The sequence below is a fragment of the Pholcus phalangioides genome, unplaced genomic scaffold (assembly GCF_987345545.1).
Source record: "Pholcus phalangioides strain wild (caught in Gottingen) unplaced genomic scaffold, Ppha-v1.0 ptg000015l_1, whole genome shotgun sequence".
In the NCBI taxonomy this organism is placed as follows: Eukaryota; Metazoa; Arthropoda; class Arachnida; order Araneae; family Pholcidae; genus Pholcus; species Pholcus phalangioides.
Genome location: NW_028301608.1, coordinates 94,289,676 through 94,361,764, shown reverse-complemented (window position 1 = coordinate 94,361,764; position 72,089 = coordinate 94,289,676). Strand labels below are relative to the sequence as shown.

The 72,089-nt window shown below is 36.8% G+C and overlaps 1 protein-coding gene across 1 annotated transcript; it reads right to left on the bottom strand.

The window, feature by feature from the left end:
* Positions 1 to 16,272: 16,272 nt before the first annotated feature.
* On the bottom strand, positions 16,273 to 70,384 carry LOC149077091 (uncharacterized). Its single transcript, XM_089242342.1, has 3 exons — positions 69,650 to 70,384; positions 28,220 to 30,497; positions 16,273 to 16,514 (listed from the first exon to the last, which is right to left on the bottom strand). The coding sequence occupies exons 1-3, from the start codon at positions 70,382 to 70,384 to the stop codon at positions 16,273 to 16,275; spliced, it is 3,255 nt and encodes a 1,084-aa protein (XP_089098468.1).
* Between the last annotated feature and the right edge of the window lie 1,705 nt (positions 70,385 to 72,089).

Sequence of the window (72,089 nt, the reverse complement as noted above, 5' to 3'; positions counted from 1 at the left end):
TGATAGTTGAAAGGATGGAATGTAGATGGCGCTAGCTCGTATGCAACTGTATTTGTGTGAGAGTGAAAAACCGAACATGAGTTACTTTTTTCGATACTCAATCATGAAACAAAAATAAAGCAATTAAAAAGTTTATGATACGTTAAATTAGTTTTGGATCTACATGCGTGCGTGCAGAAAATGCTGGAAATGGTTGTCGCCACTTTGCCGATGCTCAATTCACACCAGGACAATGCACACCAGATTGTTTGTCTAGTGCAGTGATTCCCAACGTGGGTGTTAACGCCCTCTTGGGGGCGATAGAAAGTTCCAAGGGGGGGGGCGGTAGAAGCTACGGGTACAACACAGGATCCTATGGGTTAGATTGCGTTGTGGGGCGATGGGAGAAAAAATTTTCTGAAGAAGGGGGTGATGGGACGAAAAAGGTTGGGAAACTATGGTCTAGTGGTAGGCTAGTGTCTAGCGGAATTGTAGTCTAGTGGTCTAAGTCGTGGATTCGATTAACCCGCAAAAAAGGCAGTTCAGTTTTCTCTCTTTCCAAAATATATCTTCGCATCACAGCCAACTGTTAAAATCTTCACATGCTGTATGCCCTTTGGGATGGGTCAGGGGTGCATCAATGAGATTATCTCACATTACGCCGCTTCGCGGCACATTTACAGATCATTTAAGCGATACTTGACACGTTTCCAAACCAATGAAGTGGCCCACACTCTCCAAAAGGTTGAGCGCGCTTGTTATTTACTGCAGTCGTGAGACAAACAAATCCACATTAGTTCATTAGAATTCTTGTTGAAACATGTAAGCTTTCAAGTACCAGTCCGTAATCAAATTTAAAATTGCATTGGCCCACACGCACCTCATGTGCATTATATCAAATGATCCTTATTTTGTCAACCTTAAATGAACAAAAAATGTAATTATATAGTAATAAAGTTTCATTCTAATTTGTTCAAATTAGTGAGTCTACCTCAACTCGTATTTCCAGGACAGGATTCAGGCAGATGTGAAGGGTGCAGCCACACAAAACGAAATAAAAATATTTTCATTACATTGACTCAAATTTTGACTCATTAACAAAGCAATTCTTAAAATTATGTTTAAAACAGGGAATCCACGGGTCTAGGGTATTCACAGACCCTTCCCCCCATAAGCCAGGGCCTGCATCTGATTTGTTCGGACCGTGGGCAAATATTAATTTTGGGGACGCTTTAACATACAGTATAATAAATGTTCTCTGAGACAGATTCGGCAAGGGGAAGGAATATTATTATACCTCTAATGCAAAAGGCAGCTCATTTTCGGGTTCCGAAAATTTGTGGCGCTGGGTACGTGCCCCGTACGCCATTGCGAGAAACAGGTCGTGTCCCAAGCCAAGAGTGCACGCGGGTTTGGTACCCGGGGTGCTGGACTAGAAAGAGTGCCAAATTCTCCCTTTAATGACATATTTAAAACTACAAAGGGGGGGGGGGCAAAGTGCGTGTTTATCCCAGCTGCAACGGTATTAAGTTGCAGCTCTGGGTAGAAAATCCGTCTACTAGCCCCGACAGCCCTTCTATTGCAGTGCGCTGTAGACATGCCCCCCATCCCAACATCTTGCAATAGGGTTCCTGGTATGCGATTTTTGGCGGCCACCAGGTCAGATATTTTTCACTTATAGTGAATTTATAAGATGAAGCAAAATTAATAAGAACTATTCCATTACCCCGGGCTGGAGACCTGTCAGCTCTACCCTTTTGTGGGCGGCCCATAATTGTAGAATAGTGGTTCTCAACCTTCAAGTTCCCGTGCACACTTACAAATTTGGACTGTTTCTTTGTGTTTTCATACGTACATGTATGAAATCTATGAATCAAATCGTAGTCAAAGTTGTGCTATTTGCGTTTTTTTTATGTGAATAAAAAGTAACACTCACGATCTTTATTAATGAAATTATTAATGAGATAAGAAGACATGACATCTGAATAAAAAGCAATAAAATAAATTCGGCAACACTAATATGTATTTCCTTTATCAATACTCAAGGGACTGAAATGTCTTTCCAGTATATATATATATATATATATATAGCAATAGAATTCGATTTTTATGTCTGGCAGTGCCAATATAACGATACTCACGGTCTATAACAAATAAAATTAAATGAAACTGATGATATCAGTGTAAAAACTGGGCCCCAGCCCTACACAACTATCACATGAACGACTTTCCAATAAGCCGCTCGGGCCTTACGGCTCTCTATGTTGATGACAGCGCGGTTGCTCAAAATAATATTAACCCTTTGCGGGTGCTCGACGGCCTTCAACAATGAACCCAGGGAAATTGAAAGATGGTGTTTGAATAGCAGAGTCAAACTAAACACCGAGAAAACCATTTTTATGTGGATTTCAAACAGACATGAAATGCTTACGTTCGCCTCGTTAGAAGATAATGACATTAGAATTGCTCCTTCAGTGTGTGCAAAGTATCTCGGTGTTATTCTTGAAAGGAAACTCACTTAAACCTCAATATGATGAGGCAGTGAGAAGGTTTACAATAGCAGCACAAAAAATGAAGCATATAATGCAGAACAGAATATCGATATCTAACAAAATTATTCTTTTATACAGGCTTGTTTTAAGATCAACATTGCTATATGCTGCAGCGGTATGGTTCTTCATGTCGGATGCTATAATCATACCAATTGAGCGTGAACAAAACCAATTTTTGCGCAAAACGCTAAAAGCAAACTGGTTCATACCTAACCGTCACATAAGACGACAATTTTTGAGTTTGTTCAGAGGCTTGCAAGGAACCTATTTGAGCAAATATAGACAACTGAGAGAGAGAGAATGGGAACATCTTAATAAAATCTCCCCCATACAGAAGTGATGAATACCTTAGGCTAATAAAGCCTAAGAATTTACTCACGATGCCAGGCCTAATTTTCCCGGCCTTTAAATATCCAGAAAATAACTCTTGTAAATAGAAAATTTCTCTCTTAAGGGAGATGCTGTATATGTTTTGGGTCAACTAGAGCATAGATATCCACAAGTTGTGGAAAACTCAAGGTTTCTGTACATAGAATTATTTCTCTCAGGGAAATTGTTTACTGAAAAAATTGATTCGAATATAACTGCAAACACATATAAGTGTAAATACATTATGACAATGAAAAATTAAAATATATAACCTATATTATTCTCAGAAATGTATAAATATGTAATCGCGTCAAGCTATTAATGACAGCCCTGATAAGATTCTCTTTTGATATAACACCAATAATAAGCTTTCTTTTCTATTTTCAGATTAGTAGGAATGATCCTCATTTTTACAAGTTCTCCTCACGGGATAGTTATATGGAAGATCGAAGTTATGTTGAAAAAATTGGGATGGATAAAAAATGCAGGAAAAGTAAATATGTGACGAGATAAAACAATTTTTGTGAATTAGTAGGTTCGGGAAATTCTTTTTAATTCTTTAAGCCCATTAGGGCGTGAGCTTTAATAATGGAAGCAATGTAATAATGTTAAATTTGGATTAAATATACATACAAGTCTTGGCTTAAATAGCACAATTGTGCCTGTAGATGGTGATAGCTGGATAGGGAGGGTATGTAATGCGAAAACACCGCATTGTGGTACCTGAACTAACCAAGGAAGGCTCGAAATTCGCGTCTAAAAAATTGTTTCGTTTTGATCGCAAATGCATTTCCGATTTGAGAAAATCATACTAAAACTGTCATTTCTACGGTGTTATAGAATGTAATTATAATTTCTGTTACCTGCGTTCAGGGAAAACTTATTTTAAATATTAAGAAACATGAACAATTAGTATTCAATCTTATCGGAAGAATAAATATTTCCAGGTATGGACAGAAATCTTTCATTGTATGTATATTTTTCTAGCGTAATATTTAACTTTAACTGTTCATTTTTTTAAAATTTGTATTCAAAATGCACACTACTTACATACTGAATTTACATAAAAAGTCATGTATATAGGATATGTATAACTTAGTGTCATGTAATAGGTAAATTTTGAGGGGGTTATATTAAACAAACAGATACTCGAATGCCATTACATGTAAAAAAAACAGGAAAAAAATAGTCAATATATTAAAAAAAATATGGAATGTACACTTCAGGGTGTGGGCTCACTGCTGGGAGGGGTGATTTGATACAAATTGCTAAAAATCAGTCTCTTTGAATATTGTGAAAATATGTGATGCATTTTGTCCCGTATTTGCCAGGAAAGTCCCGTTTTTTCTGCGTCCGATTTTTTTGAAGAAATGTATCGTTCTTTCCCGTATTTCAGTTAATGGATTGATTGAATGCAATATTATCAAATAGAAGTTCAGGAAATTTCATTAATTATTGCATTTCGTTTGAGGGGGAGGGATCACCTAGATCACCACCCCGAATAGATCCGCACCGGCTTTAGGGATACGTTACACTGTATTTATTTAATATTTATATAGATTTGAATAGTTAAAAAAATATGCCATTTATTGTTTTCCAACTTACATTTCATTGTTGGTGACCCTTGCAGACGTCGCGACGTCGACAAGGGTCACCATTTTGAACAAATATATAGTTACTATGATAACTGATTAGATGATTAGATGGAAGTGAATCGCACTCTACACAGGGGCACGAAAGCACCAATGAATTTAATATCATTGGTGAAGAATGCACAGCAATATGTCTCCTTCACACTTGGCATTTCCCTCCAAAATGCAAGAGTAAAAAGTTGTTCTTGCTTTTCTTGTCAAGAACTAGGAGACGTGCAAATTGGAGCCATTCTGCTGGTAATTATTACTTCACGAAGCATTCAGAAGTAAAAATCGAATGCTTGGGAGTTGCTTATGAGCATAAATGCCGAAACAAGCTCAAAATATACAATGCATTTTACTTGAAGAAATATAAGAAACTCCTCTTGTGTTGGTGAGCGACATTGCCAAATAAAGGGTTAGCGTGACGTAGACTTATAATACGGGACATCAGGTAACTTCTAATCTAATATTAATCATTATTCAATTATTTAGCTAACTCAAATCATGCATATCCGCATCATTGGCGCTATCAATCCAATCGACGCCAATCAAGACGTTTCTATTTCATCCCAACGTTCAGGGATATTACTCTTACTTAAAATCTAAATAATTAAGTATGGTTATAGCGTTCAAGCAAGTACTCCGTATTTGTGTGCGTTTTCAATGTAAATGATAAGAAAATTTGTTCACATGGAATGCCATCGATACTCACAGGCTGTGAAAAAGTGTTAAAATTGATATATTGTTATTATTTTACAAACGACAAAGTAGGAGTTAGCAAAATGATATTCTTTGCAATAAGTTCAAATGTTGAATGTGTGCATTTTTTGGACCCCATCTTGATCACGGGTCTTTTACGCACGGCCCATGGTCACGCGTGGCGCTCGAAGGTTTTTGCAGTAGCCCGCCCCTTGAAAGTCTCACATAGTTCCAGAATTTACAGAAATGCTGAGAAAAAAACCTCACTGAAAGAATGTATTCCAGAATTGGTGAAAGAAATAATTTTAAATTTAATTTTAGAAAAAAATTCACAGCTAATGAGAGTAATAATTTCAGAATTAATGAGAAATGGCTTTCCCATTATTGATGTTCACATAACTCACGATCATTTCCTAACAATTTTTATGTTTAAGGCAATAAAATTTACTCATATTCTCTGACTTAATTAACCACGAATATAATACCGATACACGTAATGAATATGCTGCCTGCCTCTTTAAGAGAAATATAGCCTACGTATGTTGAAGATCCACCTTAAAATCTATTTATCACATCAGAGAGCCATGAGTGAGTGGTTAAATTTTCCTCAACAATTTTCTCTCATGATTCAGGTTTCCATTTCTTTTGTTATTCTAATTGTAATAGCCTAATGTTGTATATGCAGGTTTCTTCGTATTAAGTTAATTTTTTTCTCTCTCATTACAATACCAACATACATTTGTTGTTTTTTTCCTGACTTTTTATTTTTCTAGATTGTTTTTTGTTGACCCTTTCACGAGCTCGTTCACGGAGCACGTCAGGCCATATCTATGTGCCCTTTTCTCCGTGGTTCGACTGCATATGTATACATTTATATTTTACTGTTTAATGCTCTTACTATCTTTAATGTTGCTTGATCTTCAGTTTAAATTTAATTCACTGTCATAATCAATTATTAGCGCATGTGAGCTATGATTATGTAGTTATCAAATACTTACGTTCTGGGATCGAAACAAAAATTTTATTTAATTTCCAAAAAATACGTAATTTTCGATTATTAATTACCGAATAAAATCGTTTAGTTGAAATAATGCTCAAAAACTACCTCTCGACAGAGTCAAATAACTGATTTCTGAATTCCCGTGTGTGTTAGTGGCGCTTACATTAGTTTTTCATTGTGATGTTGACATTGGTGAATAAAACATTATTGATGGAGTGGTTGTGCCTCAGCCACGTGAATCGTCGGCTAAAGCTCTATGAACGTTATCGGTTACAGGTTTTTCGGGCCATCTTCCGACAAAAATGTGAATTGTTTTTTTTTTCTCTACAAAACGGGTAACTACCAAAAAAGAGAAGGGGGGAAATTTTCCCCTTCGTGAGAATAGCTTTTTGACAAACCACGTTGAAACGTACCTATTCCTTCAATTTTTATGAATACACTGAAGAGCCAAAAAAACTGATAACCTGCCTAATATCGTGTAGGGCCCCCGCGAGCCCACAGAAGTGCCGCAACACGACGTGGCGTGTACTCGACTAATGTCTGAAGTAGTGCTGGAGGTAATTGACACCATGAATCCTGCAGGGCTGTCCATAAATCCGTAGGAGTAAGAGGGGGTGGAGATCTCTTCTGAACAGCACGTTGCAAGGCATCCCAGATATGTTCAATAATGTTCATGTCTGGGGATTTTGGTGGCCAGCGGAAGTGTCTAAAGTCAGAAGAGTGTTCCTGGAGCCACTTTGTAGCAATTCTGGACGTGTGTGCTGTCGCATTGTCCTGCTGAAACTGTCCAAATCCATCGGAATGCACAATGGGCATGAATGGGTGCAGGTGATCAGACAGGATGCTTACGTACCTGTCACCTGTCAGAGTCGTATCTAGACGTATCAGGGGTCCCATATCACGCCAACTGCACACGTCCCATACCATCACAGAGCCTCCACCAGCTTGAACAGTCCCCTGCTGACATGTAGGGTCCATGGTTTCATGACCCGTACACATCCATCAGCTCGAAGCAATTGGAACCGAGACTCGTCAGACTAGGCAACGTGTTTCCAGTCCTCAACAGTCTAATGTCGGTGTTGTCGGGCCCAGGCGAGGCGTAAAGCTTTGTGTCGTGCAGTCATCAAGGGTACACGAGTGGGCCTTCGGCTTTCAAAGCCCATATCGATGATGTTTCGTTGAATGGTTCGCACGCTGACACTTGTTGATGGCCCAGCATTGAAATCTGCAGCAATTTGCGGAAGGGTTGCACGTCTGTCACGTTTAATGATTCTCATCAGTCCCGTTCTTGCATGATCTTTTTCCGACCGCAGCGATGTCGTAGATTTAATTTTTTTACCGGATTCCCGATATTCACGGTACACTCGTGAAATGGTCGTACGTGAAAATCCGAATTTCATCGTTACCTCGGAGATACTATGACTTATCTCTCGTGCGTTGACTATAACACCACGTTCAAACTCACTTAAATCTCGATAACCTGCCATTGTAGCAGCAGTAACCGATCTAACAACTAATGCCAGAAACTTGTTGTGTTATATAGGCGTTGCCGACCGCAGCGCCGTACTCTGATTGGTTCCATATCTCTTTATTTGCATACGCATGCCTGTACCAGTTTTTCTGGCTCTTGAGTTTATTTAAACTAGTATTTACGTATATGGGGCACCCTGTGTAACAGCTATTGATGAAAAAACTGAAAAAAAAAAAAGTTTTTTTACGTCCTAATATGCTTTTAGTTTTTAATGGGGATTCCTGTGGTTAGTAATGTATATACAAAGTTTTGATAAATATTTCGATTGTCCTTTAAAACTCTTTCAAGTTAACCTTTTTAGCGGCAATGACGAGATATTTTGCGTCCATAAAAGCATTGACAAACCCAGATTGTTAATGAAACAAAAACTTTCAAGTTTGGACCTACTGAAAATCAAAAGAAAGCCAGCCTACTTCTTTAAAAAAATATGTATCTTTTTGAAGGGGGGTTTTTAGTGATTCTTAATCACTTCTTAAAGCGTTAATGATAACAATCAGTGAAGCTAATCATGAAATAATTTTTATTTTGTTATATTTTGCATACTTACGCTCTGCCAGACACAATTAGAATGAATTAATTTAACATCGATTGTCAGAATTTTCATTCATTCCCAGTTAAGATAAACTCTCAAATATTGAGAACCAATTCAGTCTTATTAATTGAATTTTATGAAGTTTACGTTTTAAATTATTATTTTTCTCTGTGTGAATTAAGTAGAGTTAACGATTTTGATGAAATTTTTTAAAGTCTCGAACTTTGAAATAAAAAAAGTAATTGCCTGTAATTTTATAACATTCTCGGATTTCAACTTCATAAACGTTATCTCATCTCATGAAGGGTATAAGTAATAAGTTAAGCAATTTTCTAAACTTGTTAAAACAACTCACTGCTTTCGAGACTTCTTTTTAATAGCGCGGTTTTTACAACACATAAGTGGTTTTAATGATATTTCAATATAAAACAAAATAAGAAATCCAGTAATATACAGGGTGTTTCAAAAAGAATCACTCGATTTGAAATGAGTATATTACGAAAAATATTGAACTTAGACACTTAAGATTAATTTTATATTACATCGTCAATCATAATGTTTTTTTTACAAACAAAATTAAAGGTGCTCAATATGTCCACCTTGAGGTGCACGGCATATGTCTTTACGGTAGTCAAATTCGCGTCCCAAACTTTTGCGAGCATGTTTGCATCCACTGTTTCTGTGGACTACGTGCGAAACTCTGTCGGATGTGCTCCACATTTTCGTCTGACATGCGGGGATGGCAAGAGGATTTCCCTTTACACAGGCAACCCGTGTCTCGGAATTGTTTATATCATCGCCTAATGCTCTAAGTGGTAAGAAGTTCAACACCAGGGTATTGTCGACGAAAAGCACGATGACCAGTTGTTACGGACTCGCACTTCACGAAGCTTAGAACACAGAACGATTTCTGTTGTCCATCTTGACAAACCCATGAAGTGGCGACCGAAGAAGGAGCGTTAGCGCTACCTGTCGGCAACTGCGTGAAACTTGAGATTCCCTCTTTCTACCTATACATTATTCGATCAAAACGTATTAAAAGCTGAATAGTTATGATTTTTTTAAATCGGATGATTCTTTTTGAAACACTCTGTACATCGTAATAGTACACTATGATGTTCAGAAAATTGAACTTGGTGTTTTTGTTTTTTATGCTGGAATAAAACGGAAGTGATTTTCAATGGAATTTAAAAAACGAAACATTACTTACATCCTTTATAGAAAAAGTTTTATATGAATCAATACCATATATATATTATTGAAATTTCGGGAAAAAAAACTTCCATGTTAAAGCCCTGCACATGAATTTTACATGCGCGTGTTCTGGTGTTTTTTTAATGTTTCTCACTTAGCGGTCACATAAACAAATAAGTTATCTGGAATAGAGTCGATCGGCTGATATTTATTGTATTTTTACGCTCACGCGTACGGTCGTGTATTTTACGCACTTTTCATCAGATTGATTTTGACTGTGCTCAGGGGCACAGCCTAAAAAACGTTTTTTAAAAACATACAGTCAGACTCGGTTATAACGGCCTTCGTTGTAACGACACCTCAGCTATAACGTCAATCATTGGCGTCTATCACCGCAATCATTGCCGGTGCTGGCTCATTCCCAAAATGAATAATGTTTACAAACTTTGCTTATGTCGTCGAAGAAAATGCAACGGCTGAGGATGTTACGTATATTTTATTACGTTTACTTTCATTTTCTCTCTCTCATGGGGTTTTCCAAAGAACTTCCTAGAATTAGAGCTATCGCAAAGGCAATATTTGTTCGCTGCTCTGTTGAATTCTAATATTGAGAAATGATGTTTGTGACGCTCCGACTCGCTCCTCGCTGACATGAACCGTATATACGGGCCATTCCCGTACTACCGCGTAATTTTGCCTTTCCCCACTCATTATTTTAAAAATAAAAAATGTCTCACTTTTCTTGCAAAGCTTTTTGCTTTAACTCATAATCTTTATTGGAGTAACTGATGAAACTAATTTGCATGCATAATTTACATATTGTGTGAAAATGATATAATAAATATGTGAATACAAATATTTATTTCACCAGTGATATTGAATCCCTGCATTTCTCGCCAAGGGTAATTTACACGCAATATTTGGCAATATCACCGACAGCTGGCGATTCTCCGTATTTATGATTCCAATTTTTCGTATTTTTATCGATCAAATTTAGTCACCCATAATCACAATGAAATAGCAACTCTATTCGCGGTATATGCATAGCAAATAATTATATTTTTTGGCAAAAAGATCTCGGAAACGAAAACCTCGGTTGTTACATGGGTTATAACCACAAAATTTCAAGGAATTTTCGATGTCGTTATAACCGAGTCTGAGTGTATACACCAAAAACGTTCATCATTCCTCGAATTCCGACTTCCTGCTTAACTGCAAATATGCGAACGCTTATATGAGGTAACAGATATGAATAATGAAACACTATGCAAAGACTGGAAGCCAGACGTACAAAACAGAAGGCTGATGAGCTAAACCATGCGACTGCTATTCACAGTCGATGTTTTACTTAATGAATTATGAAATAAAGTGTTCGATGCTAAAAAGGATAACATCAACTCTGTGCTTCGATGGCAAAATGTTACAAGTTTTTTCCCTCCCCAAAAACTGAGTTATTCTCATTCTCCAGTCCGTTTGTTAAAATTTTGGAAGATAGCAATATTTCGTCTTTCTCTTTCAGTTTAAAAAAATTAGAAATAATTAATAAATAAATAACTATAATAAATAATTAATAAATTAGAAATAACGGAGGCAAATTTTATTAAGTCAAAAAGCCACAGATCGCATGTTGACAAAATATTATTTACAAAAATTAGCTATCACGAAATTTTTAAATAGTGATTTATAACATTTTGCCATATCTGATCACAGAACTTATTGCAAGTGCCTAAATTAAGTTAACCCATTATGCTTTGGCGAAAACCGATACGCTTAAAACAAATTGTTCCGTTATTTGGTTTCATAGCACAGGTGATGCTACATAACAATATACTCACCGCCTTTTAAATAGGAATAGACAATAAATACATACAGGGAATATTGAGAGCGTATAGAAACGACTACGAGCAATTTAACTTTGCTTAAATCTGGAAAATCTGTTCTCTTTGGTGTTATTTAATTTTTATTATCTAATTTAAAAGCATATATTTAAATCTACTACTTTCCAGAAATTCGCTGAAGTAATCTATAGTTCACTTGTGGAAAGAACTTGAGTTAACATTTTATAAATATTCTCCCTGGCTTTTTGTTTGCAATTTATCGCTGATATCGGCCCTCGTCGGAGTCGATATTTTAGTTGAGTTTGGCGATAATTCACGCAATTTTACACTTCACCTATCTCTGAACGCTTGAAGCTCACCATTAAAACCAGATATCCTGATGGAAGCAATGCCACATGTAGGATTTTTCTGTTCTTTCCAAATATGTGATTAATTTGTGTGTATGTCTCTCAGAAACTTCACAAATTTGAGTTTTTCACACTTAACGCATTTAACGGCTTTCCACCATAACTCGAAAACGGTTGGAGATGACAGAGTTGCGATGGGACTTTGTACTCCACATGAGTTCATCCATGTCCCCCATTTGAATTCATCCTGTTTAGGGAGTGGAGATAGGAGGAATGCTCTAGTTATGAAGTTACAAGGAAATTTGTTGGCGACCACTGTTTAATCTTTGGGTGTGTACACGATGATGGTCTGTATTAGTCGTACCTGACGAGGTGGAAAAAAGAGTAAGCATTTGATATTTTTTGTCGAAAATGTAAATTCCCCGTTCCGAAAATATAAATTCCCTTGTTTATAAAGTTACCACTTTAACTTTTTGTTTCTGATTTAATAAACAGATTTTTCGTGAAATTTTTAGGTCCCTATCTCTTTAAGTTCCATTTTCATTATAGAAAATTCAACTCTTATCCACCTTCCCCCATATCCACAATATTAAAATTTCATCGGTTGCATAAATTGAATTGATATTTTCCCAGTTTCTCATAAGCAAAATATAATCTGAGCATTATAATATAAAACGAAGTATTGACGAGAGATGCTCACCAACTGGTATCAAAGAAACGTAATATTTTTAATGCATAAAAGATGACATTCATAAAAATGTACAATCTGTTACAAAATTCTCACAAGAAAATCACCCTTTAATCATGATTCTGAATGTACACGTTTGCCCTTCTTCGCCTCTCCTCCACAAAAAATTAGAAAACCTCAATAAAAATTACTTCTGAATTAACAAGTATTTTTATGCGAATCAGCATGAACCTGTTCGATTAAGTATTGGCTATCTTTCGTGGCTAGTTTTTGTTAATTTATAACGTGATACATAAAATCAGTTCAATTTAAAAATAGTATAAAACTAGGAGAAATGGTGGTTTTTCTTTTTCCGTTTCGAAAGTAGGAATGACGCAGAGTTTATCAAAAAGAATTGATATACATGTAGTTATAATTCCGATAAAATTCTGAAATGAAATGGTTCTGAATTCCCTCGAATTGACGATTATGCATAATGTCCGGTCAATCTGAGTCATTCGATTATGAGAAATTTAAAAGGCTTATGAAAAGGTATATCCAGAAGATTTCATAAATTCGTATCGGAATCACCGTTATAGCCTGTATGCTGTACATACGAAACAAGGGGTATTAAGTTTAAATGATAGAGATTTTTCTAGCTCAAAAAAAATCTAACTTCTCTCGAATCGAAAAATGATTTTAAAGCTGTTTTTTGTAACTTTTTTCTCCACTGAATTATAAAATAAATTTTTTTCAATTAAAAAACTGCTTATTTTTGCACACGAACTAATTGAACAAACTCGATCAACATCCCTCATACATAAGATAATATCTATAGCGGGTGTTGACTCGATCACATAGCATACTTTATCCCATCCTAATTTTTTTCGAATCAGTTTTTATTTACAATGTTCGTAATTTTTAAAGATTTCATCCTAATGGTGAGGGTATTAGTGTTTTTTTAATACGATAGAAGTTCAATTAGAAATAGACGAGGAATCCCGACCGTCTCACAAAATATTTCAATTATTATGGTACCTGTTATAGACCAGTGGTTCTCAACCTTTGAAAGTCCGCTATCCTGTAAATGTCTATTGTACAAGTGAATAATCGGTCATACACACAACTAACGAGAAATTAATGGGGGGAAAAAATGAAACTGTCAATAACTCACTACCCGGCACTGGGCCGTGGCCCCGCCGGTTGAGAAACACTGGTATAGAGTTATTCGAGGATCTGTATAATAAAAAGTTCTTTTTATGTCAATCACTCGTTTTCTTTCAGTGTCTAACCACGGGGTGTTTTATTTAGATTGACACCGGCATACACTATCGACATAAGGGAGGAAAAGAAGAGATAGGACGAAACGGGACTATTATGCTTAAGGATGAATCGCTAAAGGATGAAACAGTACACAGCCTTGAAATATGTGAATCCCCCAGTTTATTGAACCAAGGTATAACAGTCTAATAACACTAGGTAAAAAAATTTTGAAAGTTCTTTTGTGTCTGAAACAAAAACAGCCATTTCTCATGTAATTTTGTGAACTGAACTCGAATTTGATCATGAAACAGCTGAATTGGCTTGGGTTTTTTCTCTGAAAATGCGCATTTTACTCTTTTATGTTAACACGATACCGATTTTCTATAGAAGAGAAATGCGCTCAAATCTGTGGTGTTTGGTCAGAACATATCTCCAAAAAAAAATCAAAAAATGGCTTTTTGATCGAAAAGACAGTCTTGTTAATTATAACTAATTAGAAGTGAGATAAATGCACAAATACGTGCGTACGGCTAAACATGCTAATGTATGATATTTTTCATTTGTATTTGTGCTTATGCTTTATTTTTGATTTTTAAATGATAATGAAAATGCTTATATCTCAAAAATGTGATTTTGGAGTTATCATGTTCTGACCAAACACCACAGAAATATTGCTTGAAATAGAGAAGATTTACGTTAGGAGAGACGCCCCTGCTGCTGCCTAGCAAATAAGAACAAAATTATTTTTTATAAATTCTTCAAATAGAATTGACCGTTGGTTTAAAACGGGTGTGCTGCATTAAAATGAACAATGTGTGATATAGTAACATGTAATCTTTAAGCCTTAGTACCGGATGTTATATATTTATATTCGCTTCAAAACTAATTCATGATAAGCATAAAAACATAGTATCCGCTATTATGGCGCATAAAATAAAATTTAAAATTTACACCAATGTGTAATGTGTGTGTGTGCATGGGAATAAAATTTTGGTTTCTCATGCTTACTTGAGGAATTACAAATAATTTTGTTTTTATTTAATAGGTGGCAGCATGAATTCCAACTATGATTCTCGTATGATAAAATATAAGTTAGATGAAGGTTAGAAACTTTTCCTTCTATTATTATTTTTTTCGCCGGTTCGCAAATAATTTATCTCGTTTATGTCAGTCCGCGAACGTAATATCACCGTTTCCCAATAGAAAAAAGTTGTAAAACACTGTGCTACAGCGCTATTGTAACATCAAAGTGATATCTCAAAAACTACAGCCAATAACCCCTTTTCATATAGTGATATTTCATTTGGTGATATTCGTGTTCAACAGCTGAAAATCATGATTCAGAATGATGCAGTTCCGTGTCCGGACACAATTTCATTGTTGTTCAATATGACCAGAAAATTGCCAATCGTGTAGGTAGTTCAGTATGCTATGCATTTCTGACAAATTCAATGAAATGTAGTTATTCGTTTAGGCAACATGCAAGCTTTTTCGTTGGATTTCGATGAGATATAAAAAGGGTTCACGGATATACTCACAACCTATAAAGAAGAAAATCAAATTTTCATAAATTTGCGCAAAAAATACATGCACTCTTATATGCAAAACAAAAGTGATCAAGGTAATACTTTTTTACAGTTGATCAATAAATCGGAGGATTGGCCAAAAATGAGTTAACCTGGCAGATTAACTGGGTGAAATATTAAGGGTTTACGGCACGTGGAAGTTGGATAGAATACTTATTTTTTGAATGAAACGAGTTTAAGAATGCCTGAAAACTGATTTCGGATCAAAATCCAAGAAATCATTTCTAGTTTGTATCCAGTTTTCTGAACTTTGTATGCTTACAGCTCACAACACCCAGCTGGCGACTCATTCGAATTCATTTCACTTGTTGATCGCAAAATAGAAATTGGTCACAATATATTGGGACACGACTGAGCAAAACTAAACAGTATTTCCGTTAATACAAGGGAACGACCGACCCAAAGATGCAAAAAGGAATCACGGCTGTACGCGTTTCGAAACTATATGAAGTTCCTTCATCAGTAGCAAACAGTGAAAATACTCCTTATAGTGAGAGTTACTCGCTGTTGTAGACAAAAGAGTCGAATTCAAAATGAACCGGCAACAAAAGCAAAGGAGAAGGAAAGAGAAAGAAAAATGGCGGAGCCAAAATCACAAAACGAAAACGTGATAGCAATAGGAATCGAGAGACACCCTGCAGGATCTGTCACACTCGGTGGTAGAAGCACATTGTCCCTACGGACTCGGGACGGGATCTAACCATTTATTGAGCTTGAGAACGATGTATTACATACATGGGCAGGTGCCGTTGCACACATCGCCAGTAAACAAGTATAAAATTTATGATCGAAAAATGGTGATTCATGTAAATAAATCACAATTATAAATCACAGGTTATAAATCACGAAATCGTCATAATAATCGTCATAAGCGAGAATAGTTCTTGATAAAATTTGATCTGCTTCTCTTCAGAGATTTTCATTGAATCAGTAACTATCACATCAATGAAAGCTGTCAATCTGCTGCAGGGTTGATCTAATCGCTCCACCGTGTGGTTTGATTTGGTCCAAAGACATTCGTCAGCAATTGCTGCCTGTATCCAGCTTCTCGATAAGCCCGCGTGGATCATACTATTCTTGACTAATCTGGCTCCTCTTCCTCTTCTCTAAACAGATGTATGGGATCGCTGTATGGGTGTAGTTGACGTCTTATTCTAGTAGATCTCCTAACAGGCATAGGTGACTCTCTATCTGATTCTGGTTCCGGGGCTGCAGCTCTGATACCTTCAAGGTGCTGCTCTAGAAAGTGGACCAGTCTACTTTTCGAATCTTCCCGCTTCAGGATGCACTCAAGCCAAGGTATTCGCAGATGTTCAGCTGGCTCTGAGGTAGAAGACCGTTGTCTTGGGGCATAAAGTTACGTAATGAGAAGGCGTGCCTAAGGTCGAACATGCACCTTTATTACTGGGGATTGATTTGAACCTATGAAGGTTAACCGGAAACAGACCATGGCCCGTTACGAACATTATCATCTCACGTGACCATTTATGATTCCGAGGCATTACATGTCGCTGGATGATGCAGGTTGATCGACCGGGCTCTGTGGTGTCATCCCACCTCTGTTGCCATTTATTCATTAGATCCTTCCATTGGATTGCTTTGGCGTGTGATGTGGGAAGCAGCAGATCACCTTTAATGATTCCACCTTCGGTAGCTTTTTTCGCCGTGTTATCCGCCAATTCATTGTCTCATTGACCTATATGTGCTTTTACCCAAGACAGGCTTATTTTGGTATGATTGCAGAGAAGCTTTCTTATTGTCCTAGCTATTTCATGACTGAGGATTAGAGACTGCCTGTATGCTGGAACGACTATCAAAGCATTTTGATGTAAAGAAGCATCTAAGACTGCGTTGTAGATTGCAAAAAGCTCAGCCTGAAACACTGAGTTATCATCCTTTATCTTGACCGACCATCGGGCTATTACTTGTTTGCCTTTAGTCTTAACATATGCAGCTCCATTCCCTTTCTCCGACTTTGATCCATCCGTGTGGTATGTAACTGTGGATAACTAAAGCAGCTCATCTTCGTTTACTCGTACGTCATAACGTATTTGGCAATTCCGCTGCCGAAAACAAGAACGTGATAGTGATGCTGATGGAAAAAAGTTATAGTTGAGGGGTGATGAGAACCAAAATAATAGACATCGCTTGTGAAACACATTGTTTAGAAACCACGTAAATCAAAGCAAACATTAGAAAAGTCATCGTCGAGGCCAAGAAACCATTATTGCCCGACAGTTTTTCGCACATTTCGAACATTTATCAGTTCTGATGAACTTCTAAAGTAGTCTATTCTTCAAGTCGTTTCCTGTTTGGTATATAAGCTAAATTTGGCGGAGATCGGTCAAAATTTTGGATTTGTATGCAGAATACACACATACACAAATGTACAGAAACTAAATTATATAATATATATATATATATATATATATATACTAGTAGTCGATAAAGTGGTTTTCGTAGTGAAATGTTTCAAAATATAGTTATATACGTATAGAAATTAAGAATAGCGTTAATCAGAGCATCGGAACATTAAAAACCGAAACGGAAGTAACTATATCTGTGTAAGTTAAAAATGTTGTTTTCAAAGAAATTGAATTTTCTGGATGCTATGCCGAAACTGATATTTGGAAAAAAAAGTGATTTGTCTCCTCCGGGAATCGAACGATATGCAAGGGCACCCGGGTTCGATTCCCGGAGTAGACAAATCACTTTCCTTTCCAAATATCAGTTTCGGCATAACATCCAGAAAATTCAATTTCTCAGTATATTTCAGGCCGAAAAAATACCATCTGTTGTTTTCAAAAGGTCTAACAATTTTCATTTCATTTGATTCATTCACGGGTTTGGTTTCATTTGATCATTCACGTACAGGCTTTTGGCAACAAATTTGGATGATCTGTATGTGAAGTATCGGCGATGAAACTGGTTTCCTTGTTCGCATGTTATAGAAGGGGGGCGGAGAGTGATGAAAAAAAAAAGGAAAAAGAAACAGGGAGAGCTGCAATATTTCTTCCATTTTACCTTGGACAGATATCTAGTCCCTGATCGCTAAGGGGTTAAACTTTCTTTTCATCACCTCGGTCTCCTCGTGACATTATTCAATACTTTCTTTCACAGGCCGTATTTTTTCCTAAATTTCTTTTTTCATTTTTAAAATGTTGCTAATTTTCGTGTTATTTCTTGATACATTCAACATTGGTTGTTATTGATACGATTAGTGATGGCCAGATATTATATAAGTAGATGAGATGAACAACGCAAAACCACTTACCAACTTTTTTGTAAGAAGTAATCGAATTATGAAATTTCAGAGTTCTCTATGTCAAAAGTGTGCAAAACCGAACATGCCAATAGCTAAGACAGGTGAATTGCGAGTTAAAAACTAATTATAATGTAAGATTATAGAAAGCCTTCACTTTTTTTTATAGATTAATGGAGAAAGAAATACTTGGATTACACTCTAAAACTTTTATAATAGTTGTTTTATAAAACTGGAGAAATGAAACGAATAAGCGTATCCGTTGCATTCGAGCAAATGCATCCAATAGGCTTATTGGTTGCCTTTCTCAAGTTTTCTAAAAGATTAAACTTTTATAGTGTAATCTCGGTGTAACGTAAAAAAATTTTAAAAATGGAAAATCTCTTATTACGAGTTGCCCATGAGAATCGTTTTTATGATTTCGGAATTTAAAGTCAGAGCTAGAAACACAATAAGCTCTATATTTGAATTTTAATTTATTGGCCTTTGTATGAATCTGTTCTTTTTGTCGAATTTGACAATGTCTTTTCCTATTAAACCGATGTATTCCTAAAAATAATACTTACTCCCTTTTATAAAGAAATCCATTTGAAAAGAAAGTTGAATGTTGAATTCCATGACACGTATTTTTGCATTATTTAAATTTGAAATTTGTTTAATATCCGTTAAAATAGCAACAGCCAACTGCAGAAATGCACAATAATGATGCAAAAATACAAATACAAGGAAAACATATACAGCAGATACAAGCGTACTTCAATTGCTGACCCACGGACAGGCACCGGTCCGTAGGATTTTCCCACATGTCCGAAAAACATTTTTTTAATACATTCTGATTAGTGTAACTGACTCCGAATTGATATAAATTTTTTGATTTTTTTTTTTCAAGGTAGGTTTCAGTTAGGGTTTCGATCAATTACGTTACTTTCTACAAACATAGACAATTCGTCACGTTGTAGTTGTGAGGAGTGGGTGGGTGGGTAGAGTCGGGGGAAGTCTAGGTAGACCCTATGGGTGAGCATGCGACGCCCATGTTTCCCAGTATAACTCCGGCTGAAATAAGGCGAGGTTGTGTTGCTCTCGTTTATGACATTTTGATCATGGATCGTACTCGTTCAAAGTGGAAATGTCCGTTACTTCGTGATTCAAGTGACGTTATATGCAATATATTACCAACCTACGAAGTGTTATGAAGCTCTATGAGTGGAACCGTGATAATGAAACTAATAAAGAGCCCACGTATAAAGAACTAGACGACATTGGCGGGGCAAAAATTGAAGAAATATGGTCAAGCTTCCATTCCTTTTGTCCACCATAAACGAGTGAAAGCGGTGTTGAAGACGTATTATGTATGAAATACAAAAATATTTGAAATCACACCCTAAAATACCGAAGAAGCAATTAGAAGAGTTTCGCCGTAAATTATTGTTTGACATTTATTTCATCCTGCAAGTGTAAGAACATCGAAGAGCGCATTTGTGCCCCTAAATACAAAATATATACCTGTCAGAGACATAAGCTTCCTAATCGACCAACGAGTGACCTAAAGGCCTAAGGACTTAGCAAACAAATCGCCGGGGGCGCGGTAGCCCAGGTCGATAAGATACTCGAATAAAACATGTTTATAGGTATTCGCGAGTTCGATACCCGGTTCTTCCTAGTCAGAAAACTTTCCGACAGGGGTACAACAAAAACGGCGACATGACCGCAGAAAAAGATTGCTACCGCAGGGAGTCCTCCATCGAGGGGATAGCGCACCAACCTCTCGATAGGAGTAAAAAGATAATCCTGTCGTTCGGAATCGGCAATAAATTGTAGGTCCCGGTCTAATTAGCTCTCGTGTGCAGAAAAATGACCACGGTGCGACAAAAATGATCAAAATGATCAACAAATCGCCAGGCAAAATGTCACATACCCGATGGCTAAACTCGTGCTAATCGAATTCTACGTTTGTATGTTTCGATGGAATCTGCTTCTGAAAATTTAATAATTCTAGCAACGCATGTCATCAAGTTTTACGCTCCAACTTGGTTAGTTATGAAAACTCACCCTTCTCCTGTAAAGATAGAACATATCACCTGTTCAAGCTCATTGTTGCAACTTGGTATTTGCCCGCAGAACTGAAAGGCAAAATATGTTCCGTAATTCTCAAAGAAACACTTACTTCGCACACCCTGAAAATTCATTGAAATTCAATGCTGACCGACTCTGAACCGCACGCACATCCGTGAACACATCCCGTCGCATTCAGAAAAAAAGACTCCGACTCTTTCAACCTCCTATTGTAAAATTTGATGTATCACTTTACATCGATCTCATTGACTGGCAGAAGCAGAATATATCTGATCCACTGTCATACTATTTTTTACCCTGGCAGTGTGACCCATCGGTTAGTAAGTCTCGAAACGCTGTGCCGAAATTCAACAGTAAGAAGGATTTTTGTGATATTTGAAATAGGATGATAATTATATATATTGATGATGCTTATATATAATTATATAATTATATATAAGCAAGCGATGTAAAGCAATAAGCAAAGCACCATAATATACGCAAAAAGCACTTGAATTACAATAAGCAATACATCACGCAATGCGCTGCAAAGCGTAATGCACCAGAATCAGCAATGCACCATTATTTGCAATGCACTATAATAAGCAATACAGCACAATACGCAATGCACCACCATCGGCGATTCAGTGCAATAAGCAATGCGCCACCGTAGGCAATACAGTACAATAGTTAGTGCTCTACCATATTAAAAGCACCGCAATAAGCAATACATCACTATATTCAGCGCACCACATTAAGCAATACAGCACAATACGCAATACACCACAATAACAAATACACCGCTACTATAGGCAATACAGCACAATAAGCAATGCACCTCAATATGCAGTGCACCACAATACGCCATAAGCACTGCAAAGTTTTTGTAAACTTTTTCTTGTAATAAATGAATGTTACTCACGCGATTTGTATTTGTTTTATAGACACACATTAAAAAAAAATTTAAAAATTTTGACAACTCTGACAAAGGTTAACAAATCATCAAAAAAAAAGTTATTTTTTTTTCAAAATATGTATTCTTTAAAGTCAATCCGGAATATTGTGATAACCCATTCTTAAAAAAATTTATATGTGAGCTAAGGGCATCATTTTTGGCATCCTTTTCATGCTGTGCCGGATATAAACATCACGAGTGCTCCGAACACACAGGGTCCGGGTACCGAGGGCGGGGCATTGGACAGATGTCTTCATTGGGAGATTGACAGGTTTCATTTTGAGTCGAGGATGAATACTTGCTTCTCATTGCGCATTGCGCGGCATTGCTAATTGTGGCACTGCAAAAATAATGGTGCATTACTGATTGCGGTGCATTGCGTACTATAGTGCTTTGCTTATTGCGATGCATCACGTAATGTGTCGTATTGCGAATTGTGGTGTATTGGGTACTATGTTGCATTGCTTATTGTGGTGCACATTATTACTGATTACACACATTATACTGATTGTGATGCTTTACTTGTTGTAGTGCACTGAGTGCTGTATTGCTTATCGTATTGCAGTTCACTGAGTGCTGTATTGCTTATCGTATTGCAGTTCACTGAGTGCTGTATTGCTTATCGTATTGCAGTGCACTGAGTGCTGTATTGCTTATCGTATTGCAGTGCACTGAGTGCTGTATTGCTTATCGTATTGCAGTGCACTGAATGCCGTATTGCTTATCGTATTGCAGTGCACTGAGTGCTGTATTGCTTATCGTATTGCAGTGCTTATGACTTATTATGGCTCACTCCGTATTATGGTGCTTTTTGATTATTGCGATGCATCGCGTATTGTGCAGTATTGCCGTGCATGAAGTATTTATTGTGCGCATTGTTACGCATTACGTATTTTAGTGAATCAAGTGCCATATTGCTTATTCTAATGCAGTGCTTATGGCGTATTGTGGTTCATTGCGTATTGTGGTGCACTGCATATTGTGGTGCATTGCTTATTGTGCTGTATTGCTTATTGCGATACATCGCGCATTACGTTTAATGCTGTATTGCAACGCAATACAACATTGGTAGAGTTTGAGTTAGATCACTCAATTCAAAAGCTGTTATTGAAAAGGATTTGTAATAATTGTGAGTTGGAAAACATACTGTACATGAAAATGTTTATTTTCTTTATTTGTAAAAGAAAGACATTTAAAATATAATGGGAGAAAATATAATTTAAATAGCATTGAATGCATAGATTTATTTATGTGTTTTTATTAAGATAGAGTCATGACCCCCCCCCCCCCCCCACATCCTGGAGCTAGGACCCCTTGGCAGAGATCTTTCGTAGGGCGCCTCTGTAATGAATTTATAGTGTAAAAAAAAATCAAAAATAATAAGATTTGTCCCGGGCTGAAGCCCTGCAAGCCCCATCCTTGTGGGGGGCCACAGATAGATATGACAATGCAATAACATCATAAGAAAGCATACTGTTTGCTCGTGAAGTTTTAAGGTGTAATTTTTAATGGGTTTTTCAAGGGTTTTTTCTAACCCTTATAATATAAATAGCATTGAATACACAGATTTATTTTTGTGTTTCTTTTAAGATAGAGTATGACGATGCAATAACATCATTAGAAAGTATACTGTTTGCGAGTAAATGCAGTTTTAAGGTGTAGTTTTTGTTGGGTTTTTTCATGGGTTTTTCAAGGGTTTTTTCGGGTTGGGCAAAATCAGACCAACCCTGACTGCAGCTCGTCTGGCACTACCTATCACGGGCAAGAACTTTGTTCCCCACCTAATATTACACCGTGTCTATATATATATAGTCTATGTGGTTTTTATTTCTAACTTTCAGAAGGTCTGCGAATTATTATTTTTCCCATTCATTTATTCTTCCGCTTCTCCGCAAATTATTTGGGCCCAATGATCCATAATATTTTCATGGCTGATTATTCTATGGTACCAAAACGAATCCTGGTTTATACGCTGACGATGTTATATCAGTTGAAACGGACAGGAAGCCCTAACTAACCTCCAGGAACTGATAACAAGATGTAATGCACACAACAATGAAAGTTAGATGAATGTGAACAAATGTGTGATGGTATGACTCACAAACCGAGATATGCCATCAACCACGAAAATCATCATTGAAAGACAAGATATCGGGCCATTGACTCAAACTGGGCGTCACCTTGGATGAAAGACTCAAATTCAGGATCCATACCAAAAGCAAAATCAAAAAAGCTCAGACTCCCTTGGAGAATATATTGAGATTCTGCTATGTCCGAAGTCCAAACTCAGTTTGAGGGACAAAGCTTTGCTGTACGCGAATTTTTTCGCTTTGATTTGGGATTTCGCATCTAAGAGAGCAACATGTACAAACTACAACGATTCCAGAATCGCGTCCTCCGGCGCTTCACTGGAGCACTAAAATTTTTCCGTCTCGCCGATCTGCACAAAAAAGATTTAAAGGTGCCGTCTATTGTATTCTGACATCAAAAAACTACTTCGAAAAACAAAAAAGATCATGTCACCACCACTTGAGAGAGAACTATATTTTTACATGGTTTTTCTCTGAAATTTTTCACTTTTTCTTCTCGTTACATAAAGCTAATCCAATACAGCTTCTATATACACACACACGTATCACACATTGGCGATTAAAAAACATGAATTTTTTTTTTGGCTCCTACCTGGCCGTCTTACATCAGCACATGGAGCTTTGGCCAGGGATCTCTGGCGAGCTTCAAACGGTGAATCGTGACTAAGGTAATTCAATATCCAATTACTTCAATTTTTATAAATTTTGCGACTATTTACGAGTTTATGGGGCATCCTGTGTTTAGATGTTCCAAATAAGTGTAAAATTGGCAAATGTCCAAATTTTATTATAGAACTTTATTTTATCAAAACTTCATTCATATCCATATCAAATTTTGGTTGGCATTGTTGAAATTTTTGTACAGTTTTAATATATTTTTTAACTTAATCGCTTTGATCTTTACATATGCATTTGAGTTTGAACAAAAAGATATTAAAAAAAAAAATACTCACTAACTGCAATGACGAAATTTAAGGAACTTTGAATTCTAGATTTTTTTTTTTTAATTTTGTGCGTACTTACTAGTTACAACTACTTTTAACCGTACATGCACCTCGTACACATTCCTCTGCGAAATATCTAATGATTCGGTATACGCTGGATTCGGTACAGAACAGAACAGACCGAGCACAACCAGACCCTGCCGCATACGTGATGTAAAATCGTTGTTCTGGAGTGCGTGGTCGTGCCGGAGAAAATTCTGAGTTACAAGGAGACAAAAAAATAATAATCGGTGTCCCCCTGTGATGGGATCTGAAGGACCCCTAGTCATGTATGTGCATTCATATGGAATTGTAAAAAACAAATTCGAGGTCAGACGTATAAAAGAAGCGAATTAAATTATACCATGTAGTAGTACCCGGTACTCTGGGTATCCTTAAAAAAAATTTAGGGTACCTAGGGGGACTCTTTGACAATATCAACCTTCTTGCAAATACGAGATTCAAAGTAACATGTACTACTTATAACAAACTAACTGCAGTTTTACGTTTTTCATTGTATTTGAGACATCAAATTTTTCTCATGGTAATAGAGAACGACGATTATACTAGAGCTGGCAATATTAGCGTGGAATGATATACGAGCACAACCAGTAACACGTGATTTCAGATTTTAAACGGACATCAGAGCTGCCGGCCGAACGTTAACAAACTTCAAATCAAAATTTCATTTAAAAATAGCCGAATATTAGAACGTCGATCGAGTATTAAAATTTTTGCTGTCATCTACTGAGCATAATCCGAACCAAAATTGCAATTATTTGTGTCCATACAGGAGTTTTACTCCAATGGAACGAATAATGAAAATGGTGTCGTGACCGCATCTGAAAGTGACTGTTGCACAGGGGTTCGAAATACATTATTCAACTAGACTTTTTGCCAGGAAATTTTTGTTTGGCCGTAAAACAGGGGTGACCGCATCAGAGGGTTGCCGTTAAGAGGGGTTTTACTGTATATGAAATATCATTGTTGGTTATTTCCGCATAAATTAAAAAAAATTCTAGATACACCCATACTTTAGGAACGTTTTGATATGGCTCTGAAATGAGAAGCGGGGTGTGTCAGGTCCTATGCTGTCTTCCGAAACAACCCAGCAGTTCATTTTTTGCCTGTTCGTAATATGCGCGAGTTGCAGGACTGATTGCTGTCTGTAGAGAAAACTTTTTGTTTTATAAAAATAAATAAAATAGTTCTAATTTTCTCTCAAATGAAAAAAAAATTCGGGACTGAATCCTTAATTTTTTTTTATTCGGATGGAAATCAAAAACCGAATTTAATTCATGATTAAGTACTCACTTGAAAAAACTGAAACAAGTAAAATTGTATTAAACAAAGCACATGATAACAACATAAATCACTTGAACAACATATACAATAAAGTGAGATCTCAAATAACAAATACATAATTAATAGACACTAGTTTAAAGTATCCTACAGGTGAAACCAGTCATCAGAAAATTGTGCAATTTTGTAGAAGACTTCATGAAGTGTGACGGGAATTTGTTTCGGGGGGAAAAATTAGTTGCGCGTGTCCTCACCAGAGGTCGTTTTATTAAGAAATGACGCATTTAGGCAAACGTTTACAATTTTCACAGTTGTTAAACACTTTTGCAATTGTTACTGCAACAAAACATGTTCCACGTGATGGCCATCATTTTCAGATACCATGCGAAATCGCAAGATGGCATGTTTCACAACTGACCGAAGTGTGTGCGGGGAAATGTTCAGCACGGTGGCGTCAAATGCTGCCTTTACGGTCAGGTAAACTTCTTGGATTGTCACGACGTTTCAAATGCCCCCAAAGCCAAAAATCGCATGGATTAAGGAAGGTCCGGGGATCGGGGAGGCCATAGATTAGGGAAGTGCCGGCTGATGGCACGTTCTTCTGTAAAATGTGTTTTGAGAACATTCTTAACTCGCGCTGCAATGTGTGGAGGTCTTGCATAAAAATTGTATCTGCAAGGCAGTGACGTGCTTGCAGAGCCGGAACAATTTCGTTCTGTAACAACAATGCATATCGCTTCCCGGTGATCGAACATGTCACTGGGCCTGTAGAACGTAACTCCTCGTAGAAGTAGGGGCCGAGAATAAATGATACAGTAAATCGATACCATACCGTCATCTTTGGTGAATGGAGCGGAACCTGCGCTCGGGTAGTTCAATACACTCAGTCTAATTCGCTTTTGATCACAGTTGAAGGTCTTTAAAATGTCTTCGGGACACTTGATTAGATTTAGGATTAATCCTGGTCCTCGCCTTCAAACAGGGCCACCAGCACATTGTCAGGGTGAAGACGCGGCGATCTCCTTAACAGAGGCGCTGGTACTGGAGTTACAGGAGTTGGAGGAGACGGATCCCTTATCTTCCCAGGATGTTCCTCAAGGAATTTCACCATTTTTGTTATCTTTTCTCTTGATTCCTCCCGACGTAGTATGCCAAGCATCCATGGTCTGTGTAGATGGACAGCCGGCGAACGGAAGTGATAGGGGGGGGGGAAGGCCCATGACCGGTGACAAATAAGGAGCTCGCGTGACCAGCTCCTGCTCCTAGTATCTACTTTCTTTATAATTTTGTGAGTTGATCTTCCTGATGCCTCCGGCATATCCCAATCCAGTTGCCACTTTGCTATCATGTCCCGCCAGAGGAGAGACTTGGCGTACGAAGCTGGATATAAGAATTCGTCGCAAAAGTTTCCGGTATCGGTCGCTTCTTTAGCCGCCGCATCCGCTAGCTCGTTTCCCCACTGGCCGTTGTGGGCTTTTACCCAGGAGATGCGTATCGAAGGGTGAGATACAAGTATACTCCTAATCCTTCTGGCCATTGCGTTTTCAGAGAGCGGGTTTAGAATGGCCTGGATACTCGAACGGCTACCCGATCTTATTACAGTCTGTGCCCTTTTTGTAGCTGCATCCAGAGCTGCTGGAGAAACTGGATAAACCGCGAGACACCCAGGCTCTGTCGCAAGAAGCAACGTAAGCACTTCGCCCCCCCCGGAGGGGGGGAAACAGGGCATCTCCGGTAAAACCAAAATTTTTTGATACGTCAAAGATTACATATAGTGCAAAGAAATAAAAAATTATGTAAATCGAAGAATCAAATTAATCAAGTTAAAGTAAAGTGCAACGGGAACGGATAATAAATAATCATGGAAAGTTGTATAAAAATCGTATCGCAAAAGGCGCAATCAGAAATTTGATTGATCAAGGATTGTATCAAATGACAAGAAGGGCAGAGCACCTCATTGCACTCCGGCTGTTCAATACAGTCAGTCTAATTTCTCCGCGACGTCATTAATTAGGTTTGGGATTCATCCTGCTCCTCGCTCGCAAACAGTGCCACCAGCGCACTGTCAGGGTGAAGACGCGGCGATCTCCTTAACGGCGCTGGTACCGGAGTTGCAGGAGCTGGAGGAGACGGATCCCTTATCTTCTCGGGATGTTCCTCAAGGAATTTCACCATTTTTCTTATCTTTTCCTTTGATTCCTCTCGACGTAGTATGCCAAGCATCCATGATCTGTGTAGATGGGCAGTCCGCGAACGGAAGTGATAGGGTGTCGTTTCTGGACAGCATGTGGCGTAGTGCAGGGGCGTGCCAGGCTCAAGACAAGAGCATTTATCGCTGGCAATCACTTTAAAGCGATGTAAGGTTGCCGGGAAAGGGCCATGACCGGTGACAAATAAGATGAGCTCTCGTGACCAGCTCCTGCTCCTAGTATCTACTTTCTTCATAACTTCATGAGTTGATCTTCCTGACGCCTCCGGCATATCCCAATGCAATTGCCAATTTGCTATCATGTCTCTCCAGAGGAGTGATTTTGCGTGAGAAGCTGGATATAAGAGTTCGTCGTAAAAGACTCCGGTATTGGTCGCTTCTTTGGCCGCCGCATCCGCAAGCTCGTTTCCCCACTGGCCGTTGTGGGCTTTTACCCAGGAGATGCGCATTGATGGGTGAGATACAAGTATACTCCCTATCTTTCTCGCCATTGTGTTTTCAGAGAGCGGGTTTAGAATGGCCTGGATACTCGAACGGCTATCGGATCTTATTACAGTCTGCTTCCTGTTTGTAGCTGCATCCAGAGCTGCTGTAAATATAGCGAGCATCTCAGCTTGATATACTGAATTGTTTTCTTTTAGTTTAGCAGCCCATTTATGCACGATCTCCGTTCCCACGGTTTTTATACAGGCAGCTCCTGTACCTGACTCCAGTTTAGAGCCATCCGTGTAATATACGACGGATTTCTCCTCAGGTGTATCATCCTCCGAAGATTCTATTAATACTTGATTGGCCTGCAGAGATTCTGCAGGATGCGAGGTCCAGCCTATAGTTTTTTGCTCGAAGGCGTCCGGGACTAATGTTTCCTCTAACAATGGACATGGCTTGTGAAGCTTTAGAAGACGTGTGACTCTTGCCAGGAATTCTATCTTGAGGGATAATGGTGGGAGCTCCAAGATCACCTGAAGAGCATTCGTAGGTGTAGTTCTATACGCACCAGAGATATATAGAAGGAAGGGTCTTTGTATAGAATAGAGCCGTCTGAACACTTGGACCTTGGGAGAATGCCATATTGAAGCTCCATAAGCTATCATAGGCTCAACCACTGTCAAGTAGAGGGATCTCCTCAGAGCCCGTGGCAGTCCCCACTGTGGTCCAGCCATCAGACGCATCTTCTGAAGAACACGTGACGCCTTTCTCTTCTGTTCTTTGATGTGATCTTCCCAGCTAAGTTGCTTATCGATAAACACGCCTAAATAGCATAGCACGTCCGTTTTCTTGATGGTTTTCCCTTGGAACCAGATGGTGGGAGGCCTTTTCTTTGATATCCACAAGAATTTTGTCTTAGCCATAGAGAGAGTGAGCTTATGCATGTGCAGCCAATTTGACACTGTTCTAAGGGCTTCTTCTGCTAGATCACCTGATCCCTTGACAGTAGGGGCAGATGCAATTATCAAAAGGTCATCAGCATAAGCCTGAACTTTGACGTTTGAGGGCCAATTAATTTTCAACAATTCATCCAGAACAAGATTCCATAACAAGGGGCCGGAACATGAGCCCTGAGGTGCACCCTTTTGAAGCTCTTTCACAGCTTTTCCCGCATCCGTGACCAACACCGCTCGGCGGTGGTTCAGAAGGTCCGATAACATTACCTTGAGCTGTTGTGGTATGGGCGCTATTGCTAGACGGTGGCGTATAGACGAGTATCTGAGGTTATCGAACGCCCCTTCTATATCCAGGGATATGATGGCTACGTCATTACCTCGATTTCTTTGCGTTTTAACCTCTTCCATCATGTCTGCAAGCGCCATTTCTGCTGAATGACCTTGTCGGAATCCATACTGGTTGGCATGCCAGAATCCTTGCCTCTCCGTGTAAAACATGACTCGTTGTACCAAAATTTTTTCCAGTACCTTCCCGAAGCCAGAGAGTAAAGAGATAGGGCGGTAAGCTTTTGGGTCTCCTGGACGTCTTCCTTTCTTCACTAAAAGGAGTAACTTACCTTCTTTGAAATGATTTGGAAAACATCCCAGTTGCAGGCACTTATTGTATAGGGAATGTAAAAGATCTGGAAATGCTTTATTTATCGCCTTGACCATCCTGTTGTTCACCCGGTCTAGACCCTGGGCTTTCCGCATATTAAGCTGGCCAACGATTCTTTTTATCTCTTGCTTAGATATTGCTCTCATATTCAAATCCGGGTCGAAGTACATACTAGAGCTCATACAAGGAGGACCATAATCATTGGAGTCAACATCGGGGTAAATGTCATTAAGGTGTCTTTCCCCCGCCTGCAAAATTGTTTCGTCACCAAATTGGCTCATAGTCAGCTGCGGTTTCGTTTTGCGGGACATAGAAGCACGATATACGGTACCAAATTCAGAGGCCGTTTTTTCACATAGTGCACGCCAGGCAGATAATTTTGTTTTACAAATCTCTTTACGGTACTGAGCCTGATATTTATTAAATACGATGCGCAGGCGAATTTTGTCCCCCTGATCTTTTGCTCGTATATATCGTCTTTTCAGAGCCCTAAGCTTCTTGCGTGACTCTTCCAGTTCAGTTGTCCACCATGTGCTTTTGGATTTAACTGGCATCTGCGATCCGTTGCTCCCAGGGACTAACGACCTATTACCTGCCTCTTCTATTATTTGATGCACAGTGTTTGTAATATGCTGAAGTTGATCATACGTTCGGCACTCACGAATCTGCCTTATCAGGACTGGTGTCGTACTTCTGAGGACAAATTCCCATCATTTCATGAAGTCCCCCAGAAAATTTCATACTTTTCCTGATGACTGGTTCCTCATGTAGGCTAATTTAATATAGGGCCTTTTAATCATGGACGCACTAAACTTCTAATGACCTTGGTTGTAATGACACCTAGGCTGTAACGTCAACAATTGGCGGTCCGGACTGATTCCCACAGCGTAGTGCTGATGAACATTACTTTATAACGTCAATGAAAAGAAACCTCCTCGGATATAACGACAAGTTTTTCGTCACTTTTGTGGCCGTTTCACTTTTGTGTTGACGCTTTCTGAAGAAATTCCTAAAATGGGATCAGGGAATTTTCGCCTGTTGTTTTATTTATATCTAACTTACCGCTGTTAAAACGGTTTACTGCATGTTTGACGTTCCGACTTCGTGATTGACATGAATACTATTAAATCACTCATGCACCTCGTCCACATTCCGCTATGGAATTTCTAACCAATGAGTATGAAATACATAATGAATGAATTATTATACGTATGAATGTGTGTGTGTGTGTATGAGTATGAAAGAAATGTTGGAATGTGTGTATATGTCTTATGAGAACACATAACATTAAGTTTGTTTTGTGTGTAATGCTTGTTATAGTGCTGCCATCTATTCTTCGAACTATGAATGAAGTGTGATTAAATATTTGTATTATTGTAGGCCGGTTGCTCTGTGGGGCGAGAATGTTTAACGGGGAGATCGGCTCGAATTCGTGCCTCGAAGTTGGGAATTGACACGACTACCATTTGAAATATTTCCGAGAAAGAACAGCGTTAAATGCGGGTGAAACGTTTTTTCCGCATTTAACACTCTATTTCCCAAATTTCCTATTTTTTTTGAATTCAAATGTCTCTGTCAATATGAAACGTGGATTTTTTTATTGCCGTCAGGAGAGACAGGGGAAACAATTTTCCAATTCATTGGAATACGGGGGGGGGGCAGTGTAAAAATTTATATTTCCTATTTTATTACACACTGCATTGTCACTCTCAAAACTTGCGCAAGGTAATTTGTTAACGCCTGTTGAGCATTTTTTTTTTAAATTGGAATCATACCTCTACGACGGATGGTTGATGAGATAAAGGGCGTACTAGCGCTTACGGGACACCTCGTATATTATGAAGACCTGGATAATTCTCGAATTTTGAATAATTCGAACTTTTTTGGTGTCCCCCCCTTGAGCTTCGAATTAACCAAGTTCGCCTGTATATGTAGTAGTTTTTAGCGTATAATGTCTGTAGAACTATGCATGATCCAGGGCTCTATTTACATCCCCACAGGATGCAAGCCTTTTGCACGGAGGGGCTGGGCGTGTATATTGTCTGTCGTAAGTACAAAAAAAAATCTAATTGTGAGGACGTAATGTAAATTTCTTACATTTCAGAAAATTACCTAAATGTCTAAGAAATTATATTACTAAAGTTCTCCCTTATATTTTACACTGAAATATCATTAAAACCACGTATATGTTCTAAAAACCACGATATTGAAAAAAAAAATGAAGTCTCGAACGCAGGGTGAGTCGTCTTAACAAGATTAGAAAAATGCCTTAACTTATTACTTACATCCTTTATGAGATGAGATAACGTTTATGAATGATTGAGAAAGTTACTATCGATGTGAATAGGACTAAATAAGCAATATCTATTCTAAAAGGGGAATCTCAAATTGCGAATAATACAAGGTTTGAAGTTGGCCGTATATATACAGTATATATATCTAGATACAAAATTTTATTTCCTACACATTCCCCCCTTTCTTTAACTTCCAATTACAAAGTTGTTGCCTGTCCCTCCTGATGCCAAAAAAAAAAAAAAAAAAAATCTCTAAATGCGGAAAAACCATTTAACGCGGTTTTTTCAAAAGTTTCCTCAGTTCTTCAAATTCGAATATCTCAGTGAATATTGCACTTAGCAATGTGGAATTTTTGTAATTTGCATCAGAAGAGACAGGACAACATCTTTCTAATTGGAAGTTATAGTACATGGGGACCGTTTAAAAAATTTAACTTTGTATCTCGATACATATACGGTCCTTAGTGACATAAATAACATATCTGAGATGGACATGTTACTTGAAAATATGCTTCTATAACCAACGGTTCAAAAGATAAAAGGGTTTCTAAGGAGTTGACTTCACACACCCTGTATATTCATAGAATTGTTTGCAACTTTCATCACGTATTAAATTCGTCCTTTCAACTACCAGTTCTACTGGTTTACAGCACACCAACTTCGGTCATGCATCACCATGCGGCAATTTCCAACCAATAGAGTTGGGTGGGAATTGGAGGCGCCATCTTAGGTGATCTCTCCAGGCTTAATAGGTAAAGAACTTGTTTCTGATGGATTCGAATCCGCGGACCATGACGGTAACCTGCATAGCGGAAGACGAGCATCTCACCACGGCACCCCACTCGGGCACTAGTGGTTTTACTGGTACTATGGAAATTTCTATTAGGTAAATCTGAATGAGAGAGAAAGTGGAACCGCTTTTTTCATTTGTATAAGTTCAATCTAGGACCTACGTTTGGAGAACTCAACGAAACTTCTTGAAAATATCGCAGCAGGTTCTTTGAATCATTCAATTATAGGGCTAGTGTTTTAACCACATTTTCTTCAATGTCTTCCTATCAAAATTAATCTTACGTTTTAGCGGAGCTTTGGTTCCACTTGCCTACTTGAGGGAGACAACGAACACTCCGCTAAAAAATAAAATTACTCTTGAAAAGAGGACATGGAAGAAAATGTGGTTAAAGCACATTTTCCTATAATTGAATGGTTGAAAAAAACCTTCTGCGATATTTTCAAAACGTTTCGAACAACTACTACTACTAAACCAGACACATGCACCTCGTCCATATTCCTCTGCGGAACTTCTATCGAATTGGTGGAATGTGTGTGTATGTATAAAGAACCTTCCGTGAAGTTTGTTTCTGTGTAATTCTTATTATATGTGTAGTGCTGCCATCTGCCATTACCTTTCTCTAACCATGACTGAAGTGTAATGATTGAAAATTGAAGTTTCGAACAACTGAAAAAAATTCATTTGAAAATATTCATATAAGAAACCCAAATAATTTAATATTTTGGTATAAAAACCTAATTGACTTCAGTATGCAGAACAACTCACAAAATTAATAACTTTGAAATATAGAAAACTCTAAATAATGTGAAATTCCCCCTGTAAATAATTGTAGCATCGAAAGGAGTTTAATGGACTATAGGCAATTCCAAACAAGATTGGAAAGAATTATCGCTTTACAGGGATTTATCGTTATATCGAGTATCGTTGTGGGCAGGTTTCACTGTATATACTGTACTTATTAGTAATAATTCGAGATGATGTTGGAAATTGAATTGCGGAAAACACTCGCAATATGATTGAAAATAGAAAATTGCGTTGAATTTATGAATATGCATTACTCGTTATATAACATTTAACTGAGATTAATGAACTACTTATACTTACATTCTTGAGAATCAGGCAATTACGAATGTCATTCAATGTGGCCCATGAATTCGTGAATAGATTAAAAATTGAAGGAATTAGTATGTTTGAATACAGTTTGTGGAAAAGTTATTCTCACAAAAGAGGATTTTTTTTCTTATTTGGGCAAAAAAAGTTCAGTTCAAATTCTTGTCGAAAGAGGACGCTGCACGAATGATCCGGCAGTGATTGGGAGTCTGACCCTTCAATCTCTTCTGTGTCCGAGACGTTCGTAAAGCTTCAGTCGGCGATTCGGGGCTGACGGAAAACAACTTCACCAATAGGGCTTTGTCCACTGATGTCTACATCACAATGAATACCTTATTTTTGCGCCAGTAACAGAAAGATTCAGAAATGATAAGAACATAATTCCTGTTAGTTATACACCACATGAATTTAATTGAACTATGGTGTTTGCATATTTGCATTCGTGCAGCACCCTGTCAACAAAAATTTTAACTAATTTAATTCTGTACCAAATGAATAATAAATAAGTACATCCCCGTTCATGAGACTAACTTTTTTCGCACAGAGACCGCATTCAAATATATCAATTCCCCTTAACTACTATGAATTTTTTAACTATTTACGAATTCATTATATAAAATTTTGCTTCTCCCCATAGTGCTTCTTGCATTGACTTAAAGCTTGTCTTTGTTTGAATTTGCGATTACGCAAGAAGTGTTCTTGTTTTCATTAATCACTTACGCTAATAATCATTATTATAGCCTGGATTATATTCAAATGCATGAGTGCATATTTACCCCTTTTCATAGTTATACATTTTAAAATGTAATATGTATATATGTATTTAAATATAAATTTAATATGTATTTAAATGTAAATTTAATATGTATTTAAATGTAAATTTAATATGTATTTAAATGTATAGTTATACATTAATCATAATGTAATTTATATATATATATATATATATATATATATATTTTTTTTTTCATTTTAGCGTACATTTTTCTCTTATTTTTCATGCCATACTTTTCCTGTGCCATAATTTTTAGATGAGCTTGTTATCATTTCTCGCACTATTTTTGATTTTACAGCATATCTCAGCATTTTTTAAATGCATATTTTGCCATTTCTTTAGCGCATATAATCCACGGCAAATTCGCTGTTAGCACGCTTTTTATCCCGATAATAAAACTCCTGTCGAAGTCTACCGGTGCATAAATCAATTCATTGCAATAACTCATGCGGTCGCACAAGGTGGCGTTATAGGAAGGATGCAGAATCGGGGGGGGGGGGGGAGGTGAGGAAAAAAAACTGCAGTGGAATTCGGAAGAAAAAAATTTTGTCCGTAAAATTCAAACTATGAATGTAGTAGATAAAATAATTTGCAAAAGAAACAGTAATTTCTGACGAATTTATCCCTAGCTGAAAACGCAACCAGGTGAATATTGTCAGTTTATGAAGTGTAGGAGAACAAAGCCTATAGGGTAAACGTTCAACGACTTGATTAATTGTCCGTGTTTTTCCATATTATGAATTTTCCGGGAAGCTGCTGCTTACAACGCTGCAGCTGACCCCCCTGTGTTGACTCTCGAGCAGAAGAAAGTTTGACACCCTTGCACTATGTGATGGCTGTACAATGGCAAGTTTCGCTGTCCAGCTGAGTTGAGTTGAATTTTTTAGTTTTGAACATGGTTTTACAAACGTCGCGAAAGATAAATTTCTTATTCGGACGTTTTTCATTTTGAAAAAATCTCTAGCAATCCCCTCTGGTTGATTAACGTGAAACCACACATTTTGGAAATATTCTAAATCTATATCGGATCGGGACGAGATCATCAATCGGATACCGTAGATTGAGACTATAATCTCTAAATACCGGACAAGCGAAAAGTCCTGGACACATTTTAAAAATTAGTAAAAAATCAATCGATTCACATAAAAAAGTACACTTTGCACTAAAATACTTATCCTGGCCCCAGTTTTCTTGTTTTTGTTTTGATAAATTAATAAACAACGGTTCAAAATTTTATTCTCAGATAGTGCTGTATCACAAAAACTATCAACACAAACGTTGCATAATTAATGTTTAAAACTAGAGCACGGATTATATACAATTGCATATTTTAGCACTTTTTATAGTAAGTGCATATAAATGCATAAAATCACTGAAAGTTTTGAATAAGCACATATTTTTAGTATTTTTTTTTCCTTTTGATCGCATTGTTTGCAATATCATTTTTATCTTTATATTCTTCAAATTAATAAAATTTCTTAAATTATTTCAAGAAAATATCTCACCATTGCGTATTGTTCATTATAGGGTATATTTTAGAAGGCATTTTTTTAAATGCACATTTTTTATTTTTAAGCCATATTTTTTTTCCAGCATATTCCGGTATTTTAAATGCATATTGCAGAATTTCATGCATTTTCTCTGGCACTTTCAAACACATATTTTTTCGTGTATTCTTCCTTTTTAGTGATATGCTTCGGCGTTATTAGATGGATTTACTTTCGTTTATCACGCATATTTTTGATTTCATGGAATATCTCGGCATATTTGAATACAAAGGCCACAACAGACAAAATGCCAAACGAGGTGGCTGAGAAAAGATACCCATAAGAAATATGGATCTCAAGTGTGTATCGAAAATACAGCAACCCAATAAGAGCCAGAAAAAACCAATGATTATGATAAAATATAAATACACTGCCCGATATAAAAGCATATATCACGAAATAAAAAACTAATAATTATTACTGCCCGTAGAAAAAGATTATGGTGGTTGTTTTAATCTTGAATACAGATTTATCTTTATTTTTAGTGCAGATTTCAGCATTTTCAGCGCATATACTCCGGGCTCTATTTATACCAATTTGCAAAATGCTCAATAAGTACTCTTTGTAGCTCAGGCTACGCCTAAACTGGTGAAAAGATGCTTATGTTGATATATGGTTGTTTAAGTAACGCGAATCGTCATAAACATTAATTATGTACTGTTTGGGTTGCATTTTATGGGTTTTGTCGAGTGTATATTGGCTCATGATAAGTAATTTAGTGCCTACCGCATCTTTTTCTGCGAAAATCGGTTGGTTTTTTTAAATTAATTTTTAAAATATGTCGAGGCCTTTTTGCCTACCCTGCACATGGAGATCCTTTCGAAGATGAATAGTTCGCCGAAATAACTCAGTAAATATTACTCTTATGAAAAACATGCCATTGTTTCCGATCTTCTCCGCAAATGTGACATCAAAAACATTTGTATATGAAATTTTTTATGACTTACTCCCTTTATAGAATAACAGCAAATACTGAATTACTACTTTTTAATAACAATCGGGAAAATAATTGAAAAAACGGGTTCGAAAAAACAAAAACAAAATAGATTTGCCGTATTTCTAGACCTATTTACCGGCGCTTACTCTTTTAACAATATATTTTAGAGGCCTGCGGTTGCTTAAATTAGTATTTTTAAAGACAGCCTCCGCGCGAGGCATATTTACTAGTTGCCAGGGGACAAAAAAACAAGTATTTAAAAATAATTTTTGTTACGTTGCTCCTAAAGGTCAGTAGAAATCCATTGTAACGACAATCAGGGTAAAATTGTCGCTATAACGGACTTCTCGTTGCAAGCGGATGTTTTTGTACCATTAGCTCTTTCACAATCACCTGCAAATCACTCGTTCTATCGAGATGGTCGTTATAAGCCATAATCATTATAACGGGCTTTTACTGTACTAAATCTATTTCACACTACTATTACTTCTAAACCATACACGCACCTCGTCCATATTCGTCTGCGGAAGTTCTTAACGAATTGGTACATGTTGGAATGTGCGTATCCGTGTTGTGAAACTGATGTGTAGTTTGTTACTACTGCCACTACTACTAAACCACATATGTACCTCGTCCATATTCCTCGGCGGAATTTCTAACGAATTGGTACATGTTGGGATGTGCATGTCTGTGTTATCAACCTAACGTGCATCTTGTTTCTGTGTAATGCTTGTTATAGTGCTGCCATCTACCACATATATTTTGAACTATGAGTGAAGTGTAATGTTTGAAGATTTTATCGTTGTAGGCATGTTGCTCCCTGCGGCGCGACTTTTTAATGCGGAGATCGGCTCGCATTCTTGCCTCTAAGTTGAGAATCACAGAAAACCAACTTCAGCTGATCACCTTTGCGGGGACGGTGGGGTTTAAACCCGGGTCCTCGCAATGCGAGTTCTATGACCAATCGACCACCACAGTGGCAATATTTTTCACACTTTTAACCATGCGAATATTACAGTGAAACCTCGCTTGTACGACATTCAAGAGGCCAGGTCAAAACGTCGTATAAATATATAAGTCGAATAACTGAGACTTTTAAAAAAATGGTTTTCCTCTCTTCCCAGACATACAAAATATTATAAAATTCAATGTATTTAATAGCATCTCCAATTCTGTCATTAAAGAATATCATTTCAATCATAGTTGAAGGAAAAATATTAAATTGCAATTCCAAACATTGTGAACCTTCATTCGTATGTTGGGGTTCCGTGGATGAGACTTTCACAGGTCATAATTTCAAATCACTTGAAGAAATAGAATTTAGCAGAACATTACCTTTTTGGGACACGGTATTGGGTAAAAAACTGCAACAAAATCTTCTCGACTTGGGAAAATTTCCCATCCTGGATTCTCATTTTTTTGGCAGTAGGTGATTTTGAACTAGCAGCTTGACATTTGATTTTGTTTCTCTACTTTATAATCGTTTTCAAAGATGACATACAGGGATATCCAACTGCTTTACAAGATCAACTTCCGTCATTCACTTGAAATTGTTGTCGAGTTCTTTCGAAATTTTCAGTTTTTTTAGAGAAAGCGCTTTTCGTTTTCTCGACATTACGAACGGATGATTTGACACAGCCAGCAAGCGAAGCACAACAACGAAAGAAAACTCTACACGAAACGATCGAAAGAACTAATTTTTTCTGTATGTGTACCGTGCGTGTGTCTCTTATCGGCAGACCTGTGCCCTCAGAATGCTTATAATGCACTTTCCAACCCTCTGGGGATGAAGCTGCAAACATTGAGAGAAATAAATTCTGAAAGGACACATGACCGTCAAACAATTGGAAACCCGTTTCTTTGGGACTCGCCGCGTCTGCGTACTCTCAGAAACAAGCAACGAACAAACCACATAAGTCCACTCTAAGTGGTCATCAGATAGCTCACTGACAATTTTTGTATACGCCAGCAATCACCCTAAAATTTATAGCTTTTGCTTTGACAATATCAAGAAGAACGGCTGCATCAATTCACTGCACATAAAAACTGTGCTCATTTGATGGATATGAAATGACGTTTTTTCAAAACATTCGGAATTCAAGTCGAAGTGAAAATGTCGAATAATTGAGGTTTTGCTTCGAATAAATTAATTATTTTTGAATACAATTGTGACCGAAGTGAAACGTCGCATAAGCGTGAAAGTCGTATAACTGCGCGACGTATAAACAATTTTCCACTCTGATTTCAACATTTTTTCATTTGCAAAAGATACAAACTATGAAGTAATCATGAAATAAATGCGGGGGGGGGGGTGTTGATAACAGTAACAAAAAAAAAAAAAACTAATGCAAATTTATCACAGTATTGATGGATAAAACTTTGAGTATGATCATATAATTTTTTGAAAAGTCCTAGACATTCTAAAAATTATAAAAAAACATCAATCAAACATGCAAACTCCATCTATATTGTGATCTACACCTAAATACTTATCGAGAAGTCGAGTTCTGTTTTGTTACATAATAAAAAAAAGGTCAAAATTTCACTCACAGATCATATACATATATATATATACGGGGTGATTATAAAAAAAACTATCCCGACATATGGGGCCCTAACTATCATACCATTCACAGAAACTGAATGAAATTTTGGCGTAAGGTATTTTGAGGTATGCGTTCAAGAATGATATGGAAAACAACAGTGTCACTCTAACAGTTACGGTTACAGTGAGAAAATTTCGGAAATATCAAATGGCAACACCAAGTTTTTTGTATTGGAATGCGATCTCCATACTGAAAAACACCAAATAGCATTGGAATGGCACCTGTAGCACGAAAATCCCCGGAGCTAGGCAAGGAAAAAGTGAAAAGGACTTTGCCGTGCACCAGAGCATTAATGTTCGTTTCATTCGTGACACCGTTTCTTCGTCTGAGATCCCAGCCTGATTCGTCCTCCACAAGGTCATGTGGAAAATTTGTGAAACACAATAAAATGCTTTATTTTATACTGCTTCTCTGTCCTAATTGGTTGTCCTCACTTTTAGCCTATCTACCGCCGGTGATTTTCATGCTACAGTTGCCGTTCGAACGCTATTTAGGGTTTTTCACAATGGAGATCACATTCCAATACAAAAAAACTTGGTGTTGCCATTTGATATTTTCGAAATTTTCTCACTGTAACCGTAACTGTTAGAGTGACACTTGTTTTCCATATCATTCATGAGCGCATACATCAAAATACCTTAAGCCAAAATTTCATTCAGTTTCTGTGAATGGTATGTTAGTTAGGGGCCCATATGTCGGGATAGTTTTTTTATAATCACCCTGTATATACACACACACATACTTACATCACAAAAAACTCTACAAAACGAGTAAAATGCGGCACAAACAGTGCAATGTTTTTTACGATTTGCGTTGCATAAAAATACCATATTCCAATCTGAGCACCTTTTTTCCAACTCGGGCTACATCTAAACGGATTAAAGAATACTGGAACGAAAATGTAGTAGTTTTTCCATATAACGCAAATCGTGATAACATTAATACAAATACAAATACAACGCCACAACAGGCAAAATGCCCAACGAGGGGCCTGAGAATTATGTACTGATTGTGTAGCATTTTGTGTTATGTGGAGTTTTTAATGAGACAACGCCATTCTATCAGTGAAATTTTAAACCTGTTTTTTTAAAAACATTTTATCAAAAGCAAGAAACTCCATCTAGGCCTTAAGCATTTTTAGTGTCAATTGCTGTTTTCTGTGTGAAAGGTTGATTTTTATCAATTTTTAAAATCTGTTTAGGACTTTCACTAATTTTCAGTTTAAACAAATGTCCAATGTTGCTTACGTCCTGTAAAAGAAAAGTAATAATAATTATGAATCTCTTAGTGATTTGAATAATGTTTGAAATATCGAAAAAAGCATCAATTATTTTAATGTTGAATGGATATTTCGAGTACGCTACTGGAAACAATATATATATACAGTATACTGAATTATACATTCTATACTGAATATACACTTGTGTTAACATAGACATAGGGATACGATAATAAGGCAAGTAAGTAGTCAGGTGGGCTTGAAAATGAATCTGCAAAAGACTAAATTTATGACCAACTCCTTTACGTTGAAGAAGACGATCTTGCTCAACAACACAGAGATAGAAGTAGAAAGCTATGTATACCTGGGACAAGAAATTACCATGGTCAACAGAATCATTAATGAAATAGACAGAAGAATCATCACTATCGGATGGAGCACTTTTGGCGCAAACTGTGTAATTCTGAAGAGCCACCTGCCATTATGCCTGAAAAGAAAAATTTTTAACCAGTGTGTGCTACCAGCACTGACTTATGGAGCTGAAGCATGGACACTCATGAGCAAGACGATGCAAAGGCTGCAGATAACACAAAGGAGCATGGAAAGATGTATGAGAACGCATCACAAGGAGAGATACAGAAAACGAATCACTTGAATAAAGAACCAAACAGAGGTACATTATTTCATGGAAAGAATTAAAGGTCTAAAATGGAAATGGGCTGGACATATTGCAAGAAGACAGGACAGGAGCGTGGCCGGTCAATTTGTCGCAATCAACTTGTCGCTCTCAACTCGTCGCGCCTCAATTTGTCGCGGTACAAATTCGTCGCCGTGCCAATTCGTCGCGGTACAAGTTTGTCGCAGTGTCAATTCGTCGCCGTACAAATTTGTCGCAGCTCCAATTCGTCGCAGTGTCAATTCGTCGCAATACAAATTTGTCGCAGCGTCAATCCGTCGCGGTAAAAATTTGCCGCAGTGTCAATTCGTCGCGGTACAAATTTGTCGCAGCTCCAATTCGTTGCGATACAAATTTGTCGCAGCTCCAATTTGTAGCTGTACAAGTTTGCCACCGTGTCAATTCGTCGTGACGTCAATTTATATATTACAGCGCAGAATCAATTTGTCGAACCGTCGATTCTTCACTGTACATGTTCCACGCGAGCTTGTATGTAGGTTTTTGTCTTGCACGTGAAATAAAAACATGAACAAAAGTGTACACGCAGTTAACTGAAAATAATTATTTTTTGTCAATGCAGAAAAGTCATCGAAATTAAAATTACAATATCAATTACATTTAAAAATTTAACTGCATATAAAAATTTAACTATATTTGAAAATTCAATTAGAAAAATTTGAAATGTTAAATAATTTATTTTTGCTGTGATAAAAAATTTCAATATCATGTGGAAAAATTCTGGTTTGTAAGATATTCCCCATATTACAGTGAGCCTATCTTTAACGGTAAATTTCTATCTGCCCCATGGACTCGAGAGTCCCCCCCCCCTCGAGAGTCATAAACATTTACTATTACAGTATCTCCATAAGAACCTGAAATATTTAATTAATTAATAATTCAATTAAATTAATATTTAATTTTCACCGTATAAGCCGCACTTCCCGCTGTTGTTGGGATTTCTATTTCTCACAGCGAAGGGAGTTGGGCACAGATCAAGGGTAGAAATATACAATGCTTGTGAATGACGATTCGATGAAGTTTTCATACTGCCCACAGGATGAGCACCGACAAAGGCAATGTAATCACCAATAAGAAAGATGACTATGGGCCAGTCGCATAGATATAATATAACCATTAATCTTACGTTTATAATCAGTCACATATCTTTGGCTGGCTTGTCGGAATATTTTCACATAGTTTTCATTAGCGCCTAAGTTTTTGGTACAAGGTTGGTGTGCTTGGTCTACATATTTCTGTTGGCATAAACATGGAACAAGATATTAATCGACAAGATCAGAAAAGTGGCTGCAGTCAACTGGATGGCGAAAGCATCAGACTGGGCAAAATGGAAAAATTTAGAGACCTTCATCCAGCAGGGGATTGAAAATGATTGATGATGATGATGGCGTACATATACTTACAGGCTGATTCAAGATAACAAATGAAATAAGCAAATTTAAAATGATTAAAATATTTTGTCAATGAAACAATTTATAAATGGTGATTTAATAAATTATAGTATTTATTATAAATTTTAAAATTCAGTAACAGGAAAATTCAGAAATGAGCTTTTAATACCAATACAAAGGCCACAACAGACGAATTGCCCAACGAGGTGGCTCAAAAAAAGATGCTCATGATATATATGGGCAACAAATATAACTAAAATACACCAACCCGATATAATAGCATATATCACCAAAAAAACCTGAACATTCATAATATACAGTCAAACCTCGTTAATGAGTCGCTCTTGGGAGAGCAAAAATATGACTTAGTAAGCGGAGTGACTCGTTAAACGGAGTAAGCCATAGCTGTGCCAATTCCTGCCCGAGGACAATTGGGACTTCCAAAAAGTGACCCGGTAGGCGGAGTGACGTGTTAACCGGGTGACCTACTAACGAGGTTTGACTGTATAATGCACTGCCCATAAAAAGATTGCGATTTGCCTTATCTAACTATGGATAGCCTTTCGATTTATGACAATATGTTTATCCTACTTCTTTTTAAACGTGCCAACTGTGTTAGAATCCACGACCATCGGAGGCAAGCTGTTCCATTTATGAACAACCCTATTGCAGAACTTCCTGCGACACCACAACCTGGAGTTGCCCCTTACTAAACCATACTGATGTCCCATTGTCGAAGGGGATGGTGATTGACGGTGAATTAACCCTCCAGCCGCGGACAACGCTAATAGCGAGTTTCACGTTTTTAGTAAAATTTCGCGGGCACGCTATTATCGCGTTCTATACAAATACAAATACAAATACAACGCCACAACAGGCAAATTGCCCAACGAGGTGGCTGACTTAAGAACATCATGGATCCCCGAGCCATTTTTTGGAGGCCCTACCTACTACTGCTACATCACACATGCAACCCCCCCCCCCCCCGCGGAACCCCCCAACGAATCGGTACATGCGGGAATGTGCGTGTACGTGTAGTGCAACCTGACGTAAAGTTTGTTTCTGTGTAATGCTTGTTATGTGTAGTGCTGTCATCTGCCCCCAGTTTTTCTAACTATGAGTGAAGTGTTATGGTTGAATGATTTACCGTTGTAGGACTGTTGCTCTCTGTGGCGAGACTTTTTAACGGGGAGATCGGCTCGCATTTGCGCCTTGAAGTTGGGAACCACAGAAAACCAACTTCAGCCGACCACCACTGTGGGGTTCGAACCCGGATCCTCGCATCACGAGTCCGGCACTATAACCACTCGACCACCACAGCGGCACTCGACCACCACAGCGGAAAAATTCAAAAAACGCCAAAGTGTGAAGTGTGCGTTACTGTGGACGGGAAGAACTTTGAGCACTTGTGAAACTTAACGTGTGCCCTAACTGTCCCGTGTAAAGTATCGCTTATTAAAGAGTTTTTCCATGCATTATCGGCTTGTCATTTCTGCATCTTCGTTTATCTTCCAGCTGATCAGGTTGAGATTTCCGACCATACATTCCTATGTGATTGTGTTTTTTTTTTTTTTGTTTTCTACCACCCCTAAAAGTTTTACGTTGAGTTTTAAAGTTTTGAACAACCCTGTATATTTATATAATACAACTGTAACAATAAAACAAACAGATCAGCAAATTTTAACGATAATCTTTACTACTTACGAACTAACATAAAATAAAATTCACACTCGTTGTTAAATGAAGTAATATTTCGAGTCCTACTGGTGAATATTATAGAAACTCTCAGTTAATCTCTTATCAGATATGATGTAGTGAATCAACTGATAAGAACTACATTTTTTCCAGGTTAAAGGCTCCTTACGCTCCACTTGTCACTTTTGTCTTTGCTAGGCAAGGCGACCATTTTAAATCCATCGCAATGTAATTTGATTAATGTGTGCGAAGGACAATAACAATCAAAACGTAACACATTAAAGGCCTGTCGCGTCATCTTTTAGCCAAAGCTGCAAATAATTCGCAAACCGGCTTATTTTAATTCAAATTCCAGTCCTGCTTCTTAAACTATGTACTTGTTTCATCTTTACTTCTATCGCTGTACCCGTGTTATACACCATTTTAAATTCAGAGTCCTTTCTGAAATATCTTGTGTTTCGGATGAGGGAGGTTCTACTACATTTTTTTGTATAAACCCATGCTTCAATTTTCTCATTGAAGAAGAAGAAAAAAAAAAAACATGGAATATATACAAATGCAAAGTCTCACAAATGTTATAGACAGATGCTTCTGAATATTCACTGTTAATTTATTTTGCCATAGAGATATTGTATTATTTAATATGGTAGTGTGACAATATTTTATGTAAATACATTTATTCACTAAATTGATTATTGCAACTGCAACGTATTGAAAGTTATCTATTCTATAATATAAAATCACAAACTCGAAAAGGGTTCGTTTCTATGCAACGGAAATTAGTGACGATTTTATGTTACGGAAGTGGGTGACGTTTTTTGAGTGACGAAAATCAGTTACGTTTTTTCGTTACGGAAGCCAGTTACGAGATTTTGGGTCCAGTTTTTATTTAACTCCTGAACACATCGGGAACCGCTTGACCTATCAAGATTTGTTCATGTACCTAGAGGTGTATATATACATCACCAGTGTTCCCAGCGCACAGGGTCCGGGTACCCAGGCCGTGGCATAGGACAGATATCTTCATGGGGAAATTGACAGGTTTCATTTCGAGTCGAGGATGAATCTCATTCTATTTCTTGCTTTTCATTGCGCATTGTACTGCATTGCTTATTGTAGTGCATCGCGTGCTGTATTGCTTATTGCAACGCAAACCTTATTGCGTATTGTTGTGATTTGCTTAATGCGAAACATTGCGTACTGTGGTGCATTGCATATTGTGCAGCATTGCTTATTGTAATGCATTGGTTACGGTGTATTGGGGTGCATTGCATATTATGGTACTTTGCCTATTGCGATGCATCGCGTATCGAAATCAGCGTGAGAAAACTGGCAATTGAATGACTATTTTGCAGGCATTCGCAATGCCTGAGGAATATTTTGCTTGATAATTAAAGATGTGATGAGTAATTAGGTCCAGTGGAGGAGTGGGGGGTGGTGGGGGTTGGACGCCGAAGGGTCGGGCCCTAGTATAATATAATATAAATGCTTCGTATATTCATACAACTGTTAGTAACCTTTCAGCTTAGTTTTTTTCCACCTAATATAATTGTCAGATGTTTAGAAGTGACACCAAATGATTCCGATGATATTTCGGGGAGTGTTCATGTATATGCATTTGAATTTTTCTGAATTGAAAGATACTGTTTTTTTCAATGTGGATAAGGTGTTATAAAAAGTTATAAAAATATGTTATAACTTTTGAAGATTGTGTCAATGTAAATCACTATAGTGATATTGAATTATTTGTTATTTTACGTAAAAAAACAAAAAGAAAACCCCCATTCGTTTACTAGATTGATTATTGCAAAGCATTGAAAGGTAGATAATAATATAAATGTTCTGTAAATTCATATAACCATTTTATAACCTTCCGATCCATTTTACTTTGATCGAATATGTATTGTGATATATTGAAAAGTCACGTCGAATAATTCTGATGATATTGTGAGAGTTTTCATGATATGCATTTGAACTTTTTCTGAATTGAAATATACAATAAAATATGCTGTAAACTTATGTTAGAAAAGATGTAACTTTTGCAAATTGTTGTAATGTAAATCCCAACAGTGATATTGTATTATTTAATATTGTAGTACCGATAATATTTTATGTAAATACATTTATTCACTGAATTCGTTATTGTAAAGTATTAAAAAAAAATATATTACATAATGTAAACACCCTGAAAATCCATATAACCATTGCATAACCTTTTACCATAGTTTATTTTTGTTTTGTATAATTGTCAGATGTTCAACTTTATTCAAACCCGATGGGAAAAAGTTCTTATACGTATATTATAAAAGAATCAGAGATGATCGTTTGCACGCAACGATCTTGGCATTGGATAATCAATATCTTACCTAAGTAGAGAAACCAAGACGAAGAAGACGTTCTTTTAATTTTTTTATAGAAAACACAAATGATCATCGAAAAACTGGTGAATAGAGTTAAGTAAATAAATTATAATAAATTAACTTTTGAAACGAAATTTTTGTTCAAGTTTCGATAGATTTAAAAATAATTAAAGGCATCATGTGAGCTTGTTGATACTTTATCTCTTCATGATGATCAACTCGGAATTTTTATTAGTTTTTGTACACGACACTTTCATAACGGTGCGTGCGTGTGGGTCTTTATATTTGCCATCAAATGAAGAGTATCAATGATTGGGAAACACGTTTAATTTATTACTTACATACTTTCAACAGAAATAACATTCAAGAGACGTTGAACACACCGCAATCAAACATAAAAACGAGCAATGAAGTGTATAGATCAACACCATAAAAGACAAAATAAGAAATATTTATTGAAGTGAATTTGATTGAATACTAGCAAAAATACCCGGTGCTTCCCGGGTTTTCTTCAATTACTGGGAGGATTGGAAAAGTCACAAACCATTATGAAGGTGGGGGGGGAATGAACTGTTACACATGACATCATTAAAGAAGTGGCAAACCATTGTAAAGGCATGTACATGTCTGAAACGCATTGTTTGAGAACCACGGCAACCAAAGTAAACATTCTGAAAGTGACTGTTGGAGCCCAGGAACTATTTTTGCCCGACGGTTTTGCGCCCGTTTCGGGCATTTGCCCTACTCTAACGAACTTTTAACTTTTACAGTAGCCTATGGTTCAATCCCCGGTACTGTTTGGTATATATGTAAAATTTGGCGATGATTGGTCGAAAATTGTAGATTTGTATATAGGACAAACATAAATACAAACATCATACGTTCATGAAAGAATGGGAAATTTCAGTGAAAACAGATTCTTGGGCCTTTTGATACGCACAAATATTACAGGGTGGAAGAAGTACCCTGGACACATTTTAAAAATTAATAAAAAATCAACCAACTGGCATAAAAACGCGGGTTCGAAATAAAATATTTATTATGGTCTAGAGCAGTGGTTTTCAACCTTTTTTGGCCCATGGCCACCCCATTTGGACCATATTTTTTCTCTTTGCCCCCCCCCCCCAAGTGTGATCCGAACCCTTCCCAGTTATTGGGCAGATTTTTTGAGCAAATCCATAGTCAAGAAAAATTTAATGAGTAAAGTCGACTCCTCATACAGTGAGGATTCTGGTAATAGTTCTAATATTAGTGCCGTCTCATCACTCAACACCACGGGACCCTCCTAAAAAATATATCGTTCTGGCACCCTCACAATTAGCTGGACGTAGCAGCTTATACATATTTGCTTAATCTCGCAAACCATGGTATCAAATATCTTTATGTAGGCCTCCCTATAGACATCAGACTCAGAGTCATGCCCGGATGCGCCATCGCCGACTCTATTGGAACATCGAGTGGGCCGTAGATGGATCCACGTGTTGAGAGGGCTTTGATTCTATGCACAGTGCCACAGTGCCGCCTTAACGCATGGGCCTACCCGGGCACCTCAACAGAAGAGGGGCCTCACAAAAATGAGATTCGGTTGAAATTTTCTATAATTTACCAGGTAGGGAATGGATGAAAAATGCATATTTTGTGCGTGGTCATTACAACAGTTATAATTTTTTATTTTAATAATAATGAATTATTGTCAAACTATGCTCACCGGCTGTGGAAAGAAGAGAATATTCGTGATAGTTATTTACAGAGATCAAGATTATTGTGAATTCCCCTAGAACTTTTTGCATTATAATATTTTGTCATACGATAGTCAATTTTTGTATAGATTGTTTAAAGCAATTTTTCTTGACCTGTTTCGGTCATGACTTGTTCGCAAGGGCGAAGGAATAAGGAATATTTATGTTATGGTAAATGTGACAAATCCGGTGATTATGCGTAGTCACCTACGCTTTCGGTAAATTTGATAAATTTTGCGAATTTATCCCATTTACCGCTGATAATGTATAATCCTCAGCTCGTTGTTCGTTAATATGAATAAATCGTATATGAATCACTTAAATTTACCAGACATTCTATTCATAAACTTCAGTCTAGGTGAACGAAATCGATCGTTAATTTTGACTGTGTTTGTATTTATGTTGATAAATGTGAAGAAAGCTAACACTACCAGACCGATGATGGTTTTATGTTTTTAATCTTCATAATTACTTGCATTCAATTTAATTTTTAAAGGCAAAATGTTTAGTGCATCCATCACGTATTGGAAAAACTGATAAGTGGTTGAATTTAAGTGAATTTAAGTAGTACTTCCACGTGGTTTTTTTTCCTCCTATTTATCGAATTTTCCAATTTCATTTGGGAAATTATGCAAAATCGCCGGTGAAAGTAATCAATGTCGGAAACCCTATCGAAATTTACGGAGACGATTGGTGATAAATAATCGTCATTAATTATTGAATGATTACCATTCAGGTATTGATATCTCTTTTGAAATGAACGGAACGGACTAATATCACACCATTATAAAAATTTGTTTATAGTTATCAGGACATCGGATAATGTTATATTTTTTTCCCCGACAAAAGTTTTTTTTTGCGCTTTCTAAAGCTAAGGTTTAACAAAACTTATTTTTTACTCCTGCGAGCTATCGTTATATCGCTGAAATACTTTCTAGGAGAAGGTTTTCACCTTCACCCTCCTTGTTGACAAACATTTCCCTATATCCTAATCGGTACGTAGTATTCGATCCATGTACGCGTGGAAATTGCAATGGCTTCATATAGTGAAGGCAAATGTATGACAAAAAAACTTTTTCGGTTCAGTTCTTGATCAGTTTCTTTCAGTTGATCAGATTCCAATTTCTTTTTCCGAGTGACTTTCTCAAGGAAATGTATAGAACGTACCATTTTGAAAAATATAGTGATTCGTAATACACATTAGACAGTTTCATTCTAACAATGACCTTTCCATTCCGCCTCACAATGGCTGAATTAAACAAATGCAGGATTTTAGTTTTAAAAGGCGGAAAAAAAAAGTCCCGTTTTAAAAGAAAATAAAAAAAATGGAATGATATTGAACATTTTTTGCAACCAATTAGTATGTGGAAAGAAAAACAGTCGTCCCGTTTACCATATATCCACTTCGACCAAACGGGATGTATGGGAATTTTCCGGATATAGTTAGCATTTGTTTATTATTATCAGTAACCTTAAGTCCCGTTGTGATCTCATTAAGCAGCTCCAACTGTATATTTGAAATTTCCTCAAAATCAGTCATAATTTATTTCAACAATTTTGAAAATTATATTATTTCTAAACAAACGACTTTCCATGATTTTTTACTTCAACTTACAGACTGTAAAAAAAACAAAAAAAAACATCAAAGTTCACAGGATAATGAATCACTGAACGGATGAAATCTAATGGTAAATAAATATAAGAATGTAATTTTTAAATATTCTTCTTAAGGGGTGTCACCGCCCCTGAATTTGATTTTTCAGAAATGCTTTAGGAAATATTTCATTCAATTGCAAATAATTTCGTATCAATAGTTTAATTTGTTCTTTCAATATAAAAGAGAGAAGTAACGAATTATAGTAGATGTGTGCACAGTCTGTCCAGTGAAAAAGGTGACTGATTTTATTTGTGTAAATACCAGCGCCATCTGTGGGCGAATAATTGGGTTAACACAACTCATGCATTTAGACCAGTAATTCCCAACGTGGGCGTTAACGCCCCTTGGGGGGGGGGGCAGTAGAAGCTACTGGTATAACATAGAATCCTATGGGTTAGATTGCGTTGGTGGGCGATGGGAGAAAGGAGAGAGAAAGGAGGAATGGCAGAGAGAGAGAAGATGGGGCGACGGAGAAAAACATTTCTGAAGAAAGGGGTGATGGGACAAAAAAAGGTTGAGAAACTATGATTTAAAGATCATAATGCCCACGTTGGGAATCACTGATTTAGACTATCTTTCGTAAATGTTTCCCAGCTCGAGCATCGATAGTTCATTATAACCACGTTCATTATAATCACTTTCATTATAATCTAGTTCATTTATAATCACGTACCTTCTGAGTCTCGGTCACGAAAGGAACAATGGAGCAACGCGCCAACATTGAATTTTGTACAAAATTAGGTAAAAGCGCCACAGAGAAACTTTTAAAATGATTCAGACTGTTTATGGTAATGAAGCAATGAGTCGAAAGAACTTTTTCAAGTGGTATGCAAGATTTCGTGATGGTAGAGAGGGCACTGAAGATGATCCAAGGCCAGAGGAACATCATTGACAGTTCGAATTGAAGAAAATGTTCAAAAAGTGGTAGAAATTCTTCGAAATGAACGTTGTGCGTAAACCAGGCTGATTGAGAATTCTCAAGAATTCTTAAATCCACCGTTCATCTGATTTTAAAATGAAATTTGAGCGGAAAATTTGGGCAAACGGAAGGTCTGTCTCGCTTTGTACGACACACACTGACGGACGATCAAAAAGATTGCAGACTGGAGCACAGCAGAGATTTGCAAAGAGCTGCTAATACGGATCCAGACTTCATGCTAACCATTATAACCGGTGATGAGACATGGTTCTTTCAATATGAGCCACTTACAAAGCGCCAAAGCTTGAAATAGAAGGGTCCAAGCAAGATCTTCAAAAAAAAAACGAAAAAAATGTCCTTGTAGAAGAGACGAATCAAGACGCTGCTCAATGTTTCCATTGATTCTAAAGTAATTATCCAAAAAGAATTCTTACCAGAAGGGCAAACTGTGAATGGTGACTACATTCGAATTTCCCGTTAGAACGAACTCTAAGAGACCAGAGAAATCACTTCGCTATAACGAAATTTCGTTATAAAGGAATTCCAACTTTATACATTGTTCCTATGTTAGTTTATTTGGCGGATTAAAAAAGTGTTCGTTAAAACGAGATTTTCGCTATGTCGGTATTCGTTAAAACGGGTTTCATCTGAATTACGTGGGTGTTTTAAATCGTTTAAAATATTTTGTTTTTGTGAAGATGGCACTGATATTTTATCCATTGTTTACACTAATTTTGAAATCAACCGCAAAATCTCTGGTCTTTTCGGACAATGTTCGTGAAACAACACATTTGTTAAAAAAAAAATTAAATAATTGTTCGACGTGTGAACTATTAAACTACAGTGTATGAATTAAGAGTACTTACAGACTTTTGTAATTGAACAGTTAAAACGTGAAATTTCATGTTTTTATGAGTATTTCCATGCATAATAAATTTCACACAAATTAATACATTGTCTAAATTAATCATTATTATGTTTATGGGAAGGTGAATTGCCTTTCCATTCAATCTTTTCCACTGTTTAATGCCTCTTCTAAAAGCACCTTCCCATCCAAACCACCTACATGTCCGAAAAACTGCCCTAGGCCGGGATTACACTGTAAAAGTTTTCCAAAGTTCTTTTTATAAAATTTGAAAAATTCAACCAGTAAGATTATCGGTTGGATTTGCTCGAATGTAACCTATGAGTTTCATTGGCTAGATTTTTCAAGTTTTATAAAAGGGATTTTATGAAACTGAAAAAATGCAGCCAATAAGACTATCGGTTGCATTTGCGCGAATATAACCGGTACCGATTATTGGTTGTGTTTTTCAAGTTTTATAAAAGAAGTTTTATCAAGCTTTTATAGTATAATAATATGAAACACTACATAAAAATTTTTGAAAAAATATTTTATAAAACATGAGAAATGCAACCAATAAGCGTATCAGTTACATCTGAGCGAATGTAACCAATAGGCTTATTGAATGTTGTTTTCAGGTTTTGTAAAAGATCTTTTATCAAACTTTTATAGTGTAATCCTACCGGTATTATAATAAAAGTTTGATAAAAGTACTTTTATAAAACTTTAAAAATGCCACCAATAAGATTATTGGTTATATTCAACCGATGATCTGATTCGCAACATTTTTCAAATTTTACAAATACAAATACAACGCCACAACAGGCAAAATACCCAACGAGGTGGCTGAGAAAAAGATGCCCATAATAAATATGGATGTAAAAAGAACTTTTATTAAACTTTTATAGTGTAATCCCGGTCTTAAGCCGATATTACACTATAGAAGTTTGATAAAATTCCTTTTATAAAACTTAAAAAAATTCAACCAATAAAGCTCATAGGTCACATTCGAGCAAATGCAACCGATAAGCTTATTGGTTGAATTATTCTAATTTTATAGATGGACTTGTAGAAAACTTTTACAGTGTAATTCCGGCCTCAGAGGAATAGTTTTAACTCACGGCAAATATGATAATTGCGGTTATTATGTATAAGAACTGACCATGGTCGCGTCGGTCATTATGCTTAATCGTCGGATTTATCACATTAAGGCCGGTATTACACCATTAAAAGTTTTATGAAAGTTCTATTGTAAGATTTGAAAAATGAAATCTCACAACCGACACACAATAAAGGTGTCGATTATATTCGAGCGAATGTAACCAATAGTCTTATTGGTTGTTTTTTTTAAAATATCTTTTGCAAAACTTTTATAGCGCAATCCCGGGCTAAGAAATACGCTTGATTTAGTAGCAGATAAGGATGATATAATAAGATTTTACGAAAAGGCATTTATATTTGTGAATTATTCAGAAATAAAGTAGGCTGGCTCCCGTGTGTTTACGTATTATTTTATTGCCGTGTTTTGTTATTCTTCTTCAAAGTTGTGTCGTCATTTTCCGTAAGCTAGCATTTATATACAATGTGATGAAAAAACACTAATTTCGTGTGTTACTTACACCCTGTTTTGGATTAACACAATTTAATGTGATATTTTTTCCCTCAAGAAATATTTTACTTATGAAATAAAATTGAATTTTTATTAACTTCTGACATTATATAAAGACATGGACATCAAATCAACGTTTATTACATATGAATAAAATGAAAAGATATGATATTCTGTATCCAAAAGTTATAATTCGAATATAATTTGATTCCTTTTGTGTGTAAATTATTCATTTCTAGGTTTACTTTATGTCTTTCTACGAGTATTTTGTATGTTTCATCGAAATAACGCACCATTTCATTAATTTAATTACCGTATTTTAACGTGTATAAAGAACCCTCATGGATATAATGAGGAAACCCCCGATTCTTTGGGCATTAAGAGTTATGGAAAAAGTTTTCATCAAATATATATACATATATTTTTTATTTTAAGATGTGTCAGAAAAATCATTTTTTTATTCATCATTAAAAACCCTTAAAATCCTGATCACTCGCATCTGATACGTCACCATCAGTATTCATTATCACCATTAACATCACTCTTGTCGTAAACTGCAAGGGATTGAGTAATTTGTAAATATCTATAATACTATTCATGTGTATGAAAAATACCCCCTATTTTTGCGACACAATTTTTGACAAAAAAGAGGGTCCCAAATACACGTTAAAATACGGTACTTATTTTTATACACTGAAACCGTGCTACAACGATACTTGATGTTCCGGTAAATCTCTCAACAACGATTTTTTTTTCTTCAAATCTTGTTTGGAATTGCCTGTAGTCTAATGTTAAACTCCTCGCGATACAACGACATCTTTCACTACGATAGATTCTTCTATAACGATATTTTTAGGAAATGTTGGAACCACTGTAACGATATTTTTCCATTTTTCTAAAAACCACTAAGAATTTAACTTTAACTTCGTCACTGGTTCTCTGTACTTTTGAAGACGTCCAATAACATCAATGTTTTGCAGTAAAGCAGGGGTTCTTAAACATTTTCAGCCGCGGCCTAAAATCAACGACATCAGTTTCGCGACCCATAGGGCTATTTATATTTTGCACTTGGTAAAACCTATGATGCAATAAGTGCATTTCTAACAGGACTGTAAGTAGGTTTGTACGACTCATCTAGGAAGCCCCTGCGAATCAAGTCTAGCTTGTGACGCAAGGCCCAATAATCCCTAACTGTAAACTAGATTTGTACGATCCTTCTCGGAAGCCCATGCGAATCAAGTTTGTGCCGTGGCAGAAAGCTCAAAAATCCCTGGCTGTAAGTGTATTTGTGCGACCCATCTCGGAAGCCTCTTCGAATCAAGTTTAAATCGGGACCAAAAGCTCAAGTCCCTGGTTGTTAGTGGATTTGTACGGCCCAGCTCGGCAACTTCTGCGAATCAAGTTTGGTTCGTGACTCATAGAGTCGCTGGCTGTAAATGTATTATTGCATGGCAATGAAGAAATATATGTTTCAAAGCGGGGAAAAAAAAGAAAAATAATTCGGGAAAACCTGAGGAGGAGGACAAAAGGGCGAATTTTCCGAAACGTAGGAGGACGCTTGAAATTTCATCAAAAAGGAATTGAAATTACTTGAATCTACATCAAAAGGTTGGTAACCCTAGCCTCGTAGAAACATGTCGTGAATGAAACAACTGTGGCGCCAGCTGTGAGTTAAATTTTTAATAAATTTTACAAACCGGTACATTTGAAAAAAAAATTCTACCCAAACACCTACCACCTATATATTTGTGAATGTGGATCTCAAATACTTTGCCTCATTTTATGAACTGAACTGTTTTCTTCATTTTGAATTAGTTATTATTTAACTACGTTGATGTCATACTGTTTTATCATGCACGAAAGAGATGTTAATATTTTTTTCCATTTCTTTCATAATTGGTGTCATTTTTTCTCTTAATGGGTTCGGAAATTTTCAAAAAAAAAAAAAAAAATTGTTGAATATATAAAACATTGTATTGGCATAGCATATGCAAGCTAACATATGTGTACCTAATTTGGAATAATATTTTTAATAATATTTCCAGTAGACCATGGTTTTCGAGGCTTTTTGACTATGTCAAAAGGTATGTGACTCCTTTAGATGTTTGTAAATGTTTCTCGCGTATGAATGTGGCGCACTATGGGAAATGATATCGATGATTTTCAATGTTTGCCGTTATTCAAAGTGTCCTGTAAGTGCTAATACGACTCCTTGATCTCATCAACCGTCCATCGTAGAAGTGTGATACCAATTTAAAAAATGTTCTAAAGTTGTTCGAAAATTACCCTGTAGCAGTTTTGAGAAAATACGGTGTGCCACAAAAAAATCTAAATTTTTATACGGTCCCCCCCCTGTCCTGTAGCTTCCATTCAGAAAGATGTTGCTCCGTATCTGCTGAGGGCAACAGAAAAAAATTCATTTTTGTACGTGCAATATTATAAATCTGAAAAAAAGTTACGAAAGACCGAAAAAAACTAACGGACAATAATTTTCCCCCCACCTTTGCTCCAATTTTTGAATTTCTCAGTGAATACTGCAATTTAGAAACCTAGAATTTTCTTTTCTTGGCTTCAGGAGAGACAGGGCAACAACTTTCTGAATTGGAAGTTAGAGGGCAGGGGAGACCGTATAATTTATTTTATTTTGTGATACACTGTGTTTTCACTCGCAATACTTTCACAGGGTACGTTTTGAACACTTTTTGAGCTTGTGCTCAAACACGTTTGAGCATTTTTTAAATTGAAACTATATTCCTACGATGGGCGGTTGATGAGATAAAAGCCGCATTAGCACTTACAAGACCCCTGTATATATGAATACTACATGATCATTGGCTGAACAATTCAAATATCTTACCTGTGGCTGCAATTGGATAGAAAATTGTGCATATATATATCAAGATATTCAGTAAGTACTTTATGTTCTTCATGAAATTGAAAAATACACGGATTTTGGCTATATTATTATTTTTTCATGTTGTGGTAATATAGTACGTGAATGTAAAAGAAAAACACCAAAATAAAACGATATTTGTAATAGAAAGAAAAATTATACTTACATTTCTAATCTAAAGACAAAATATATAATATACGTTATATCTAAAGTGCATTGTTTATGATTAAAAACTCACCCGAGCATAGCCCAAATTTTCACGATATCTTAACGTGATCATGAGAGAGAGATTGACATGAAAAATGACGATATTAGGCAATAAAAATATAGTTCAATTTTTGACCACCAGGTGAAAAGTGACGCTTTTCCTTTTTTCCATGGGTGTTTCTCAACTTTTCTGAACCCAAAGACCAGTAGAATGTCTGGAAGCAATTTGACGGACCACTTGTGTCCCCTATTACGGGACAATTCCTTTAATTTTAGTTCTGATTTTTTCTTACACAATAAATATGGAATTTCTAATATTTAACTACTGTCATGAATACATAGGGTTTTCATGATACCTGAATTACATTATGATAATTATGACAATAAATTCTCATCTAACATATTTTTTAGGGTCACCTTTTTTTTCGCAATTTTTCAGCAATTTTAATTTAACAATTTGAGATTGCGCCTACTTCTGGCAACGTTTTTCATGACAATTGGCGATTTTACCCTATTCAAAATTCCCGTTTAACATATTTTTCTCAATGAAAGGTGGTCATTTGAATATCCCCCACGTGAAATACATTTTTGTTTACTGCGATTTGTTACAATCCTTCATTTCCCTCCACCCTGTAGCAATTGGAAAATTGCATTTGAGGCAATAAATTGAATTTTTCTTCACTAAATATAGTAATACCCCCGTATTTCTCGCATGCCGAAGGATCGCAATTCCCGACATTTTCTACGGTGATATATGTATGTATGAAGGTATAATTTTTATTTGAACCGATACGGAAAAAAGCTGATGATAATTACAAATGTTGAATAAGGCTTCATTCAGCTAGAATTAAGCTTTATTAGAATTTATTTGTATCAAGTCTACTTGTGCGGACCATAGGTCGAGAAACACTGATATAGGGTATATACCAAGTTTTTCAATGGAAAACGTCCGCTAGAACGGGCGCTACATAGGTCTGAGTAGTTTCAGTATACTCATCACTGCTGAGATCCACGTGGCGCCCGTTCTGGAGGACGTATCCCATTGAAAAACTTAGTATACAGGGTGATTCCGAAAAGATGGGAAAACTTTAAGTGGTGATAGCACATACCAACATAGGCGTACGCAATATTTTCTGGGAGGGTTCAATTTTTCTTTCTTCTCGGGGGGGGGGTTACGTTTTTCTCCTGCAAAGTAACACTATCATCTCGGCTTGAAGGGGAGGATGTTATAACTCCTACCCCCCCCCCTGGCTTACGCCATTGCACACCAATACAAACAATTGCCATAAAAAATGCATGGTCCAGCATGAAACGCTAAGCGCGTTTGCTTTTCATGTTAGACCATGCATTCTTAGATGGCAATTGCTTGTATTGGTGTGTACTATCACCTCTTAAAGTATTTCCCATCTTTTCTGAATCGTCCTGTATAACCTATATGCACCATGGGAACAAGGGAAATACAACAAAAAAAGCGTCATTTTCTCAACTGGTGGACAAAAATTGAACTATTTTATTGCATAAATCTCTCCCCCAATGGTCTCCTTAATAAAAATTCATAAGTCCTGAAAGAAAAAAAAATCAAAATTAGTGGAAGCTTACGACAATTTAGAGCGGAAACCGCTTGATTCGGTTCGGGGCCTGAACCAGGACGATGTGGTGGGAGGGGCGGTCGTTCCCCTCGCTCCTCCCCGGATCCATGCCTGAGCGATGGCAGAAATCTTCAACTGAGAATGAAGCGGAGGTAGAGATATGCTTTCATATTCGAATGGAGTGAAGGTAGGTAGACATCTTCAACTGTGAATGGAACCGAAGTAGACATCTTTAGCTGCAAATGAAGACTAGGCTTCGAATGAAGCTGAGGTAGACATCTTCAGCTACGAATGGAATGGAGGTACGCAACTTCAGCTGCGAATGAAGACGAGACAGACATCTTTATCTGCGAATGGAATGGAGGCAGGCATCTTGAGCGGTGAATGAAACAGAGACGGAGATATCTTCAGCTGCGAATGAAGCCGAGACAGATATATCTACATATGCGAATGGTGTGGAGGCAGGTGGACAATGATGTCCGAGAAGCGACTTATTGTGTAGGTGCATAGCATCATCCCGTATTTTAAGGGGACACACAAAATTTTCTCAATATTATTCGGCTATTTGGAGATCGAGCAGCCTTATCGCCACCTTCCCCCCCCCCCGAAGCGCATCCGCGCTTTTCCTGTGCTCGGGAATGTTGGCCGATCCATTAAGACGCCACTGACACGGTTGAACAATTTTGAAAACCAAGCATTTTGTTATTTAGGAATAGTTAATAATCGTTTTTATATTCGAAATAGATCCATGAATTACGAAGTTGATTGTTTCGCTGATTTGTGGGTCACGACTAAAAACGTTTAAGAGCCCTTCGATTTAGTTGTCAAAGCTATAAGATTATTTTTAAGAACAGAAAAAATTCAAAATTTAAAAAACAATTGATCTATTTTTTTCATACACCAGACTCTCAAATTGAAATATCAAGCGATTCATATCTGACCATACACCGCAGTGAGGAGAATACACTAAAACTTACATCCTGAAGTAAAAACAGTGGAGAATTCAATTATTTCACATATTATTTTAGAATTGAGTGTATCATTCTAAAGCCGGGATGTGTGTGCCTTATTCCATCCTGTACATAGGATTTTAACATGGAAGGTTATGCTCATTGGACTAGATCACTATTATGTCGCAAAAAGACGAGGAGGGGGCTAAAAAGGCAAAGGGTTTAAAATGCTTTAGATACAGTTATGTTACGGTAACGGGGCCGTATTCACCAACATAGGCGTACGCAGAATTTTCTCAAGAAGCGGGGTTACGTTTTTTCCTGTAAAATAACACTATAATCTCGGCGTGAGGGGGGTTAGAACACCAAAGCCCCCCTTTTGCGTACGCCAATGTTCACCAACACAGTTTAAACTACAATCGCATGTTAAACAATTAGTGATTGACACGGATTGGTTGAAATCCTCAATTTAACCAATCCGTTTCGATCTTCAATCCTTTCACCTGTGATTGCAATTTAAACTGTGTCGGTGAATACGGCCGTTAATGTGATAAATCAGTATTTTTTCATAATCGGCAATTGTCTCCATAAGTTTGGTAAATTCGTCGCTTTCTCCGGCGATTATGCATAATACTCAAAAGCATCAGTACTAAATTTGATGGATACTAAAAGAATCATTGTTTTATGGGCAGGGGCGGAGGTACGGTAGGGCATGGGGGAAACAATGCCCTCAGCGTCAAAGGTGAAGTCATCTGATCTAATTTATATGTGTATATATGAATCATCATGATGATCGTGCCCCCCCCCCAGATTTTCAAGTCTATCTCCGCCTATGTTTACTGGTGATGATTATATCCAAGTCTACCTGATTAATTCGATAAATACTTGAAATCTGTCGCTTTTACCAGTGATTATGTATAATCGACTTCAAGGGTCGTGACACCCCTTTAAATCGTGATAGATCAAACATACTACACATTTGGGAATTTTTGTCATATTGATAAAATTCATCAATTACGCTAGGGTATTGTGCATAATCACTGGTGAAAGTGGTAAATTTAAACTATTTATCAAATTAATCACAAACGCTGGGATATAATGTATAATATTCCATAAAAATGATAATTATTCTTTCAGTATTGATCAAATTTACTGCCGATGCTTGGGTATTATGCATAATCACTGATTAAAGTGATGAATTTATCAAACTTACGGAGACGATTGACGATTATGCAACACACCAATTTATCATATTTACCGTATATGTATTGCATGCTGAAGCATTGTGAAGCGCTTGCTTCTTTAGCCCCGCCTCGTCTGTTAGGGACGTAATAGTGATCTTGGCCAATGAGTACAACCTCTTGTTAAAATATAATGTATAGAATGGAATAACGCCACCAGCATTACATTATAAAAGTTTCGTAAAAGCTCTTTTATCTAACTTGAAATATTCAACCAATAAGCGCATCTGTTGCATTCCAGAAAATGCTACCGATATGCTTATTGGTTGCATTTGTAAGATTTTATGACTTTAATAGTGTAATTCTAGTTTAAGATAAAAAAACCCACGTTCAAATAATTTTAAATACAGTCAAACTCGGTAGTAACGCCATCGAAGGTCCCATGAAATTTTGTTGTTGTAACCGAGTTGTCGCTACAACCGAGAAATACAGTAATACGGCGAGTCAGTTAAAATGAATTTCACGGGAAAAATGATATTTGGCAAATAGGTGGCATGAATATTTATAGTCATATTCATTAAGACACAATTTACAAATTATAAAAATTACCTTCATTCATGATTCAAGTAAAGATTAGGAATTAAAGCAATATTTATTGGAAAATGAGGCATTTTTATGAGGAAATTGTCGGGAAGGACAAAATACGGAAATATTTGGTATAGTCGTCATGTCAATAAGGCCGGGAATACACTATAAAAGCTCAGTAAAACATCTTTTACAAAACTTGAAAAAGGAACCAATAAGCCGATTGGTTACATTCTCTCGAATGTTGTAACCCATACGCTCATTGGTTGCTTATTTTTCCAGTTTTATAAATGAACTTTTGTAATACTTTTTATGGTATAATCCCGGGCCTAAGTGAGTCGGAGCATCAATAAACACGTAATAAATAGAACTTTTTTTCAACGTTATGTATGAATATAACAACAGACAAAAAATTCCAGAATCTAATCTTCGGAGTTGCTTGGGAAAACGTCCACAAAACGAAACGGAAAACGGCGATAAATTTGTCGTTACATCCGAGGTGGTTACTTTTCATCGACGTTATAAGCAAGGCTTATTAACAATATTTTCTATGAGAATCAGTTCCGGACCTCCACTTATTGCCGTTATAACCGAGTTTGACTGTAATTAAGGTTGAAACCATTGACTACTACTACTAAACCACGCATGCACATTGTTCACATTTTTCTGCGGATCTTCTAACGAATTGGAATGCACGTGTAGTGTAATGCGAAGTAAACTTGAAGTAAAGTTTGTTTCTGTGTAATACTTGTTATGTGTAGTGTCGCCATCTGCCATCAGTTTTTCTAATTATGAGTGAAATGTAATGATTGAATAATTGTGTCGTTATAAGTGAGTTGGGCTCCGTAGCGAGACTTTTAACGGGGAGATCAGCCTGCATTGCGAAACCACTGACTACATAAATGCAAGCAATACCGTTGCTTTTCTTTTTGTGGTTATTGCGCGTAAGCAATAAAAATTGAACCCCTTATAATAAGCATTACTTACTCCTCCTATTAATGAGACATATTGAATAGAGATGAGAATAATTAACATACAAAATACGAGTACAGGGTGGACTAAAAGTCCGTAGAAACTTTAAAAATTCATAAAAACCGGCTGTTTTTTTTTTCTTTCCTGTTTCAAAAAAAGTTCTCGTGACATAGCGATGCCAACCCTACGAAACGTTTTTTATTTCGGTTATTTTTCCCGGTTTTTAGGAATTTTTAAAGTTTCTATGGACTTTTTTGCCAATCCTGTATATTTTTTTCAGTCCATAGCATCTTCCACGGAAGTGTTTCACTCAATTAACGGTATTTATCAACATTTTGATGAATCAAAATTAGTTTAATTAAAAAAGGCTTAGTAATGAAACCTCCCTTTAACGGACACTTTTCTGATACCCGGCACCGTGGAATAGGGTTCAAATGTATTTCACTCTCTGTTAGAGTACAGTAAAATCAAACTAAATTTTTTTTTTTCCTAACTCTTATTTATTAATTATTAGTCATAAACTGAGAATTTACCATATTCACCAGAGATTGTGTTTAATCCCAAGTTCGTGTTGGTAAATATGATAAATCGTCATTTAATATTAATTACTAGGTCCAGGATGATGAATTCGAATGATAATGCGCTGGTTTTGCTTGTAGATAAGCACGAACAAATCCAACCAACATTACAAGACTGATAACGTTGTTATGACTTTAATTTAATTTTTATCGCAAAATATGTGCAGAGCACGTGCCATGTACGGGTAAAAACAATTAATCGGTTCAATGAATGTTATAAATTTTTGAAAATTTATCATTCTTTCTAACTTTGTTTGGGAATCATGCATAATGACCGGTAAAAGTGATAAACGTAGTGAAATTTAATCGAACTTTCTTTATCGAGACGGTTGGTGAATATGCATAACCACCGGTGTATCACTTTTGCAGTAGCATATGTATTTTAATCATTAAAATGTATAGGACCGTATTGCGATCGAAGCCAGACATCGTATAAATGTGAAAGTCGTATAAACGAGGTTCCACTGTATATCATACCTCCTCATTAGCGGACAAAATTTTCAGTCCCATGGGTATTAAGTTAAAATTATGAATAAAACAGTAAGAGAACTACGAAGAGATATTCATACGATAATCAGGGTGATTAATACAAGAAATAAGAGTCTCTCACCGACAGAATCGAAGAGCATAAAAAATATTGACGCAAGTAAAGTTACGACGAATAAATGCTTCATCTTCTTATTTTGGTGTCGAACAAAACTCAGATAAAATGTCGTACAAAGAAATTCAACTGGAACTGGATCGATTCTGCCGCAAAAAAAAAATCTTTTATAAACACCTGCGACGTTCCCTGATGAACGTGATGAAAGTTATCATGAGGTTTGAACAGCTTTCGGATTTTATGGTGATATTGCCAATGAGCTTCCTGGAAAGACTACAAATAACACATTAACCTCACAGGTACAGTAAGATGGATCGAAAAATCAAAATGTAGATAAAAAATGTGCAAAAGTTGTCTTTTAAGCATGTTAGCATAAATAAAAAAAATTTTTCAGCATATTCAGCATTTTTTAAGAATATTAGCGTAAATTCAAAATTTTTTCAACTTCAATTAACTTCTTCCAAGACACATATTTTCCAAAAGTCTATTTTTATGCAAATTTTGAATTAAAAAAAAAGAGAGTTAAAAAATTGATTTTACAGGGAAAATAGTACAGGCAGAGAATGAAAAATCGTTTATTGTTTATTATTAAATGCATACAATTATTTAGTGCAGTGAAAGTTTGAAGCCATGGTAAAAGTTGATAGGAATTGTCAAAATTTTCGTGTCATACCCCAGCACTTGAAAGATGCATTCGCGTGTCTGAGGCGTCGGAAAGTGTGTGCGGAGAAAAGGAGAGACAAGGCTTCATATTGAACAGGATAAAATCAAGAAGCCATATATATAAAACAATTTAATACAAAAAAGCATTACAACATTTAGAAATATGTAAATCTTCAAATTAATAGAATTAAAAAAAGTCATTATATATAAGTTCAATTTTTATAAGTTTTATGTGATTTATTGCTTTGATTTTTGAATTTATACTTTATGTATTATTATAAAATTACTATTATTTATAAGTTAATACTTTAATACCTGAACACTGCAAAATTTGTAAACTTTTTCATTAATTTACAATTTTTATTACATTTTCATAAAAATTTCAATTTTTAACTATTTTTGGGGCACTTGGGCCTCCAGAAGATATGAATGGATTTCAATTTTAAAAAGAATTATGCAAAATTATATACCCAAGACACAACTTTCCCACACGACGCCAAAAGTAATTTCGTAAAAAAAAAAATTTCCTACACTTTTTGATCCACCTTAATGTGCAGGTCGAAAACTAAAAGGTCAGTTTCATCTGAAATAACTCGTAAACCGTTGGCTATAGAAACATATATTATGTTTCCAAAGTTCTGTGTCCTTTTTGGAGTTTAGACATTTTCTTCTCGAATTTCTAGAAAAATACTGGGCAAAATCCTTCTTATATTTTGGTCACGTGACCCCTAATCTTGCACTCGCAATTTCCAGTGAAAATTTAGTCACGAGTGTATTTAGGGGACCGAAAAAGTTGAATAAGAAAAAATCGATCAACCCTGCATGATAAAAAAACTGTAAATGATTTATATCTTTCACAAAATATTTTACCAACTTCGTTCAGTACCCGTGTGCATTTTCGTGAGAATAGCACGTATATTCATGAAGATATAAATGTTTTTTATATAAAATATTCATCGCATGCTTTCTTCGCTTATAACACGGAGTTTTCAAGCAATTTCTCTATGAAAGTTTCCGAAATATTATCACTGCACATAAGACGTCCTATGTAGGAATTTAAAATTGATTAATAGATAGATAGATAGAACCGCTCACAGCCCCGGACTGATGCAAAGCACCTTACTTCCGTTACCTCAAAAGAGGCAGAGTTGTGTCGGAAAAGTTAGCAAAGATTTATAGTGGTGGCTCCCCTTGCCCCGTGCTCGCAAGTTTCGAATTACTCGCGTCGTTCTCCCCATGAAGACAGCCATTAACTCGATGCAACGTACAAGCCGTATTTGACTAAAATGGGTGACTGAATCCAATGACCAGGGAGAAAAATTGCACGTGCGCCCAGTGGCACATAAGGGCCGGAGGCCGCAGCCTGGGATTTCAAAAGAAGGGTGGAAAAGACTTGTGGACAAGAAAAAAGAAAAAGAAGCTGGCATGTTGAAGTGGGAGAGATTTGAGAATGGTCTAAATACACAATACATACAAATTACATATATACAGCGCCTCGAATGTGACGGGAAACGAAGAAACAAAGCCTCCGTCCACAGCGCTGAACAGTGTGTTCTGCTCGCTCTTCCCCTTACAGAACATGCAATATATACACACACAGAATACACACATAGCCCGCACTGCGACGGGAACAATCAAACAGAGCCTCCGTTGACAGTGCTGGGCATTCACATTTGAATTACATGCATACATTATTTACTTTACAAAAATTTCCCTTTTTTATACTATTGGGAATGCACATAAACATTACTATGAAGGTAGTATTGGGTACAAATATCACCCTGAGCTCATACAAATATATATTCAAGGTTACAAAATTACTATCATACTATAAAAGTGCGGCGGGAACAATCAAACACAACCCCCGTTCACAGTGCTGGGTGGCAGCGATCACATTTGAATTTCTCATACATATATTTACATAATATATTTATATAATATACACTATTTACATAATATAAATTTCCATTTTTATATAATTGTTGATACACATAAACATTACTATGTGCGTCACATATATTCTAAACAAATGCCATAATGAGCTCATACAAATATTCAATTACTAAACCACCATCATACTATGAAATTGTATATACAAAAACATTCATAATTTGTACAGGGTGTATTACTAAAATATTATAGTTTAGCAGCGTATATAAGTGCGTCCCTCTATGTTGAATCTGCATCTGTTTCAGATTCTACTTCCGAATCATTAGTGGATTGTTCCCTGCTTTCAGTTATTATCAAAATAGTTTCTTTATTGTTCATCAAATAGCCCAAGACTTGTTGTAGTTTTCTCGTTGCAGATCTTTGCAAAATAATTTTCCGTTTCCACAAGATCTCTCTTCCGCTCGGCGGCGCCTGTAAATGGTATCCCTTTGTGTACTCACACTGTGTCACATAGTGTATCACGCTTCCCGGATGGCCGCATCTACACGTGCTGGTCTGGCTGATTTTGAACCTTTGCATGTATTCACCGAATGGACCGTGTTCTGTGAGGAACATTATTATTTCTCTCGGCATGACTTCTTTCATTTTACCCACTTTTGGTATAACGTCGAAGACCTTTCTTCCAGTTGTGCATATTTGCCAATGGTGTTGCCATTTCTCTGACGCTTCTTTCGAGAGCAGATTTTTAATGTAGGATGCCGGCAATTTCATTAGGTGGTTTTCATGTTGATGTTTTGTAGCCTCTTTTGCGAATTTATCCGCCATTTCATTCCCTTCAATGCCCACATGAGCTTTTACCCACCGTATTGTAATCTTCCTGTTGTCCATCAGTATTTTTCTAATGTCATGCACTAGGCTATGAGGGGATTCTACGTCTCGTATTGCCTGTATACATGACATGCTGTCTGTGTTTATAGTTGATTTCTCTGCAAAATGGTTTGCATAATTGACCGCCATCCAGATTGCGTATAACTCTGCTTGGAATACAGTGTTGTTATTGAGCAATCGGCAGTTCCATTTGTCCGTTACTTCACCCATGTATATACTGACGTAGGCGGCCCCTACACCGTCCACGGTCTTTGAACCATCTGTGAAAATAATTCGATTTGTTGATGCTTCTGCATCTGTAGTCAAGACCTGTGTTGGCAAAATATCTTTCACCGGGTGATACGTCCATGGTGGATGTTTATGCTCTACATCTGTAGGAAGATATGTTACATTGTTTATTTTAATCTCACGCTTTAGCCTTAAATTTGCTTTCTGTACTTCGTTGTCCAAAAGTACATGTAGTGGGGGATTGTTAGTTAATACTTGTAAAGCACTGTTTGGTGTTGTGGAAAAGGCTCCAGTGATGAATAGCAGGAATTTTCTTTGAAGAGAGTCTACTTTTGTTCTTAACTGTTGTTTGGGATCACCGAACCATGCGATGGCACCATATGCTATAATGCGGATGGCGACAACTTTATAAAGCGTATTTCTAATTCTTGTATTAATGCCCCATGCAGGACCAGCCATTCTTTTAAAATTTTGTAAGCATTTCTGTGTTTTCGTGATCAGATAATTCACATGTTTGAACCATGTCAGGTTTCTATCAAACATTATTCCTAAATATCTGATGTTCATATTGTGTCTTATTGGATTGTTTCGCAGTCTAATGGTTGGTCTTCCCTTTTTGTGAGAAATCCACAAGTAATTTGATTTGGAGAATTCGATCTCTAAATTATTTTTCATGAGCCAAGTATCCAATAATACCATTGCTGCTTTTGCGTGCTCAGTGACCTTGCGGATTGTAGAATCACCAATTACCATAGCAATATCATCCGCATACACTTGAATTTTTATATTTTCAGGCCAGTTTTTTGTGAGTAAGTCATTTATGACAAGGTTCCACAGCATCGGCCCACTACAGGAACCTTGAGGGCACCCTTTCGTTTGAACTATAGTGGCCTCGCCCTCATCTGTAAAAAGGGATATGTGTCTTTCTCTGATTGCATCAATCATTGTTCTTCTCACATTGTCCGGCATTGAGATGTTGAGAAGTTGTTTTACTATTGTTTTATGTGAAATGTTATTGAAGGCTCCCTTAATATCTACTGATATTAGGGCAACATCTTGTTTTTGGCTCTTAAATGTTTGTATGCTGTCATGAATCTTTGAGAGTGCTGTCTCAGTCGAGAATCCTCTTCTAAATCCATGTTGTTTATCGCTGATCCACTTCGTTTTCTCGATGTAGTAGTTGATCCTTTGTGTCAGCAACGTTTCGAGAATTTTGCCCACTGTGTTTAGAAGAACTATTGGACGGTATGAGTTGATATTGTTCGGATCTTTTCCTGGTTTTAGAAATAGTATCAGTTGCCCTTTCTTGAATGCTGTAGGGAAAATATTGAAGCTGAGGCATTTATTGAATAGAGTCAGGAAAAAGAATTTGTGGAAAGCATGTATACTTTTAATCAATGCGTTTGTTATTCCATCAGGACCGGGAGCTTTTTTCACATTTAGTTTATCAATTGATCTATTAATTTCTTGAATTGAGAAAGGTGGATCGTTTCTAGTATCAGTATTCTGTGTATTTCTTGACTGCCATACAGTATTTTCGTTTCCCCCATTATTTTGGGGAAAAATTTCTTCTAAAATGTTTTGGGCAGCTTGCAAAGATGTTGTTGGATGATCAGGATTTACGAGGAATGTTTGTGGAGGAAATGAACTTGTATTTGTGACAGTCTTGTACGCTTTCCCAAAAGGCTCCGTCGCTTTTTCACAAAACTTCATCCAGCCTTCTTTTTTTGCACTGTTGACTTTCTTTTTGTATAATGCAATTTCTTTTCGATATAATTGCTTTAACCTTATTTGATTGTCCGGATCCTTTTCTCTTTCACACCTCCTCTTTAGTGCTCTCAGACGTTTCCTTTCTAACGTTAGTTCATCATTCCACCATGCGAGGTTTTGAATTGGTGAAGGTTTTACTTTTGGAAATGTCTGCTCACACATGTTAGTAATATATGCCATTAGTTCCTGGCATATTCGTTGGAGGGTTGTCTTGTCTTGACATTTCCTTAAATTGTATTGTATTGTTTTAATTACGCTTCTTGTTTTCAAGTTGAAAACCTTTAGCTTCCTCACTGTTATTTTATATCGTCGTTGTGGCTTTTGGCAAATAGTCGCATTTGTTTGTATATAAATGTATTTATGTCCGCTGAGCGTCACTTTCTCGTCCACTTTCCAAGATGTATTCAGAAGTGTTGCATGCGAGTTCGTAATAGTCACATCCGGCCATCCTTTCCCATAATCCGTCTCGAAGGTGGGAGGAGAATTACTATGGTTGAGGAAATATAAATTGTTCCTATTAGAATAATCAATGAGCTTATTTCCTCTAGTATCTGTTCTATGGTCTCCCCAAAGCGGGTGATGACTATTGAGGTCGCTGCACAACAATAGGTTCGCTTGTGTGGCCAGTTTCAATAGTTGGTCCATTTCTTTGAGAACATTCTCAACACAATCTTTCGGTGAAGAGTACGCACTAGCTAATATTAGATCATGTTGAGGCTGTGAGATTCTAATCGATGTGATGTTGTTGCTCGTATGATATGTCATAGGGTGAATGTCTGGATTGAGTACCAGGATTGCCGCCTTTCCATCTCTGGACATCCATCTTTTCCATCTTTTCGGAAATCCAAGCAGTGGCTTCCCTGGTATTCCTGGCTCCTGTAAAGCAATTATGTCAATCTTGTCCTTGATTGCTGTCTCTATGAGCAAGTTTATTGCCGCTCTAGTTCGATCTACATTTATTTGTAGTATTTTGAGATTGCCCATTGAAGATGGTGTCGTTGAATAACATTGAATTTGCTCTTTTCGACTTAATCTTGGGTGCTTTTCCCGTCTGTTATTTTGACATGTTATCCGGGAGTTGGCTATTGCATCCTTAAGGTTATCTTGAGGCATTGTATATCAAAAATGAAATATTAAAATAGTTATCTATTATACCTGACTTATATGAGTAGGAAAACGATATTTTGTCTTGTTATCAATTTTTCAAGTGTAACTTCAACTTGAAATTGTTCGCGACTGCCGAACTTATGACCTTTGCAGCCGACGAGTCTGTACATATCAAAGTAATTTGACCTTTATGTTCATCTATACTAGCAATGAACTCCTGTAGATTGCTATATTTTAACTGTTCTTCTAAGTCATTCATTACTTGTTTAACCTCCTTTTGGTCAATAGCGTTGAATGTCAGTTTAGATTCATTGTTATCAGCATCCTTATACACGGTATTACAAGCTCTTGTGATTAGATTTTTCTGGTTAGCGCAAGAGATTCCTGCATATGTAGTATGGCTGCTTCGAATTTCACTATGATTCTTAAGATGGCAACGATTGTAGAAAACCAAGCCGGATCCAAATCTGAATGTCGAAGAGGCCTCTCCCTTACAGCTCTGTTCCTCGGATTCATAGACAATATCACCCAAGAGGTTTGAATTTTTCTGATACATTGCTGTTTTTTTGTTATTGAAAGTACGTCCAAAGTTCTTGTTATTTGAAGTTTTAACCCCTTCATATGTTTGCGGTTGAAGTCGGTGCTGTTTAAAAGCATCGGCCCCTGGGCACACAACATATATGTACTGCCGGAGGCTTCGGTTGTTGAGTATAAATCTTTGGATGTTTTTACAGTCTTCTTTAGTGTAACAATCAACTGCCGTACCATTTCTAATGTGTCTGATGTTGTGAATTTTTTTCTCAAATTTTTTGATAATAATTTGGTTGTTACTGTTAGTTCGATGTGATTGAGCCAATCTGTTCTTGTATAACAGCACTGAATATATTTGCCGATTCTTGTTTTTCCTCTGCTGCTTCTTCCTGTAGCTGACTTCTTGGAAAGGATTTTCTGTATTTGAAGAGAGCTCGTCAACTATGATATAGGAAGATGGACTGTCATTTAATTCATCTACATGATTTGATATTATAGAGTCCTTTTGTTGAGGAGGGGAAGATATGGGAATTGATATCTGTGTGATTTTTTCAGAATTAGTCAAAACGGGCAAATTCTTCTCTGCCGATTTTCTCGCAGTTCCATGTTGTTTTTCAAGGCGTTGTCCTTGTAGTGATGGGGAGTCTGTTTGTGTCAAACCACTGAGTTCTTGTTTTACAGTCTCTTCAATCCATTCCACAATAGAATCTATCATAGAGTTGGTTTTTTCCAGTGACGCTGCAGGGGGGTTGTAATTGTTGCTTAACCACTGTTCAAGTCTTGTGCGAGTTTCAACTCCAGAGATGCAGGTGTTGACAGCTTTAATACTAGTTGCAGTGTTAATTGATGTGGTTGCAGATGGAGAAAATATAACCTTCTCTGATTGTCGCAGATCATGCGATACTTCTGGAATGTTGGTGTTGACTCCAGCCTCTCTGTGTTTTTTTTTAGCGACATCTCTTTGTGGTTTCGGAGGTTGTTGTGGTGCTCTGTTGCACATCTCACCCATTTTGCTAATCTGCTGTTGGAGAATTGTTTCGATCTGTGGTTGAGCTGAGAGATGGTCTTGATGCGACTGAGTAAAAGAATGTTGTGTAGTCGAAGTGAGTGTTAGTTCCTGAGGAGAAGATATTTCTGTTTGGCAGAAGTTGTCCCTAGTAGATTTGAGGATGTTGTCTGC

What these genes read in the sequence shown, in the direction of transcription:
- LOC149077091 (XM_089242342.1), bottom strand. Translation starts at nt 70,384, where the DNA reads ATGCCTCAAGATAACCTTAAGGATGCAATAGCCAACTCCCGGATAACA. An exon ending in CTTGGAAAGTGGACGAGAAA is followed by an intron (nt 30,498 to 69,649) that starts GTGACGCTCAGC and finishes AATAAATATCAG; the next exon opens with GCTCAGTACCGTAAAGAGAT. An exon ending in GCTCATCTTATTTGTCACCG is followed by an intron (nt 16,515 to 28,219) that starts GTCATGGCCCTT and finishes CTTCTACCTCAG; the next exon opens with AGCCAGCTGAACATCTGCGA.